The 72,089-nt window shown below is 35.0% G+C and overlaps 4 protein-coding genes across 4 annotated transcripts; all 4 read left to right on the top strand.

Moving 5' to 3' along the window:
• Window positions 1-5,763: 5,763 nt before the first annotated feature.
• Window positions 5,764-8,811, top strand: LOC142358087 (putative 2-oxoadipate dehydrogenase complex component E1 homolog). The gene has a single exon (XM_075409560.1). The coding sequence runs from the start codon at window positions 5,895-5,897 to the stop codon at window positions 8,559-8,561; it is 2,667 nt and encodes an 888-aa protein (XP_075265675.1). The 5' UTR covers window positions 5,764-5,894; the 3' UTR covers window positions 8,562-8,811.
• Window positions 8,812-17,905: 9,094 nt separating this feature from the next.
• On the top strand, window positions 17,906-20,154 carry LOC142358078 (SUMO-activating enzyme subunit 2-like). The gene has a single exon (XM_075409550.1). It carries the CDS (start codon window positions 17,922-17,924, stop codon window positions 19,953-19,955), a length of 2,034 nt encoding a protein of 677 aa, XP_075265665.1. The 5' UTR covers window positions 17,906-17,921; the 3' UTR covers window positions 19,956-20,154.
• A 4,788-nt stretch (window positions 20,155-24,942) lies between these two features.
• LOC142335190 (type 2 lactosamine alpha-2,3-sialyltransferase-like) lies at window positions 24,943-26,690 on the top strand. The gene has a single exon (XM_075383574.1). It carries the CDS (start codon window positions 25,229-25,231, stop codon window positions 26,297-26,299), a length of 1,071 nt encoding a protein of 356 aa, XP_075239689.1. The 5' UTR covers window positions 24,943-25,228; the 3' UTR covers window positions 26,300-26,690.
• An 8,894-nt stretch (window positions 26,691-35,584) lies between these two features.
• Window positions 35,585-68,380, top strand: LOC142335189 (uncharacterized). Its single transcript, XM_075383573.1, has 8 exons — window positions 35,585-35,945; window positions 36,211-36,446; window positions 39,145-39,387; window positions 50,515-50,835; window positions 51,253-51,414; window positions 51,729-51,917; window positions 63,672-63,881; window positions 68,136-68,380. The coding sequence occupies exons 1-8, from the start codon at window positions 35,586-35,588 to the stop codon at window positions 68,233-68,235; spliced, it is 1,821 nt and encodes a 606-aa protein (XP_075239688.1). The 5' UTR covers window position 35,585; the 3' UTR covers window positions 68,236-68,380.
• Window positions 68,381-72,089: the final 3,709 nt, after the last annotated feature.

Raw genomic sequence — 72,089 nt, 5'->3', positions numbered from 1 at the left:
AATATGCGAGCGGGGGCTATAATGGAAAAGACCCTTTATTTGTTGTAATCTGAAATATTCAGCACTGATAATTTCGAACATTAAAATTTATGATTAGTTCTCTAGAAAAGCAGTTGACCAAGGATCTTAAAAGAATTTGGCACTCGCAGTTCAAATGATCGACCCTACGACTAAAAGTAAAAACAACAGTTAATGTATATATCAAACGATTGATCTATTCTCAATTTTGGAACTCGGAAAACATAAAAGGTGAAAAATATGATTCAATACGAAAGAAATTTTTCTAAGTGCAAAGTTTTTGATAGCATCTTCAACGAACTTACCAAAAAAGTGTACTTGGCCACATTACAAATTTCTGTCTAGACAACTTTCTCTCTAGGCAAGAAAAAACGAATAATTAAAACGACGTAAAAATTAAATTCACATATAAGACATTAAAAAGCAAAACAAGATTTTGGGAATCAGTCAACTACTTAAATCCAAGGAAGCGTGAAAAATTACAGACAAGAAAACTTGTTTCACTGCGAAGTCTAATCAGAGGTTTCAAAATTTGAATTAGGGTTTTCAAAAATCAAGTAGATCATTTTCTCTATAGTGTGAAAAATTTAACATATTTGTGGCGTGAGTTTCGCCTGGTGTAGTTAATAAAAAAATCACTGTGGAGTTTGCACAATTTTCTCTGAAATTGTTGTATTTATTTTTTGATGTATCTCTTGTACAGTTACTAAAAAGCTAAGTCAATTATGAAAATTAATGTAAAGTTATTTCATTTAAAATAAAAATGTTTTAGTTTTATCTAGCATCATCAATAAAATGCAACTTAAATTTATTCTACTTACAATTACAGTGATTTAATTTCTAATAATTTTTAAAACAGTCATAGAATAGGTTGTCGGAATATTGTTCATTGGTACAAACGAAATCTTCTGAAATTTCTTATTCCTGTTTGATTTTGGGTCTTTTATTCAAGATCGTTGAATTTAGATTTTTGCTATTCTCAGTAACTTTCTACCCATTTATTTGCGTTTTGGGACTATTCAGTTTTTTTTACTCGCTTATATGTGATTTTCAAATTGAGCAACATAACAACTGTTGACTAGTATTTCAATGTCAACTCTTGGCATTGCAGTCATCGCGCGTGTTCAGCAATGGCTTCTTTTTTTTGATAATGGTAACGCATCGAGAGTCATGAGTTTTTATGGCACTTCGCACTGATCTGTGATAAGTCAATCAAACACACGTGATGTGCCACACCTTTTTGCTTACATGCTGACCTACTGGTGATTCTTTTTTTTGATGCTCTGCCATCCGAGTGGTTATATGTCAGCATGTTTACCCGAAATAGGTGGAATTGCATCCACTACATTTTATCTTTTTTACCACGTGCGATTTCAGATGCAAGGCAAAACTAGACTTTAATGATGGGCGACAGGTTTTTAGTTTCCGTGTTGTGTAGATCACTGTACGATGCGTTTTTTGCAGCTTTTCCCTAAATCTTATGCTTAATTGGCCTCTGTGCTGTTATAGAAAGGTGCAACTGTCCTTCTGCATAAGCTTACGGTTGGACTTGCCTACCGCTACTTTTTTGTGGTCTTATTATAGTCGCCTAAAATTTTTCCAAATTTTGGATTAAAAATGCCTGAGGACCAATTTTGATTTTTTCCTCAGGATATTGATTTTTCGCCATATTACATTAATTTTTAGGGCTTCATCAAATTAAACATCGTTGACTTCTTCATATGTGGCTCATATCAAAACTCACTCTTCTTATATAAGATAGCTGATTAAATTTTGTCTTCGAGGCTTCATTTGAATACGCCGTACTTCATTCCGTACTATATCAGTCCTAAACCATCAGTCCTACCGCATTGCACAGAACAATACGCTTTCCTTGCCCGTTGCCTTTGATCTAACGATGCCCTTCCTGGTCCCCATAACCCGGGGACCGCATGTCATTCAACATGGCGTAGATGCAGAAAAGTCATCGCACCACACGCAAATTGTCGATAGGCAGTCACCCATTACTACTGTATATACTTATCAATATTACAATACCAATGTAACAAGGGTGTCAATTACGAACGGCGATAAACGCCTGTATCCTGATATAAATTACCAGCAAAATTCAGCTCTGTGCGACAGCTACAACAACAACAGGACGCCGTACTTTCAATTTCGACTCTCGTGTCATTGTTGATAGCATACACAATATGTGAATATTTAATCTTAGAACTGCCATTTGATAGTAATTTTCGGAGTCATGTGAAACAACCCTAACAATGGCAGCCAGAAAAAAACTATAGAAACATCTGAATTTCATCTCCCAGCATCAGGCCCTCCAGTTTTACGTTATTCATTTGTACCAAAAGTCTTTCCCAAAATAACCTCCACAAAAAATGGCCCTTCCTTTTTCAGTTTGTTTACTATGATTTGGGGGCAATAGGCTATTTGGCCACTAATATGCGAGCGGGGGCTATAATGGAAAAGACCCTTTATTTGTTGTAATCTGAAATATTCAGCACTGATAATTTCGAATGATTAATTCTCTAGAAAAGCAGTTGACCAAGGGTCTTAAAAGAATTTGGCACTCGCAGTTCAAATGATCGACCCTACGACTAAAAGTAAAAACAACAGTTAATGTATATATCAAACGATTGATCTATTCTCAATTTTGGAACTCGGAAAACATAAAAGGTGAAAAAAATGATTCAATACGAAAGAGATTTTTCTAAGTGCAAAGTTTTTGATAGGATCTTCAACGAACTTACCAAAAAAGTGTACTTGGCCACATTATAAATTTCTGTCTAGACAACTTTCTCTCTAGGCAAGAAAAAACGATTAATTAAAACGACGTAAAAATTAAATTCACATATAAGACATTAAAAAGCAAAACAAGATTTTGGGAATCAGCCAACTACTTAAATCCAAGGAAATGTGAAAAATTACATCCAAGAAAACTTGTTTCACTGCGAAGTCTAATCAGAGGTTTCAAAATTTGAATTAGGATTTTCAAAAATCAAGTAGATCATTTTCTCTATAGCGTGAAAAATTTAACATTTTTGTGGCGTGAGTTTCGCCTGGTGTAGTTAATAAAAAAATCACTGTGGTGTTTGCACAATTTTCTCTGAAATTGTTGTATTTTTTTTTAGGTATCTCTTGTACAGTTACTAAAAAGCTAAGTCAATTATGAAAATTAATGTAAAGTTATTTCATTTAAAATAAAAAAGTTCTCGTTTTATCTAGCATCATCAATAAAATGCAACCTAAATTTATTCTACTTACAATTACAGTGATTTAATTTCTAATAATTTTTAAAACAGTCATAGAATAGGTTGTCGGAATATTGTTCATTGGTACAAACGAAATCTTCTGAAATTTCTTATTCCTGTTTGATTTTGGGTCTTTTATTCAAGATCGTTGAATTTAGATTTTTGCTATTCTCAGTAACTTTCTACCCATTTATTTGCGTTTTGGGACTATTCAGTTTTTTTACTCGCTTAAATGTGATTTTCAAATTGAGCAACATAACAACTGTTGACTAGTATTTCAATGTCAACTCTTGGCTATTGCAGTCATCGCGCGTGTTCAGCAATGGCTTCTTTTTTTTGATAATGGTAACGCATCGAGAGTCATGAGTTTTTATGGCACTTCGCACTGATCTGTGATAAGTCAATCAAACACACGTGATGTGCCACACCTTTTTTGCTTACATGCTGACCTACTGGTGATTCTTTTTTTTGATGCTCTGCCATCCGAGTGGTTATATGTCAGCATGTTTACCCGAAATAGGTGGAATTGCATCCACTACATTTTATCTCTTTTACCACGTGCGATTTTAGATGCAAGGCAAGACTAGACTTTAATGATGGGCGACAGGTTTTTAGTTTCCGTGTTGTGTAGATCACTGTAAGATGCGTTTTTTTGCAGCTTTTCCCTGAATCTTATGCTTAATTGGCCTCTGTGCTGTTATAAAAAGGTGCAAATGTTCTTCTGCATAAGCTTACGGTTGGATTTGCCTTCCGCTGCTTTTCTTGTGGTCTTATTATAGTCACCTAATATTTTTCCATTTTTTGGATTAACAATGACTGAGGACCAATATTGATTTTTTCCTCAGGATATTGATTTTTCGCCATATTACATTAATTTTTAGGGCTTCATCAAATTAATGCCAGTTGCTTGTAGATCGAAAAAGCCTATGGATAGTACCCTCTACAATATTTTTTTTTGTTGGAGGGGAGCGCAGCTACGGAAATTTAGAATTATTCCACTGTGTTGGCTTCTGGTACCATTTACATTCTTTGTTCATCAACGTAGACTGCCATATCCAGGAATGCTTGTTCATGTTTTTCATCCATTTTTTCGTTGTGAATTCCAATTTTTTATGCAAATTGTTTCCTAGTTGAAGCAAGTTACTAGGGTCGTTTTTTACTGCAAATTATGTCATCGACATCTTGCAAACAGTTTTCATTTTCTAGGTTGTTAATCAGTTGGTGAGTTTTCTCATTCAAAGCATTTCCAAACAAGAACCCCCATTTTTTGTATTGCTCTTTACTATTGTTTTGGCATTTTATGTGATACTTTCTCACATTTTTCGCACTCGACGGCCTTGCTTTTCCAAACCTTTTTACGACAGATGGGTTTTTACACTTGAGCATTGATAGCTTTATACTTTTATCGTTTACAGTGCTAAATTAGTCTTCTTCAGATAAGTTTCGCATTCCTGCGCAGCGCTCAGAGGCTGCCTTGGTTCTATACGAGTAACTGAGGTTGACACCCTTATTAGTGTAGTTTAAAGAGCCTAGGATCTTGCTTTAAGTAAAAATTGTGGGGCGCACTTTTCTCCATTGGACGGATCATACGCCCTTTTTTATGTGTATATGTTTTCTCATAGAAAATAAGGGGCATTCCATTATAGAGCCATCATGAAATTATAGCCAACCATTATGGTGTTTATACGTTATATTACCACTAAGCTGTGTGGGTTATAGTGGGAAAGTAGTAGTAGTAGTAGTAGGAGAGTCTTTAGGGTCGGAGCCCTCGGGTGTGGAACCCTTCAGTTTTCGTTTGGCACGAGTTTTTTCATTGGATTGCAGATTCCACAGTTGCATAGAAGTCTCCAGGTGCAGCTGTCGAGTTCGTTGTAGCTTCTGTGGAAATAGTTTTGGTACATCTCTGTCAGAAGTTTCTTCGTCATTGGCTTCTCCGTTGTCCTACTGATGATGTTGAATAGCTTTGTGGCTCTGAAGAAAAAATTTTCGTCTGATTTATGTAGTCGGTGTTTGGGGAGTTCAAATTCTTGCTTTTGTCTTGTTTCGTTTTCTTTTCGCTTTGGCAGTTTGTCTTCGGGGACGTAGTAATTGCCTTCTAGGATTGAGAGGAGATAGAGAACATCGTGCATTTCCATGTACATGGAGAGTGGGAGTATTTTCAGCGTTTCGAGTCTTTGATGGTATTCGTCGTTTCCACCGCATATCCACTTTGTTGCCTTTTGCTGGATCTTCTCGATTGATTTCATGTCAGTCTTCGAAGGGTACCAGACTTGGGAGGCGTAAGTGAGTACGGGCACTACGTATCCTATGTAAGCGTTCAGTTTCGTTTCCATTGAGGTTCTGCTCGAAACATTTCGTTTGAGTATGTAGAAGGCTTTCCACGCTTTGGTTGTTCTAAGTTGGCAGTTTGCGCTTCAAGATCGGAAATCGTATAGACTGTGCAATCGTATAAATCGTACACATTTACTTTTTACAATTTGGAGTTATGTGTTGTTTTTTCAAAATTAACATAAGTTTCTTCAAATTTCAGATGCTTGAGAACTGAAAAGATGAAGAACAAGGATACATTTTATACGTGTAAAGCAAGTATGATCTAGCTAGCAGATTAAGCAGCCTCGTATTGTGATGCGTGTTCGACTTAAAATTGTTAGGCATCTCCCTGCCAGAAGTTCATCGTGTAGGTTCCTTTCAATCAATACGGGAAAGTGTAATCAGCGTACGGATGCGCATTCTAAGCATCAAGAAAAGACTACCAATGACGACCTTTTGCGTTTTTACCGAAATAAGGGTTATCTGGAAGCTCATCTTGATCCTTTACGGTTATCTACTTCAGTGATTGAGAACGAAACTGAGGAAAGTGTATCCAGTCCATTTGCTTCTTTGTCGAGTGACACTGTGTCCTCTGCAGTAATTGAAGTATACACGCAAAACTCTTCCTTAGAAGCAGGACACCTCGAAAATAGTTTTGAAAGGAATTGGTTGTTTAATGAATTTGAGAAACTAAAGCTCACCACCTTAAACAGCGAAACAAAGTCAAGAATAGCTGAAGTAATAATGAATGGTGAAGAGTTTGACCGATTTACGGCTGCAAAGTTTCCAACTGTCAAACGATATGGCGGTGAAGGAGCAGAGAGCATGTTGGCCTTCTGTGATTCCTTGTTCGCAAATGCATCTGAACACGAAAGTAATGCGATAGTTGTTGGAATAGCCCATAGAGGTAGGAACAATCTTTTAACGACTCTGCTTAACTGTCCACCCGCACTGCTCTTCAGAAAAATGAAAGGGTTATCGGGAGTGCCTGAAAACTCAATGCATGTAATGGATGATGATGTTTTGAGCCATATAAGGACAAGTGTAGATTTTGAAAATGGGGTCAGTGTGACATTATTGCCGAATCCATCGCATCTTGAAGCTGTTAATCCTGTCGTTCAAGGAAAGGTCTGGTCCAAACAGAATATGCGTGTGAATTCCAAAAATAAAGACAAAAATGATTTCCCAGGCTCTTTGAGTGTTCTAATTCACGGTGATGGAGCTTTTGCTGGTCAAGGGGTTGTTGCTGAATGCTTCAACATGGCTTATGTGCCAGGCTACGACGTAGGAGGATCGGTCCATTTGATCACTAACAACCAAGTGGCGTTTACAATGCAGCGAGGTTTCTCCCATCGCCATGCGAGCGATTTGGCAAAAATGATTAATTGTCCAATTGTGCACGTTAATGGCGACTCACCCGAAGAAGCTTACAAAGCGGCAATTTTGTGCTTGAAGTACCGGGCACTCTTTGGCAAAGACATTGTCTGTAATCTTGTCTGCTACAGGAAATGGGGTCACAATGAAATGGATGATGCTACCATAACGCAACCCTTAATGTATGAAGTAATCAATTCAAAAAAATCACCTCCAAATATATATTTTGATAAAATTTCGGCTGAACTACCTGCAGAATATATTATGCAGCTGACCGAAAGATGTAAAGATTTCAAAAATTACCTGAATGAGCAATACAAATCAGTTGATAAATTCCAACCTGTTTTAGAATCTTTTCAAAACAAGTGGCAGTCGTGCAATTTTGCACCGGATCAGTTATCAACTTGGGATACTGGGTTTGAGCTGCAAACGTTGAAATACATTGGCATTAAATCCGTGTCCGTTCCCGAACATTTTAACACGCATTCCAAGCTGGTGAAAACTTTGAGCACAAGAATAAATATGATGAATCAAGAAGATGGAATCGACTGGGCTACAGCAGAGGCGCTAGCTTTTGGATCGCTGATGATACAAGGCCATGACGTCAGACTCAGTGGAGAAGACGTGGGACGAGGAACTTTTAGCCATCGTCATTGCCAGCTTGTGGACCAATCAACGAACGAAATTATTGAACCGTTAAACGAGATTAGAAAAGAGGCCCCCGATAGCGGGATCTTACATGTGGCGAACTCCATACTTTCTGAGGAGGCAGTCCTTGGCTTTGATTACGGTGTATCTATTGACTCCCCGAAAACGTTGGTGGTCTGGGAGGCTCAGTTTGGCGACTTTTTTAACGGCGCGCAGATTATAATAGACGCCTTTATAGCATCCGGGGAAAGTAAATGGGGTATGCAGTCTGGTATCGTTTTGCTATTGCCTCATGGCCTTGATGGAATGGGACCTGAGCATTCATCTTGCAGACTGGAAAGATTTCTCCAGCTCACAGATAGTTCAGAAACGTCGATAGATTCCGACCGAGTCAATATGTTTATTGTCAATCCCACTACTCCAGCGCAGTATTTTCATTTGCTCCGTCGTCAGCAAGCGAGAAATTTCAGAAAACCATTAATTGTTGCTAGTCCTAAAAAGCTAATTAGACTGCCTGAAGCTAAGTCCAATTTAAGTGAGCTGGCATCTGGAACACATTTCAAACCAGTACTTGACGACGGAAATCTAAAAGTTGAGGCATCCAGCGTTACAAAGGTAATTTTTGTATGTGGCAAGTTATTTTACTCGTTGGAAGCGGAAAGAGAAACAAAGAAATTGAAAAACGTGGCCATTGTACGAATTGAACAATTAGTTCCATTCCCTACCTCAGAATTGCAATCAATTATTTCCAAATATTCCAATTGTGAACAATTTGTTTGGTGCCAAGAAGAACACAGAAATTCTGGTGCCTGGACATTCGTGGAACCTCGATTTCGAAATTTAGTTGGAGTAAACCTTGATTACATTGGAAGGTCGGAGAGAGCAGTACCTGCCACGGCTATTGGTACGAGACACAAGACAGAAGAAGCAGAAATTTTACAGACTGCATTTGCCAAGTAGGTTGATGTGCTATTTGAGGTACGAGAGAATACCAAAAAAATGTGCAATATTTTGTAAGTTTCATGAAGTTGCGCTGAGAAATGTTAGATATGATTAATTGGATCTATTCTGTTTTGGACCGCCCATCTTTTTGTACATGGTAAACTGTAATATAACACAATTTGTAACTGGACGTCCAAAACAGCGAATCCGTTTCATTTGTAGTTCTTTTTTGTCTGTATTCGGTAGATGAATATAGTTGACTTCTCAATTCTCTTTTATCAGTGCCTTATATGGGCTGGACTGTGAACAATTGATTATGACGGGGAGTTATTAGAAACACAAATTAAAAACGACAAAATCTTTATGCAGAAAATTCCTTTTCGAAAAATTTAAAAGAAAGCGATGCGAAATGGATTCTTGTGTACAGAAATTTGACAGCACCCAGAATTGGAAACATGACATTCTTTATTGCTGAAAAACAGGTGCCTGAAAAAAGCTGATTAACTTGAACCAAAATCGTTGAAAGCAAACTTAATTTGCAGAAACTAGATAGGAAATATTGAGTACATTTACCTTTTTCGTTAGGTTAAGTACATGTTAGGTTAATACAAATGTTAAGTACATTTACCTTTTTCGAAGGAATACCAAAAAGTACGCGGAAAGCTTGAGAAATCAAAGAGTTCTTAAATGAGGCGGAGAAAAATTGTGGTAGAGAAGCATGATTGCATAAATAAATTGGGGTAAAAGGAATGAAGGCACGATTATGCAAACATTTGAAATGAATGGAAAACTACGTTTCATTTTTTTTTTAAAAAAAATGAAGACTTCCATGTATGAGCTAAATCCGTTGTAAAGAAAATCTTAACTATTTCTGATCTTCAGCTCAATGTATTTTAAGCGTCACCAAAATGCTAACATCAATTAATGAAATGAAAGAGCTAAAGCTAAGTTTTTAAGATTAGTAATTTTAAAAAGCTATAAAATGAACCTCCTATCTGTTCAGTTCCACTTTTTCACTCTCCTATCATTTCATCCTGATTTTAATCCTTTATATTATTGGCACATTAACATTGGTACTATAAACATTGGGTCATGTCTCGCGGGCATGGTCATGCCTCAGTGGCTAGTGGAACGATTTTTATAGACTCACAACCCAACGTAGGATTAAATTATCCGCTTAATTATAAGAAAACATGCTTGTAATACCTGCTACTAATTTTTGGGGTGCAAGGATAGTGTGATGAAATGATATGGTGTTAAGATATGCGGGGATAAACGAATCGGGGTGAACAGAAGGAGAGCTGTTCTTTTTTCTACCCGCTTTATTTTTTCTGATCTAGGAAAATCAGTTAAGTGGAGATAAATATGGGATGAGGTGATTCTAGCTTAAAGATTTACATTTGACGTCCTTTTAATCGGACGGTATGAATTATTTTCTCAGCACCGTCCAAATGCACCGTGAAGCTCGGATTCATCCGTAAAATTGTACTCTTAATGGATTTCTTTTTACATCGAGACAGCTTGTGATTTACTGTGATATTAATCCGTAAAGGGCAAGTGTTAAATGGGCCGAGAAAAGAATCAGCGCTTTTATTGAGTTCTGTGAGTTCAGTTTTTGATTTGCAATCAATTCTACTTGCTTTGATAAATTACATTGCGTGACCTATATTAAAAAATATAGTAAATATGCTCGCTTTGTCATTTATGTTCTCGACCATGGTTTTAAGAGTTTAAGCGTGTGTGGAAACTAGTTGCACTTAACGAATTTAGTTGAAATTAACTTTGAAATTAACAAAATTGGATATCTGTGTACTCACTTTTCACGATGTGTTTTTGGGGCAGGCGTGAAAACTTGGGACAATATTCCGTAATGATTAATAGTTATTAACTAATATCCACACCATGAGTTTCTAAGTTCCACAGTATCTGTAACTTAATTCGACTTCATCCTTTCCTACGGATGCATTATTTAATCATTGAATTGAAAGAAAGACTTATTGCTGATTAATTTCAAAAATGTCCCTCTCGATACTACTTGGTTTTGCAATTACCCATAGCACTGTTCAAAAGAATAATTTGGTCTCAATTATTTTTTATTAAATTTTTGGCAGTTAAGTTTTTGGATGTTAGGAACAAGTTGTAAGCCTTTTTGTAGTATATAAATAACTTATTTCCACGTTTTCCGTCGTTTAATTTTTGTCACTCGTCTCCACAATACTTGACAACGTAATGTACGTCATGTAAGAAGCAATAGTGTCCCGTCAATGATGTCCCATTATCTTGATTGTTACACACTGATTTTTAGCGTGTTCCTCATGATGTTTCTGAGGTTAATATTAGCACTAAATAATGTGAATAATTGTCATTTTACAAGGACTTATTAAGATGTTTCCCAGTGCGATTTTTAGTAGATATATTCTGAATAAATTTAGCTAGTAATAGCCTTTTTTTGAGCGATTCGGATGCGTGATATGCCTACTAACTGCCTTGTATTTTAGTGCTTTATCTGGTTGTTATTAAGCTCTAAGGAAGCCTGTTTTAACTTAGAATTTTATAAAGATTTTCCAGTTCAATCTTTAATTATATAATCAGAAATTATAGCAAAGTTTTTAGAGACAGAATAAAAAGTTTCAAGATTATTGTTGAATTTTTATTGTCGACTGATTAATAGGTTGGTTCTCTGGTGTTCTCGTGATCGTAGTTCCGCAGGGCTGTACCTTGAGTTGTATTGGTCCTCCGTAAATATTTACTGATCTACAAGTTGGGCAATTTCCGGCTTTTGTACGTCTCCTGATGTTTGTTAAGTACATATACAATTTCCGTATCAGCACCTACTTTATCAGAATAATTACTTCACCAAGTACATAGTTTCTCATGAAGTTATTTACCAATAAGGGAACTCAAAAAGGTAAATATTGAGGCTTTTAGGCACTTGATATGTTTACCAGTAAACTGTCAATCTGCGGTTGTTTTAAATAAACGTAAACAAATTATGGGTTACAGGCCTAGATGGAAATACTGGCTATATATGGCCTTGAGATCTATTTGAATATGAACTAAATTAAAGCACTTCATATGAATATTTAAAGGAAAATCATCACGTAACTATGAGGGACGAAGTAGGGGCGTGACACTACCGGACTTTATTAAAATTTTCCGTGAAAATTTTGAGAAGGAACTGGGTTTTACAATTTTTCTATAAAACCATATAATCTGCACGAATATAAGAGTATAAACATGTTTTTGTTGGTGCCACCCAATTTATGTTTTCTTAGAAAAGTGTTTTGAACGAAAGCATTAAAGTTAAAGACAGTGAAAGAAATTGTAGGAAATAAAGTGTTAGGTTAAGACAAATTAAGAGAAAGGTTAAAATGAATAAAGTTAAGATAAGATTGGAATTAAGGCTGTTAAAGAACGTTAAAGAGATTAAGATGGGCTGATTCAGAAGAGTTAGAACACAAGGAGGAGAGGAGAAAAGAATAGAATTAACACTGATAATCTGAGTTAATGTTAAATGTTAATGAAATGGAGGTTCTAAACTAGAATAATGTAGCATAGGTTTACTTGTTTGAATGAATGGTTGAAAGCACTGGTTTTCAATTTTAAAGCATTGTTTAATAGATCTTAATGGAAAGAGTGAGACTTAATGGGATAATACTTTTCGAACTATTTCAGACTTTCAAGAACTTAAAGTATACTTTCCTCGCGGGTTTCAATTTTACTAAGTGACATTGTGGATGTTGCTGGCATTGAGTTTCGTCGATGTTGTCGTTTGATGGTTCCCATGTCTTCTGGTGAGATAACAGTTGGAGGCTTCTTTAATTGTTTTATGAGGTTTGCCACTACTGCTTTAAGATGTTTTGGCACGGAAACTACTGATTTGAGCGGTACATTTGTTCCATTTAGCTTCATGAAGTTTGCCAGAGGTCTATTAACATAAGCTGGGTGAACAAATGGGGGGCTATCTGAAGGTTCGGTCCAATAATTCCGAGTTTGTGGCTGTTCATTATAATGAAATTGTCTAGGAGCGTTAAATTGTGGTCAAAACTCTCGGTAATTATTAGAATGGGGGGCGCACTGTTGCTGAGGCCGATAGTTTGTCTGAAATTGACAATATTTAGGCCGATATTGACGGTAATTTGGCTGATAATTTTGATTTTGAGGACGGAAATTTGTACTATAACTTTGTCTGTAGGTTTGTTGAGGGTAATGTGGTGTGAAAATGTTTACTGGGCCTTGTTCTGATGGCTCATTTTTAGCTGCTACCCTCTGCTCAAGTTTCTGTTCAAGTTCTTTTTGATTATATGAAATAACAGTTATTGCTTTTAACATTTTATCAGTGTTGGACTCAGTTATTTCATTAAACCCGTCGTCAAAGTACTCTTCTATGTTACACATCTCTCTTATTGCAATCTGATGGCTAGCTAAGGTACATAATTGATCGATTGTATCTGTGTCTGGCCTTTCTAACAGCTTAGGCTTAAGCCAATTTGGCATAGACTTAATAAAAAAGCGCTTATTTTGTTCATTTTTCGTTTTCCGACGTTTCAAGGGCAGAATCTCTTGCTGCTGTCTTTCAAATCTACGGGCTTCGGCATCACCTCCGCCTGCTGGTGCTACTTCTATTTCAGGTGGTGGATATGCTTTGTTTGCTTCTGTTCTTAACTTTACTAAGAAATTTTTCACTATATCCGTCTTCGAATTAAACTTTTGGTTCTCTAACGTTATTATTCTGATTTCTCTCAAGTCGTCTTTTGTGAATCTATTTCTCAGAGCTGTTATTCTTTCTGCAAAAACTAGTCTGGTGGCCGCTGGTAGGGTTAGATAGTATCTTAAAGCGTCTCCTTTTAAGTGTAATTGCAGAAAATTCGCTTGTTGCGCACCTGCGATTGCTGCGACTCCGATTGCTCCTGTTATTAACTGTTAAAATTGTCCGTTTCTGATCCAGAAAGGGTGTCATGTTGATTTGCGCGTGCAACATTTTGCTTTTTACCCGTTTAGATTATACGCTTATCGTTCAATCAGTCTTATTTCGTTCTAAAGTATTAAATAGCACAATTAATTGGTTAATAGTGAAAAAAGAAGTGTAATGAGTAGCACAATAGATCAGAAAAAGAAACTACTGAAACCATTTGCTCAGAAAATGATAAAGATGGGCTACTTAAAAACCTATGCCTAAAGCTCCGGTCGAATCGTCAGACTGTTATCGTTGAAGCCGTATGGGCCGCCGAAGTCTCACCATTAAAGAGTGCCATTTAGTCTAGAAAAATTCGTGGGGACCACGACCGCACAGGCCTTGTGGAAGCTGCACTCAGATAGGCAACAGCCTATTGACCGAAGTCACTTTGATCCATTAACCTCCGGAGCTGGATGGGGAATTAAATATAATTGTTTCATTTTTCTGTGTAATTTTTTGGTTTTGCCCTCTTTTACTTGATGTTTAGGCTATGGTTTCAGTAATTTAGCTTTTTCTGATGTTATTTGATAGTCAGTTATGATGTTATCAACGTTAAGATCTCTATCTGATTGAGGTTTGTTATGGATGTTAATAGCAGGGAAGATATGTTCTTTATAAATTGACATAAATGAAGCACCAGAAAGTAATTTTACAAATTCATTTACAATATCCTCGTTTGCAAATACCCTGTGATGATTTTGTCCGTTGTAGCGGCTGTGGTTGAGTTTGTTCCAGTTGTTATTCTCTCAGACACTTTTGAATTTTTGTTGCATTTAGTCCACAAAGACAAACAGTTTCCACCCATTCTTTCCTTTGTTACTGCTTTCTGCATTATCCTCTTGCTCGGAAAATGGAGTGCTGGATGCTAGCTGAAGATTCTTGAGGTAATGAAGTGGAAGAAATAAAGAAAAGAATCAAATGAACGAAGAAATTGTCGAATTTATCAAAGAATTAATCGGAATTTCGGTCCGTTAAACTGGGAATCAGTTAGTAACTCCTGTCACCATGTTACGCACTCATTTCTAGCGTGTTCCTCATGGTGTTTCTGAGGTTAATATTAGCAGTAAATGTGAATAATTGTCATTTTACAAGGACTTAATTAGATGTTTCACAGTGCGATTTTTAGTAGATATATTTTGAATAAATTTAGCTAATAGCCTTTTATTGAGCGGTTCGGATGCGTGATATACCTACTAATTGCCTTGTTTTTTAGTGCTTTATCTGGTTGTTATTAAGCTCTAAGAAAGCCTGTTTTAACTTAGAATTTTATAAAGATTTTCCAGTTCAATCTTTAATTATATATTCAGAAATTATAGCGAAGTTTTTAGAGACAGGATAAGAAGTTTCAAGATTTTTGTTGAGTTTTTATTGTCGACTGGTTGCTAGGTTGTTCTCCGGTTTTCTCGTGATCGTAGGTCCGCAGGGCTGTACCGTGAGTTGTATTGGTCCTTTGTAAATATTTACTGATCTACAAGTTGGGCAATTTCCGGCTTTTGTACGTCTCTTGATGTTTGTTAAGTACATATACAATTTCCGTATTAGCACCTACTTTATCAGATTAATTACTTCACCAAGTACATAGTTTCTCATGAAGTTATTTACCAATAAGGGAACTCAAAAAGGTAAATATTGAGGCTTTTAGGCACTTGATATGTTTATCAGTAAACTGTCAATCTGCGGTGGTTTTTAATAAACAAACAAATTAGGGGTTACAGGCCTAGATGGAAATACTAGCTATATATGGCCTTGAGATCTATTTGAATATGAACTAAATTATAGCACTTATTTATAGATATTTAAAGGAAAATCATCACGTAACTATGAGGGACGAAATAGGGGCGTGACATTGATTTTCCTACAAGATACACAATTATAAGAATTATAGTTTTGAGAACGCTGGAACTAAAATTGTTTATTGTGTCAGCTTCTTAATTATGGTCGACTTGGTTTTTTTCATAGATTTTATAATTTTTATTTGGTATAATTTATTCTTAGATTCTGTAAAATAGTCGAGTTTCATCGAGAAGAGTCTGAGTGTAAGTACAAGGATTTAATTAATTTTGGATATATTTTACTTTCACCTTTAAAAATGAAAGTTTTCCAAGCTTAACTAATGCTCACAAAAGAAAATACGTAGCTGGAAGGGAGAAAAATTAAGATTGTTCTCATCCATAAGTTCATATTGCTGCAAACGCTATGTTATTTTACTCCATCCTTTCAAATCTTGTTTAACTTCTGTGAGATGCTCAAATACAGAAATAACAAGTTCGAAATCATTTCAATTGGTATCAGTGATGTATTTATTTTCATATTTCTGTATCGGAAAAAAGACTAAGCACTGAGCCCCGCTGTACTCCATGCTCTCATATGTTTTAGCCAAGCTAATGACATTTTATCCAAGGATTAAAATGGCCTTTTTAAATAGCTTTCTAGATACGCTAAATTTGGACCCTGAACTTTAACTTTATTAAAGCTAATATATGACTCAGTGATGATCAGCTAAATGTCAAAATCGTTAAGCAAATCCAGAAAATTGTTTTAAAAGCCAGATTTCCTTTCAATTGAGGATCGCAAGTTACTAACTAATTCATGTATAGCATCAGATGAATGCTTGCTTGTATTGTAAACCAAATCAATTTCGGTTGTATCAATTTTGGTTGGACATTTTGAAGAAACTGAAAAAGTTGACATCCGTTCGTACAAAACCTTTTCAGAAATCTCAGATAATGATTGAATTATCAACATATTGAATTTTGTATGCCACCATCCTTATGCAAAGGAATTAGAAACCTTGAAAGAATCAGAAAAACAGCTCATGTTTGAACCTGATAAAGATTTGGGTTTTGAAATTTGCTAAGCGGATCGCCTAAGTACGGCGCAATGATTGGATCAAATTATATACAACTTACGTTTATCAGACATTTTTTAGCAGAATTAATTTTTGGAAAGGAATCTTTTTGAAATTCCAATTACAAAAAATAACGTGTTACCAATAAAAAATGTCATTCAGATTTTCCGCGTTCAATTGTGTTGGATACATCGTTCTGCTTGCTACAAATTTTCCTTTGACTTCATTAAAGATTCTTGATTTGTCTTTTTTTACTATTTTCCTTTTAATTCCTATTGGAATCCATTTTCTAGAGACATTCCTCAATGGTACATATTCAGTTGTTTTGCCTATGCGAAAAATAAGACAATCTGTGCATTAATTTATGATAAGATTTTTCGTCCCAATTCTCCGTCACTGCCAGTCGGAAACATCGATGAAGTGTACAACTAGTCAGGGAACTATTGAGGGCGTAATTTTTTTGAGGCTTTTCAAACTTTTTCCCTGAAGTGTACCGCTTAATTAAATTTGTCAACTTAAATTAAGTAATGATCATTTAATACTGATTCATTTACTTAATTGGAAATAAAAAAGCTACTGATTATTTGATCAATGGAAATTTTATTCGTTTATGTTCTTTGGTAATTATCTTGGTAAAAATGTCCAAAGCATAGGAATATGAAATCAATTTTCAATCACCAGCCTTGTGATTATCATTAAACAGATGGATGTTAGAGCCTGCAGCATTCATTACGTTTTTTATTTTGGTTGTGCTCAACAACTTTTGCTGTAGTGGCTACAGCAAAAATCGCTATTCAATATCAGGTGGATTTTAGACAAAGAATAAAGTGCAATCCATATCGGATAGATGTACGCCTATAGCTTCAAAAATTTATCACATCAAACATGATGTCCCCTGGAACTCATATCGCAACTCTATGTCGAAAAGGTCAACTTTGTCATTCAAACTTAGTCATGTTTCAGTCAGAGCTATTTTTCCTTAGGCATGTGTTAATTAAGAACTTGGGTGTCTGAGGCTTTTTCCGTCTGAGGCTTTTTGTTGTTTCAAGTTTTGAGACAATTGATGCAGGCTGTTTGATAATAACTATTAATTTTTTATAATACTTTTTGAATTGGATATCCTTGTTTCTGATTGAGTTATAATCGTTACATATGTAAGAATGAGTTATATATGTAAGAATGACAGCTTTTTCTTATTTTTCCCCTTGTATGTATCGATGAATAGTCTTTACTTACTATGAGCATGTGATGTTAGACATGATGGAATCGTACCTAATTTTTGTCATGAACGGGAAGTTGGATTTTCACAAAGCAATCCAGGAATTTTTACCTTTTACAAATAAATGTTGGGTCAAATGGTCCAATAATTTGGGCACTCGTACTTCGATCTTTTTCAAAAATGATTGTGGTCCGATTCTCAAAAAGATTGTTGGCTTCCAAAATCTTCGAAAAGCTTAATCGGATTCTGATTACTTGAGAAGTAGATTATATTATCAAATTCCGACTTTAAAAGGTTCATTTGACAATACATTAAATACCTATTGGTGTTTCAGATATGTTTGACAAAGCATCCATGATTGCGCAGCTGAAAGAGCGCAGGATTGCAATTGAAAATGAAGCTGAAAAGATTTCAGCGTGTTCCGTGCTGCTGGTCGGTGCGGGTGGCGTAGGTTGTGAGGTTCTCAAAAATTTAGTTCTATCTGGCTTCACGAAAATTCACATGTTTGATTTGGACACGATTGAAGTCAGCAATTTGAATCGACAATTTCTATTCCAGCGCCAACATGTTGGTCAGCCAAAATGTGTCATTGCCAAAGAGTCTGCTTTGAAGTTTAACCCTAACTGTGATATTACTACATACCACGAAAGCATAATCAGTGATAAGTACAACGTTTCTTTTTTCAAACAATTTGCAATTGTCATCAACGCATTGGACAACAGAGCTGCACGGAATCACGTGAACAGATTGTGCCTAGCGGCTGATGTTGCTCTGATCGAAAGTGGAACTTCTGGATTCTTTGGACAGACATACGTCATCAAAAAAGGCCAGTCAGAATGCTACGAATGTGTGGCTAAACCGGCCAAAGAGAAGACATATCCTACATGTACTGTAAGAAATACCCCTAGTGAACCTATTCATTGCATTGTGTGGGCGAAACAATTGTTTAACCAGCTGTTTGGGGAAACTGCACCCGACGAAGACAACGAGGTGTCGCCAGATAGCAATGACCAAGAAGCTAAAGAAAATCAAGATACTTCAAATACTGAGTTGATGAAAGATTACGGCAATGAGAACAAAATTTCCACTCGAGATTGGGCTACGTCTGTTGATTACGATCCGTTAGAGTTGATCACAAAATTGTTTGTCAAAGATGTGCAATATCTGTTGACCATGAAGAATTTGTGGCTTAAGCGAACACCTCCCAAGCCACTGGAGTTTAGTGATCCCGGGGAATTATGGGAAAAGCCGCAGGGTTTAGTTGATAATGAAATGTGGAATATGGAAAACTGGGTCAAAGTTCTTGGGTCAAGCATCAATGAGTTGAAAACAAAAAAGAAGGCTTCGGATGAGGGATACCTCACTTGGGACAAAGACGATGATTTGGTAATGGATTTCACTGCTGCTGCGGCAAACATCCGGTGCAACATTTTCAGCATTGTAGGGAAATCTAGATTTGATGTGAAGTCAATGGCTGGCAACATCATCCCTGCAATTGCCACTACCAACGCAATAGTCGCTGGCCTTATGGTCACGGAGGCAAAGAAAGCAATTATGGGTAAGTTTGAATCGTGCAAGCAAGTTTTTCTGAAGAAGCAACCAAGTGGAAGGTACGGAACCCTGTTTGTCGCTTCGAAGCTCCATTCACCTAACCCAAATTGCTACGTGTGCAGCTCAAAACCAGAAGTTGTTCTACGAGTTAACTGCTCAACATTTCTCATCAAGTCGCTACTTGAAAAAGTTTTGAAAAAGACCCTAAGCATGGTGGAGCCAGACGTTGAACTCGATGACGGTAAAGGAACCATCTTGGTGTCCAGTGATCCGGAAGATAACGAGGGCAACCTCGAGAGATCATTGGAGTCGTTCAAAGTCCAAGATGGCACCAGGCTCAAAGCAGATGACTTTTTCCAAAACTTTGCGGTAGTGATTATAGTCCAGCATTGCGAAAAGGTATCAGAGGAAGATCGTAGTTTGGCTGATGAACAGAACTTCCAGGTCATGGGACTTGACGCCATCGAGGCACCTTCGAGTTCTGATGGTGCTACCACTAATGGGACAACAGGAAACGATAACGGTCAGAAAATGGAAACAGATGAACAAAATGGATCAGTAGTGGACAATGGAATCTCAAAAAGTGAGGAATCTAAAGCCAATGGAGTTGAAACAGAAGCAGCTAGAAACAGGCCGGAGCTGGTAAATCTTGACGATGACGACGATAATTCGGATGGAAAGCTAAACGAAAGCCATGGTGGAAATTCAGGACTAGAGCCAGAGGCGAAAAAGCTAAAAATTGATCAGACAGAACTTGTGTCACCTGATGCAGATGTCCAAAAAATCGCTGCAAATCCTCAAGAAGATTCAGATGATGACTTAGTGTGTTTAGATTAAAGAACTAGTTGAAATTGTTATTCAAACATTGATCAGTTCGACTTTGCCGTTTTAGGATTGAATCTCGATAGTTGTTGTTTTGTTAGATGTTTACTATTCTTGTTTCAAGTCTTGTTTCAGCATTTCTATTTAGTTATGATATGTAACTCCAATCTCATAAATGCTGGGTTCCTTCAGTTCAATTTACTCTATGAAATTATTTGTTTTTGCCAATGAATTGCGTGTGCAGTTAATAAGCGTACCAAATGGGAATAAGAAGAGGAAAGGCATTCATACTGTTTATCAAGGAGATTGTGTCAGATAAAGAATTCTTGAAATTTTGTTAGGTTGATAGGTTGGGTTAAACTTAAGTAGTATTAGTAACTCAAAATTGACAGTTTAATAATTGGTTTCATGAGTGCTCTAGCTAAAGAACTGGGCGAAGGGCAAATCAAAAATGCGAACAAAATTATTTACACCAAATTTTTATCGTGTGTCTGTCTGATCACTATAATGCACCAGACAGGTAACTTGATTTTTACAAGACTTTAAGAACGCATAAATTAAATGATCTTAAAGAGGAAATACTTCGTATGGAATTTCCTGAAATCGGAAAACAGTTTTTTGCTCTTAACTTTTTTTAATCGTTGGAATTCTCTCATACATTAGAATCAAAAAACAATAGCGTTTAATTATTGGTAAGCCACAGTTTCAAGCTGCACTTGACATCTGCTCGTAGATGACTTTCCCTCGACAAGGAATATAATCACATCAATGACGCCCATTTAAAGCCCACATGAGCCAATTTATGCGGCGATCGGAAAACCATTCAATTTCTTTTTTGCTTTAAACTGGCAAAAGATCTTAAAACTTGTTGCAACGAACTATGTTTGCTATAATACTAAACGTCATCTTCATTTTTGTGACTGATAAAAGTTAATTAATGAAGTTTTCAAAACGAGTGGGCCAATTTGATAGTTTTCACCAAAAAAGCAAGTTTTTTATTTGGCTTTTGCTTTACATTTTGTACTCTTGGTCTCTTCGTTTTCAGGACTCAGAACTGAAATATAGTTTTTGTTGTTGTAGTTTTGCTCTACATGCTACTTTCGGCTGGTATTCTAAGCGGCATTTTCGGTTGGTCGTTCTGCACTGGTCAGCTGGGCACAGTTTTAACTTGAGTAGTAATGGTGATGCTATTTTGAGTGATTTTCCTCAAGTGACTGTCTTGCGGCGACTTTTCTGCATCGACATCGTGATGAGTGATTGGTGGTCTCCTGGTTATGTTGACCAGGAGGGACATCGTCCGTTTTTGATGAAAAGGTGCAATGGAGTGGGCAGGTTTTTCTGTGCAGTCTGGCCGTGTTGGAAGATTGGCAATATATCAGCCTCTTAACTGCCTTTTGTTCTTTCCCATGTTTATGTGGGCCGCGTTTGGGACAGATATTCTCAATGATGGCGATATGACTCAGGAATGAGCTTCGCATATGGCAGAATCTGGTTCACGGATGCGTGGCAGCGTGTTCCTCAGAACTTACGGTGGCGGTTCTATCACTTCCTGCTTCAATATCGTTCTCGTGAACCTTATTTAGGTGGATGTCTTGAGCGCGGATCTGAAAACTCTGCAATTTAGTTTTTAATTGCTCTGGAACAAAATTTGAAGCAATTATTGTAAACGTGTTGGTCTTATGCAAATTTTTTGCTTGACCGTTTTTGAGCTTTTGTTCGAGAACATTCTTTGACTTCTTGAGTGACTTTTTCACACTTCATTTTTGAGTGATCTAATTTGCTCTCCTGACATAAAGTTCGTTGTAGAAAATGATTGTGAGAAATAAAATCAAAGTAATTGCAGCTGCCTAGTGGTTAAGATATCAAACTGCTACCCCGGAGCTCAGTGGTTTGAGTCGAGTTTTTAACCCATAAAACATATTTAAGCTACAAGCGCTACGAGAGCAATTCATTCGACGCCAGTGGTTTGTTTGTTCGCTTATCTACTTCATCACACGTTCCCTTAACTTAAGACTCTCTTATGGTATGTTTAATTGCTCTCAAACGAAGTTTGTAGCAATTATATTAGTCCTGTCGGTCTTTTTTATGCGATTTTTTGCTTGACCATTTTTTTGTCTGAAGCTTTTGACTTTTCGTCCTCAAAAACGGGATAAACAGGTAGCGCCCAGCGGGCATTAAGTGCTCTTAGAGCCTCTCAGCTCTATTTCAGCTCAAACTGTTTTGGAGACTTATACTTATGGTGTGAAGAGCGGTTGTTAGAGGTTGAAGACCCCTCCACTGTTGACCCCCCCCCCCCCCCCACAATTGCCCCCCCCCGCCGCGCTGTTACCCTCACCCCACTGTACACCTCGCACCCATCAGCCCTCGGTGCACTCACCCTCGTTACTACTGACAAACAACCTCTCGTTAAAATTACGCAAACTTATACTATTTTGCAATTTTTTTAAAGCTTTTAAAGTTTTTGACATTTTTGATTTTTATTAGCCCTAGGTGTCAAGGAACCTCCTCTAGGTTTTAATAAAAGGTCACTGCATTGTTTCTAGTGGGGGTTTAATAAGGAGTTTAATGATAGCGAACCTGCTAAAGGCTTTGATAATAAGTTACTGACAAATTTTTATTGGCCATGGAGTAGTTTCAACATTTTAATGTCACAAATTTTAGGATTTTATTTAGAAAACTTGCTTTTTCGCAAGTTTTTTGAATTATTGTCGTTTTTTGGGCCTCAAGAGCTAAGGAACTTCCTCCAGGGTTTGAAAATAGTTTACTATAGTTTCTAGAAGTAATGGAATGTCTTGCAATATTTTAACATCTTTAGCGTTTTTTCACAATTTTTTCCATTTCAATTTTTTGACATTTATAGTCTTCATTCAGATTTTTTATTCAGAAATTGTTGAAATTTTTAGTCACTTTTTTGGGTTTGTATAATCCAAGTGTATGGATCTTTGAGCCAGTGAAACTATTTCAGGCTTGAAACAGGTATACTGGATAGTCTCTTGTGACAATGAAATGAATCTTAAGATAATAATATCTTGATATTTTGCAACAGTTTGTTGAAATTTGCAATTGTTTCTAAAAGTTTTTAATATTTTTTGTCCTTTTTTGATTTTCACAATCATTAATGGCCAACAAAATTTTTTAGGTCTTGGAGATAGGTTACTTGTCAGAATTTTTGAGACAACAAATGGTTTTGAACTTATTTTACTGCAATCTGAAAACTTTTGTTTTTAATTTTTTCTTCAGTTTTTTTTTCTATGATTTGTTTACTAACAAGGCTAGAAAACTAGAAGCTGCGGAGTCGAATCGCATTATGGAAAATCTCTCTTTCTCTCTCTCTCTATCTCTGTCGGTTTAAGTCTCTTTCATTCTCTTTCTTGTTCACGTTTTATCTCTCTCTCTCTCTCTCTCGCTCTTTGTTGATGCCGCACTTCAGCTGCTGTTATGTGGCGTAATCTCTGATCCTGATGAACGATGAGTTATAGTAGAAATGCTTTTTTATCATAAATAACCTAACAGGCACTTTTAGGATATCATTTCTAATTGCTCTCAAAATCAATTTGTAATAAATATATTCATCCGGTTTGTCTATTATGCAATTTTTCGCTTGGCCGGTTTTTCGTCTGACCCATCTGACTTTCGTCTTCAGAAACGGTATAAAGAAGTGGCGCCCAGTTTGCATAATGTTCTCTTAGAGGCGTTCAGCCCACTAGTCTTCAAGTATGCGATTAACAAAATTGTTTTGGTGATTTATGCTTAAGGTTTGAAGGGCAGTTCTTCAAAATTGATCCCCCTCCCACACACCGCCCCTTATCAGCCCCCCCCCCCCCCCACTCTTGCACCCACGCTGCGGTGAACCCCCCTCCGTTCACCTTACGCCCCTTCAATTAATCTAAAGATAGCCTCACTAAACCGTGGCTAGCTACTGACGAAGCCAACCGCTCGCCGGTCGTTTGAGAACATTTCGCCCGACGTTATTCGGTTATGTTACTTTTGGTGAATATAATTTGCGGATCTGCCCGCCTGGTCACACTAACTGTGGTCTAGGAATTGCTGCTCCAACATTATGCTGTGGTTTATTTTAAGCTCATGAAGCAATTTATGCCTCGACCAGAAAACCAAACGCAAAAATCTTTTCTTAAAATGGCTGGCGTTCTTGAAATTTTTGCTGTACTTTTGCTGAACTATATTTTCTGTAATTGATTATGTTTAGAGAGTTATGATACCAAAACCATTACATCTATTTGATATTCAATTGGTTTGCTAGTACAATGAATTGCTTAAAGCAATCTCACTTTTCACTAATTTCGGTAATCAGAACGTTCTGTGCACAGACAGGAGAAACGCGAGCCTTCTTGGTTTGCATCTATGTCAAAAATAATAAATTTGACTGCTTTTTATATCTGGTTGGGGTTCTCGGTGCTAGTTAGAATTTGGTGCTATTGCAAGACATCGAAGCTGAAATTTGATGAAGCTGAAACCATTGAATTTATTTAGATAAACTGATCATAAATCAAGCCGCGTTTCGTCAGTAGGATGCCACTATTATTGTTATCTTTGTCGGGCTCCTGTCGGAAAAGATGGGCTGGCACGGAAATTTAAATTCCTGGAGGCGTCGAACCTACGATCTGCAAAACTGTAACCTATCATGCTATCCGTTGCAGCTTTAATTAATTCGCAGTTCCTGTAGCCTACGTACCAGCTGGTGGTTATTACACTATAACTGATTTCGGCGTTTAGAGGGAATTATGGGATATGTTTCTTCTTCCTCGTGACAAAGTTGTGGTTAGCCTGTGAGATCAAACTAATGCGTGTTTTTGCAGTTTTAAGATTTTCTATAACCTAATAAGAGATGGGAGTAATCATTGCAAATAAAGGTATTTGTTAAAATTTCAATATGAGATGGTCATATTCTATCAGGTGTAAAGAAATTAGTTCTAACCTATGTTGCAACTGTTTGAATTTGAGAGTAGTATCTGTGTTGAACACTTGAATGTATTTCAGTTTATCATGCAATCACCCTGGGTGAAGGGTATGGCTTGGGCTGCTTCTCGTTATTGTCTATCGGTTGCTGTCATCCTTTCCAATTAACAAATATCTCTGTCATCTTTTCTAGCTTACAAATATCTAACTAACATCAGATGTTTCTATCTTCCAATTTATTATTTATAATCTTTGCTTTCAATTCCATTTTTGATTACTGTTAGCTTTAAATTCATTCTTAAAACCAAATTTAATCTATATGTAAATTTGCAACTTGTCTCGGTAGGGGTCGACTGTATATTTTGTACATAATGACATCTTCTGTCCCTGGAACCTCAGCTACTGCGGTGGGGATGACGAAACCTTCTCAATTACCTGCTACTTTATTTATCATTGTTCTTTTTGTTATGGTATGTTTACCTCTTTGGCATCTTAACTACAAGGGAAATGTCATTAGGATTCCTCTTGTAACCAATTCTACCTTGCCAAAGTCCAGACCATTTGTGCTCTCGATGCAATCTTCAACGTGCAATACTGTGACTGAAGGCCAATTAGAAAAAACCAAAAGTATTGACTATGTGGTCAAGGCTGAGCCATTTTTGACCAATTCGACTTTATCAAATTTGTGGAATAGTTCACACGACGACTACTTGATGCTTGAAAGCAGAATCAAGGTTCCTGCTAAAGTTTTGCGAAAGACAATGGAGACATTACACAATCCATGGAGTAACAGGGTATTAGCTAAAGCCAAGTGCCAAGAATGTATAGTGGTGGGAGCGGGGGCCTGTTTGAGAGGGGCGAGGTTGGGTAAAATTATCGATAGTTTTCCAATTGTAATTCGTATGAATATGGCGCCTATCGAAGGGTATGAGACAATAGTAGGGTCCAAAACTGACATTCGGGTTGTGTACCCGGAATCAGCACCCGCTGATACAGAATCATATCTTGGTGCTGGGATTGTAGTTGTAGTACCTTACAAATCAGATGATATTCTATGGGCTGCAAAATTAGTCGATTCTAGTATCAATGAAGTATTCCATTTCTGGCGCTCGAGTCCCCTGTCGTTGCCTATAAGACCTGAAAATGTACTCATTATCAACCCAGAAATTACAGAGTCTCTGTATAATATATCCAGGGTACCGGGTAGTGGTAACAAAAATTCCAGAGCGACGACAGGCTTCGTCGCTATCCAAATGGCGCTAAATTTATGCAAAAGTGTTAGTGTTGTAGGCTTCTGTTACGATGATAATCCTCATTCGTATGTATATTATTACGGTACTGCCAAAACAAAACTTCAAATGTACATTGGACCTCATTCGCGGTCATTGGAACCTGAATTACGTGCTGCTTTGTTCCACTCTAATTTTGTCAAACTTTTGTAATCGTCTCGATTAGACGAGCTCTGATTTTCCAAACTTGTGTCATATTTTTTCATATCAACGCATAAATTGCTTTTAGATTATTTCTATAGTTGATTAAATAAGTGCTATATATGTTGTCAGGTTTTCAAATTGAGTGGCTTTCTGTTATTTTGACAATGGTTTTGTTTATCCCAAACATTTATCAATAGCTTCAGAAAGCGCAGAATTTGAAAGTTTATTTCTAATTCTATCATAGCAACAAATTGCCCAGTGGCCAAAGTAATTCTCAATTTCCATTCATTAGTATCGCATGTTTCGTATTCCAAATGAATTTTCAGTCATATCATATATTAGTAATTTCTCTATATCTTCAGCTGATTAAGTTTGCATGAATTGTAAATTCAGAAAATGATATTTTCACATGACAGATGGTTCAGTCGTTTTAGGTGTCTGTCGAACGTGTTTTTTTCATATTTTCCAGCGATTATCTCTTACTAAATTTCAGAAATGTTTTAACAGTTCCAGAATTCAGTAACGCGGATTATCACTAACATTGGACTCCGAAATTCTTTCAATTGAGAGAGAGAGAGAGAATTAATTCATCTGAGTATAAATAAACATCATATAACACATGACAAAAATTCCAGTTTAAGATCAAAAAGCGCCATTACACATAAAACTATTGTACACTCAGAGAGGACAGTTTTCGAATCCGACTGGATCACTGAGCACTGCCCTTTAATTTTTTACATTTGGATATGAATATTCAAAAAAAAATTTCTCTGGTGAAAGATAATCAGTTTAGTTGATGGAATTTTCAAATTTTGACAAATTTTTTGCCCCTTTAGCAGAACTTGACAACAGCAAATTTAATCGTTCTGGAATGTCTTTCAAATGCACAAAGTAGCAATTAGGAGAAGAATTTTTTGTTCATTCATAATTCGATAAAATGTAGTTGTCTCTGATCTTGTGCACCAGACTGACAAATGAACAATAACAGTTTGATGGTAACACAATGTTTTCGATAAAATGTTAAGTAATTTGGCACCTCTGAATTCCTTTCGATCTTTCGTGTACACTTTGGTATTTTCAACAACCATTTTAAAGATCTTTTTGAATTGTTTGATCGGGATTCAAAAGAAAATAACTCATTAAGATATGTATCTATGTGCATTTTGTTTACTTATTTTAATACAAATTTAAGAGGTTCGTAAAAATGCATTTTGTGAGCAGAGAAGACCTTGCATTTCTCAAAAATTGAGAAACAATTTCTGTATTTCCGGAACAAAATGAGTCTGATTGTTTTTTGCAATAGAACTAAAGGTTGAAGGTCACACATCCATATATCAACACACCATATTGCATGATTGGTTTGATATTTGAAGAATAAAATTGGAGTATTGGAGTAAGACAGTTTTTTTGAACATAATTCCTTAATTTTGACACTTCTGCACTGAATTGCTAACTTTTTCTTCGCTTCCTCAATGTGCTCTATGAATTTCGTTTTTTTTAAAAATCCAAACTAACTCCAAGATACTTGCAGCTTTCTGACTCCGGTATTTTAACAGAATTTAATTTAAATGCAGAAATCCTATTGACTTTAGAGGAATTCATTTTTAAATTCATTTTTGCATTCAACTGTTACTGATGTTTGCAGGCCAGCTTCATCGATATTCGGAACGGTATAGGGGCGAAATTTCAGTTTGTGTTTATAATGTTAGTGTAAGTGATGGTTCTACTGTGCTATTAGGAGTTTTCGTTCACGGCAAATAGTACTCGGGCTTCGAAATGAATAATTACCAATAATTAATTACAATACTAATTAAATACAATACTAAAAATTTTTAGTAAGCACATGTTGGCGGAAAAGCAGAAATTATATGCTTAACTGGTTTTGTTCAGTCAATTTTGGACAATCGCTGTAAGTTGGGAATGATATCATTAGAAAGCACGTCAAGAGTAGAATATCGAGTTTTCATTGTTTTTGAAAATTTTGCCGGACTGATGTCCGTTATTTGTGCACATTTTGTTCCGACCCCCACTTTAATGGGGAGAGAGGAACTATATAATCAAATGGATTTTTTTTCAGTCAATTTTGTCCGATAGATATATCCATCGTAGATATTTGTTAGTGGTATCATTAAAAAGCATGTACATCCGAGAATATGGAATAAGAAAGATTTTTTGATTTTAGTTTTTTACAGGGAGTTATCGAGGTTTAAATTTTTGATTCGACAGTTTTGATTCACATTTTTGATAATTTTTGCTAAAATTTGGTTCAATTTTGCTTAAATATTATAAAATATATGAAATTTTTTCAACGGTAGAGGGTTATTGTAACCGTTAGAGATAAAAGAGCGTTGCTGAATTGTTTGATTGCAGATTTTTTGAAACACTTGGGTGGTTTTTTGGAGGCTCGTTAAAATCATAGATATATTTATATCAGCATGGATTCTTACAATCTATTTGGCTCTAATATTTAGCATTTTGTTTTTTTTATTGTTGATTACTGGCAAAATTTTCAATTCACGGTTCCATTAATGAAAGCCTCCATTTAAGTAAAAATGTGGCCAAATGTAGATATAGTCTGATTTTAGAGAACCCAATGGTTTTTATTTCTTTCAAGAAGAGTTTTAGTAATCTTTATCTGAATTCTTGTGTTTTGCCTTCAATTGTTATTCTTTTTGCAGTCTGATTACTAGATCGAACCCATCAAAGATCCAACTGACTTCTTCAAAAGGTGTAGGTGAAATTCTACAAAGCTTTCAGTTGTTATCTAATGTCTATTATGACATTGAATATATTTGTTTTAAGAGAATTTGAGAGATTTTTGAACTCGTCATTTTTTATCTTATTTCTGTCAACTTTTAGCATATTCTCAAAAATCACAGGTCAAACTTTCTTTCTTAAAAGATACAAACTAATCGGCTTTTTATTGGTGCATAGTTGCACATTTTGCAGTTCTTGTTGTTTCTTTGTGAATTATCACATAATTTAGTGATCTAACTGAGAAAAGCTTTTCAAAATTCGTAAATCAATATATTTATTGTTTTCGTAGCTCATGGTTTTATGGGATTCGACACCGTTCTCTTGCAAAATTCGGTAGTTTTTTATTTCTGCCCTGTATTTGTTAATTTATGTTGCCGTATGCCAAATATTGGGTAATAAAAGGTCTCAATGGCCAACTATAGATTTATTTATGAACTAAATAACTGATATCAGTATATAGCTAATGGCTTTATTGACTTTCGAATAAATATTTTTCAAAAGTAGAAGTTTTCTTCACCTTTGTTTTCTTCAAAGGTATCCCTCTTTGTTCTGATTTTCGCCTTTTTTGGTAATTTAGAATTGTGTATCGTTTTCGCTATTTAGCTGCGTTAATGAAAGGTCTCGTTTTTGGGAGAACTGAAAAATTTTTTCTTTTGTTTAAACGTTTTGACTGCTGTCTTTAGGGATATGACATATCCTGGATAATGAAAGATCTCAATCGCTCTATCTTTGGAGGTATAAAAAAATCTTTCAATGATTTCATTTTATGCATAATGTTTTTAATCAGTTTGAAATTCTTATTTTTTTTTAAAAAAAGCAACGTTTTATTAAACTTTGCCCTTTTGCTCATTTCGTGTCGACTTGTTACCAAGTCGCACTGAGGAAAAGTCCCATATTTTTTCTAATGAAGTACTGGTTAATCTCCTTAATTATAAGTTTTTTCTGATGCGATTTTGATTTGGTTATTGATGGTTTTCGAAAAATTGACATTGGGTTTTGGTCGTAGTTAATATTTGTAATTCTTTTATTTTCATCGTTGTCTTTTGTGGTAGTCATATTACGGTGGTCAGAGGTCTCATCGGCCCTCTAAGTTAGATTGTTTTTATTCATTTTGTATTTTGTTGAACAATATATTAATTTTGTAATCTCTTCATGATTTGGTAGAAAATTAAGTGAAAAATGTAGATAAGCGGGGTCGGAACTTTGTGAACGCGCATTACCGAGCCTAGTTGTTTGTAGCAAGGCTAGTTTTGGTCCCATGTAATTTTGCAACCAAAAATGATTCGGATTGTATTGGGGTGGCTTTTTATATCTTTTCGTTCTTTGTTTTATGTCAATTGCAGACAGTGAGATTTCATTTCTAGGTTTAATTATTACAGGTTATAGTAACCTTCAACCCAGGCGCAACGAGTGGTTTCGACCAAGTGTTTTCGTAAGTTTTAGAGTGCTTGTTCTGACTGCTTTGGTCGTTCTTTTTGTCATCTTGTCAATTTTTACCACTAACCAATGGTCCAATTGGCATCAAAAAGAGTAAGATTTGAAATTTGAACCTATCTACTGATTTTAGCCGATACTTGATAGCTCTTATGACTTATATTAATATACATTAATATATTTGTTTTTGAAAAATATCAGTAATTTTTTGAACTATACCGCCTTTTTAGTTTAACAGTCAAGATTTGGCTTAATCTCAATAGTCACAGGTCTCTCGTTCTTTCTGTTGAAAGAAAAAATAATCTATCAGGGTTTTATGCTTTTTCTAATGGTTCATGACTTTGACGCCACTAGTTTTCATAAAAATTTGTTATTTGAATATTTGTCCATATTTTGGTGTCTTGTCATGTTGTCCCTTTTATGACTGGTGGCAAGAGACCAATTTAACATTAGTTTTATTTTCTGTGAATAGATTAATATTTTGATGGCTCTGACATTTTTCGTGCAAATTTTAATTGATTTTTCTGCCAATATTTCGGGTCTTTTTCTAATTGTAGGACATATTCTGAAGAATGGAAGGTTGTATTTACTTCCTATGGAGGTATGGATCAAACTATTTAATGCTCTCAGTTGATAGCTTTGGTTTTTGAAATTATTTGTTTTCAAAATTATCAGTATATTTGTGAATTCCGCCACTTCTCGTTCTCCCTTTTGCTAACTTGTAGTTCAGTCTGATTAATGACGAGTTCCGTCCATTTTCCCGTGAAACAATAATAACTGTATTGGTTTTGACACCAGTTTGACACCTCATGACTTTGACACCACAGTTTTCATTAAAAGTTGCAGGTATTTGATATTGATCAATTTTTGTGGTACTGTGAGGCCTAAGTGAATATATATAATCTTTCAAGTGAACAGCTTATGGTTGTAATGGCTTGAACACTTGAGTTTTTTGGTAAATTGTTGGAATTTTCTTTGTTTTTTGCCTGTTGTTGCTATGTTGTAATCTTGACTTAATCTTGTTAATGACCTGGCTCATTGGTGTCCTAAGGATTTACATGTGGATCTGACTATTATTTTTTTTAATTGTTCCGACCCATTTTAGGCGGGGGGGGGAGGAATTATATACTCAAATGGGATTTATTTTGTTCAGTCAATTTTGGCCGATCGATATGAAAAGATAGTAGAGTGTTGATAAAATTTTTAGTCTAATTTTTGGCTCAAATTTTTTCTAAGTATTTCAAATAATCAGCCTTTTTGCATCAAAAATTGCATGAAATATGCTTCTTTATTCGACTTTGCTTAAATTTGCCGAAATTGAACACCTAAAAAATGCAGCCACAATTGGCCTCAGCTCAGGAGAGGGCTAGTTTATTTCTCAACTTTTTTTTGAAAGGTTTCTGGGTTTGAATTTTTGCCATTTTTTTGCTAATATAAATTAAATTATACAAACAGCATGATTTTCCTCTAACTAAACTCTTTTGAAAAATTATCTATATCATTTACACTGGGAACCTCTTCATGTTCTTAACAAATTAACAGTAATAGCAGGGCTAGCTTTGGTCTATTTCTTAAATTCTAAAGTCCAAAAATAATCCGGATTGTAATCAGTGGCTGTCTTTTATTAAATAATTTTAACATAGAATGTGGAATTGAAAAGAAATTATCTTTTTTCAGAGAGTTAAGGAGCTTTAAAGTTTTGTGAATAATAGACGGATTTCCGTTGTTTTTATTCACAATTTCCTGAATTTTTCCGTATAGTTTTGGCAGTTTTGCTAAAATTTGTTTAAAATATTTGAAAAAGTGTCTTTGGTTTGTTTTCTAAAGGTAGTAGAGTGTTGATGAAGTTTTCGTCTAAATTTTTGGCTCAAATTTTTGCTAAATATTTAAAAAAAAAACAGCTTTTTAGCATCAAAAATTGCAAGAAATGTGCTTCATTGTTCAACTTTGCTTAAATTTGCCCAAAGTGAGCACCTAAAGATTCAGCCACAATTGGCCTCAGCTCAGGAGAGGGCTAATTTACTTCACAACTTTTTTTGAAAGTTTTCTTGGTTTGAACTTTTGCCGTTTTTTAGCTAATATAACTCAAATTATACAAACAGCATAATTTTTCTCTAAGTGAAATCTTTTGACTAATTGTCTATATCATTTAACTGGGAACCACTTCATGTTCTTTGCAAATTAACAGTAATAGCAGGGCTAGATTTGGTCTAATCGTTAAATTATAAAGTCCAAAAGTAATCCGGATTGTAATCAGTGGCTCTTTTTAAAAAATTATTGTCTTTTTTATGTTGAATACAGAACAGAACATTTAACTTCAAGGGTCACTATTGATAGGTCCAATTGGAACTAAAGTTTTTACTTCTTTAGTCAAAAGCTTATTTTCGATTTGACTTTTAAAATAATTTGTTTTCAAATTAAACAATTGATTATAGATCTTTGCCGCTATTTTTCCCGTGGTCAACTTCTAGCTTAGTTTCATTGCAGAAGGAATGAATCTTCTACTTAAAGTTGAATCTCTATTACGGATTTATGTTTGAAGAAATTGTCTTCTCGCGTTGATGCTACTAGTTTGGCGAAAAAATTTTCGGACATTGCCCATTTCTCAGATTTTTTCTGGTTTTGCCACATGCTCAAGTTGTTGATAGCTCACTTATCAAGTCATTGGTGTTTAAACTTTAGGCACAATTAAATATATAATTTTTTAAGGAATGGGTTATAGTTTTACGGTTCAGAGTTTAATGGATTATTTTTAGAAGAATTTAATGGAATGTTGTTCATTTTGTCTTTAATTGCACTTTTGTTGTGATTGTATGTAAATTTCTAAATTATCAGAGCTTTCAGTGGCATGTCATGGAAAAGCACACGAGCCTATTTACTGATATTTGTTTTTAGCTGATTGTTTTCATGACTTTAGATATAATTTTTTCAAGTTTAAAAGAATTTTTTAAAAGTTTTTTTCAGCTGTTGTTGTTTGTCTATTTGTCACCTAGTCTTATTAATCATAGGTAACATATCACGTTTTAGCATCAAAAAGAGTTGCATTTGTTGATAACTGGTAGTGCACTGATAATGGTTTTAATAGCTTCACAACGGGTTTCGCAAAAGTTGTTTTTTGTCTGTTTTTGAAGTTTTTTGAACGTATGATAAATTCTGCTTAGTAGCAGGTCTCACCGGCTTCATTGCGGGTATAAAAACCACGTTCAAATATTTCCAATTTATCTTATACTTTTTCATGACTTTGAAAATAATTGTTTTAAAAGAAGTTCTTTTTTGCTTTGCATCTTTTTTGTCTTTCTGTTAACCAGTTATATTTATAACCCGTCTGTTAACACTTTTTTGGCATTGAAGGAAAGTGCAATTAAATAAAGTGAATTTTTAGTAGGTTATGTGTTTAACGGCTTCGACGCTGGTTTTTGCCAAAAAAATACCTTATTTTTGGATTTTGAGGTCTGTTCGAGTTTAACGTATTCTGATTAACGATGATTCTCAATGGTTTCCGTTGTAGGAATGAAGGAACCTGTTTTAACATTTGAATTGAGAGCTGATGGTTTCATGACTTCAAAAATTATTGTTTTCAAAAACTTTAACTATTCTTTGACTTTGCATTCTCTGCTCTTTTTCGTCTATTTTCATTTATTACCTTTTTCGTTTAATACAAGTCTCATATCACATTATTGGCGTCAAAAAAGCGCAGTTGAACATATCTAATGCTTTCAGCTAATTGATTATGGTTATAACGTGTATGACACCGATTTTTCAATTTTTTTAAGTTTTTGTCTTTATTTGACGTTATTTGCGTTAAGGTATGACTTTTTCTTATTTATAATAAGTCTCATATGCTTCTTTTTGAGGAATGAGTGAACCTGTTTAATAATTTGAATTTATTGCTGATTGTTTGAATAACTTTGAAAGTAATTGTTCAAAAAAAGTAATTTTTAACTAACTAATCTTGTTAATTACAGGTCACATATCACGTTGCCGGCATAGAAGGGAGGCGAAATTTAACTTATCTAATCTGTAGAGTGAGTTTTTTTAAATAGTTTTGACGGCTTCGACACTGGTTTCTGCGAAAAAAAAAATTTGATAAGGTTGTTTGCGAAAAAAATAAAGGTTGTTTTTAACTCTGCTCTTTTATTGTCTACCTGTTAGTGTCATTAATGAGTGGTCACATATTACTTTATTGACATTCAGGAAACGAGCAACCAAACTTTTCTTATTCTTAGTGCAAATTTTCTTTTTTGTGTTTTTTTTGTACTCGAATGAAAAAATCTTAATAATGACAGGTCCCAATGTCTTATCTAATTGAGTTATATATGCTCGTATTACAAACGTATTTAATGATTTCAGTTCATATCTAATGGTTTTCATTACTTTGAAACCAATTTAAAGAAATTTAGAGCGTATTTTTTAAGTTAGCCTTTTGTTTTTTTTTTGTTTTCAAGTCCCATTAAGGATTGGTTCCATATCTAGTGATGAACAATGAACTGGTTATTTTTTTAGTTTAGGTTTTATCCGAAGCTATTTAGACTATGTTATTAAGTTGTTCTACAAATAGACATCGTGTTTTGGAAGTTATTAATGTTTTTGTTATTTGATTTTGTTGTTCGTGTTGACTCATATTCTTAGTAATGACAAATCTCCACGGCCCTCTAAAGCGGCATTTTTTAAAATTCCATTGAATGATTTTGACGGAGTTTTGATTCATACACTCGTTGTTTTTGAGAAATACTTGAATTTTTGGAAGTTTTCTATCCCTTCCTGATTTGTTAGACAATTAAGCCAAAAACGAGGATGAGAGTCTCCTCCTCATTACTGAGCCTCCTTGTTGAAAGCTTAGTCTCTTTAATTGCAGGTCTCATGGGTTCTAATGTGGCATTGCTTATTTCATTTGGTGGCTTAGTTTTTAGCAATTTTTCTTTATTCAAACGCCCAATGACCAGCATGTGAATTTTTGGAAATATCCTATTTCATTTGGTTGACCATTAAGTAAAAAATTTGGATGAGCGGGGTCGGAACATTATGTGCAAATGCACATTACCGAGCCTCATTGTTTGGTGTCCAGTAGCGCCTCCCTCTTCATAGAGTGTATATTACAGATTCAATGGATATTAGTGATGTATGTCCTTCCATTTTGTTCTCATATTACGCTGGATATCATTTTAATATTTACAGTTACCACCTTGCTGATGATTTTAAAGCAACATTGTTGAGGAAAGACGATGTTTCGAGGTACGAGTTTGCACCCACTTTCTTCACTATCCTTATTATAAGTGCAGTTATTATTTTTCTGCTCTATGCATTTACGGACGAATGGAACCCAAGTGGGAGTCCAAACATGTGGCAATCTTCAGGAGGAGGCCGATATTCGTGTAGAAGAGGACAACGCTATTATGATGGTTGTGACGTCCCAGATCTGGAGATGCTTCTGAGGAAAGACAGAAATTGTTTGCGACATTTAGGAGTGGGTACTCTTAATGATTTTTTTAAAATTTTCTTAATGATTTTTTTTAAAAAAGATAAATCTAAAGAATGTTAGCTATTATCTTTTCTCAACTCAATTCGAGTACCGTTAGTTTTTGTTTTAATCTAGCAGGAACTGCTGGTAAATCTGTTTGTTCTTAACTAGCGTAATTCAAACAAATGCTAAAATCTGGACTATTTTTTCAAAGAGATGTGTCTGATTCAAGCAAAACTGAATTTTACTGAACGCACTCATCTGACTGTAGAAAGCGAGAGTCCAGAGGAGCTCACTGCTGATGAGAGGTGGAGATGATGCGAATCGGTATGGAAATGGACTGCTGAGACGCAACTATGTGAAGAGGGTCGCCTATCCGAGTGCATTTGGGAGTGTCAAGTCCACGCGACTCATGCATTTTAGAAGGTCACAACAGGGTGCTGTCTCTGGGTGGGAAGATGATCTGTGCACAAAATGTTACCAATATTCCAGGGAGGAAAGCTGTATGTGAGTATGAGCATAATTATTTGGATAAAAGCTAATTCAGGAAATTTCAAAAATTATCCAGAAATGTATAGCGTCTAATATAGTTAGTACACGAGAATTTTCATACTTGGAGCATTGTTCTAATATTCCAGAAATTTTAACAGTAAAACTTGCTTTAAAAATGTTTTAGCAGAGTTTTTGCTCAATCAGCACAAGAAAGTACCTGTTAATAGACAAATAGGAGCCTTCAAACCCTATTTTTACCTATGAGAACGAACAGCCACAATTTTATGATTATTACATTAATGGAAATACTGATTAATTTACCATATGTAAGAATGTAAATACCTAACCTTAGGGTTATAATATGAGGGTGCTGACTTACTTTTGCCATTCCGTATATTTAGGTGCTCTCCTTTTTCTACGACTCGAAGAGGAGTATTGGTTTTCTTGGGTTTTTTTTACCGGAAGTACTATTCTTTCAGACGGCGTTTTGACTTAAAAACGAAGGAGTAAAATTGGCGTGTGAACTATTTATTTTTCTAGTTGATGGATTGTATTTGATCATGCCCCTTGATCAAAGCATGACTTTTGGCAGAATGCTGCATATAGATAACTATTTTTAGCCGTCTTTTTGTCCAACTACCCCAGTCTTTTCGCCTTTAATTTAATTTTTTGTGGTAATAATTTTTAATAGAAGCTGTATTGATATGTGAACCTCCGAAATTGAAATCACAGTGTTTTTGAGAGAATCATAATATATTTTAATTTCTAAATGAGAACATACGTCCCTCTTTTAATTTTTTGGAGTTTTCAAATTAATTTAGTCTTTCTTGGATCTTCGAGCGGATTCTTACTTCAAAAGTCAGTGCATATGGCAATTTACTTTTGATATTTCATGCATTGAATGCCTCTTTTTAACGTCAGGTATTTTTGTTTCATTGAAATGTACACATGATTGCCCGATTTCGGCAGTTTTTTGTCAATTTTTCTCGTGTTTGTTTTTGTATTTAACTACTAGAAATAGTCTCTCTGAACTGTCAGGGATCCTAATTTTCTTCTACTAATAATTTAAGGATTTATTGGCGTTCATTAATTAAGAGTCCGCAAAATTTTCATTAGTGCAATTTTGAAAAGTTTTTAAACAAATTTATTGCAATATTTTTCATTGTTTGAAACGTTTTCTACATTCAGTACTATGCAGGAGAATAGCTATATAATTTAGAGGCTAGTCGTTTTTTTTTGTTTTTTTCATGTTTTTGTTTCTGTCTTTTTTGTCCTTCCTCTAGTATCTATACCTCTTTCATTTTCCTGAAAACTATAATCTAATCAGCTCTGCTTTTATCAGTTGTTTAAAAGAAAATGATTTTTGTCTTCGTATTTTTTTTCGTTTGCAAATGATTTCATTCGACATAGGGCAACACTGAGAATTTGCTTGAAGTGCCGTTTAAACAATTCTACTGATAATAACTTTTTAAGAATATTGTTTTCGTCTCAGTGTTGATTTTCAACGATTTTTGTCGTCGAATTATCTTCTTTCTTTTGTCTTTATGATATTTCTTGAAGGTATTTCAACTATTTTGCCGATTTTTAGTCTTAATGCGATTTTTAGCCTAGTGTATCGGTTTATTGATTATATTGGTAATTGAGTTAATGAGTCATGCGTGTAGGCTCTGTTTATTACAAAGCATGCAAGTTTCTTCTGCCAAAAAGTTGTCTCTTTCTATGTAATTTGACGAAAAATTTAAGAAATTTTGCACAATTTTTTCTCTTCTTTTGTTCAAAAAAGAGATGTTTGTGATCTCATTAAGGCCGGGCTGATATTTTTTTTGGATAACTAGTTTGTGTGAAACAACTAATTCCGTTTTTATGTGTAGTTGTACTACATGAAAAATCAAATTTTCTCAATGTTTCTTGTGATTTTTTTTCTGGCGAATTTCCTTTTGTTCTTTGACTTATGACTGTTGTTTTTTCCTCATTAATTCATTCTGCAAGGAGATATTAGCTATTTTAAAAGCTCAATTCTTCCAGCGGATACGACTTCGAGTCGTTTCCGGAATTCTTCCGGCTGTTTTTAACTTGCTTTGCCTTTTGATCACGTTTTTCGTTCTGTTCTACATAAGTCACGATTGTCTCGTGACTTACTTCACTCACTGTATCAACTGAATGGATTTTGAAATCTCTAGCTCATTGAATTATGCAATGTAGTGAATATGGTCAATGTGAAAAGAGCAGAATCAAAAGTAACGGGATAAACCGATAAAGCCAGATCATTAAGACACAGTGCATTAGGTTATCGAAGTTCATTAGAGTGAATGATAGTTGACATTGGAATTAAGCTTAATAGCTTTCAGTTTAGAAGCCGACTGAAGTCTAGTTTTAGAATCTAACTGAAACTGCACGCCAAATTAGTACTTTTTGACTCTTAGAAAAAAAATTGGCCAATTTCTTTCTCTTTCTGTTTCAATCCAGATGTGCGTCAAGCATGACAACGGCGGTTATTTTCCCGCAATTTGTCGGCTTGTTATATAATTAGGACTACTAAGTTAGCACCGAACGGAAACCAATTAATGTTTGCAAGAAGTTAAAAAATTAGAGTGCATAAAAAATAGATAGCGGAAGAAACATTGGACAAGCACATTTTGATATGAAAGCGCTCGTTAAATAGTTATTTACCTGTATTTCAAGGTAAGTTTGAAAGAGTGAAAGTTTGTTTAAGGCACGAGATGTGTTACAAGTGCTGTTACGAATGCCCGTCTCTCTTTCTGGGATACAGATCTCACAAACAGTACCCCAATCACCACTCTCGCAGTCAATCAGTTGTTTGTCGAGAGGTACTGGCCGATGGCTTCACTTGTATGGATCATATGGACATGAGTGGGAAAAACCTGTCACAAATGCCCTCTAAAGTGTTCGTTTTGGGACATGCATGCTTGCGAGTGCTCAACTTAGCTGAAAACAAGTGAGTTTGAGTTGACTGCTAATCATCAGCCTTGTTGCACTATGCTAAAACGACTGCACCTGCTCTTTAAGACATATCGAAGCTATCGTATAAGGACTGTCAGCTCTGAGAATTTTTTTTTACCTTGCTGATCAGCGGGGATTTCTCGATTTTTGTCGCTGCATTTGTCTGCTGAATTGCTCGATCAAATTTGGAAGCAATGAATGTTTTCTGATTTGTGTTCCAGTCATCCACTGAGTTTATTTATCTTGGAAAGCCTTTATTTATTCACCACAATTCTAGAGCTCCAAAATGAAGGTCCAAATGAAGGTCTTCGTGTGAACACTAGAATTGTATTCGATGATATAGTTGTCATATAATTAATTGAAAATTAGTTCACAATCCTCTGGACAAATGATGTAGTTTTGTAATTTTTGGATGCAGTAATTGCGTCATTGACTGGTAAGACAGTCGTGAAAACCATTATTCTGGCATGCTCTGAGAATTTCACATTATCGTTAACTTTGAGATCAATTACGACTCGTTTTGTTGTTGTTTCCGGAAATGAACTCCTGTTTTTGTCAGGAAAAAGAGCATAATAATATTAATAAATTGTTCGTAGTGCCGTTATCACAAAATAGTAGCAAGAAAATACATACGTTGCACAAATACAATCGATTACAATTTGCGACACTACATGGTCGCCATTAAACATATCTGGTTTGTTTTCAGGCGCCTCACGGAAGAGTTGTGCAATTTTAGTTGAAATATTGAAAAAATGAAAAGTTATTCTATCTAGTAGAGGTTAACTATTGAAGAAACTGTGTATGTAGCAATCAAAAAATTTTGCTCTGATGAGCATGAAAGAGTCTGTCTAGCAAGTCCTGATTACCAATTATATAAAGATTCAAAAATGCATGGCAGTATTCTTTTGTTTGCTTCTTTCATTGTTCTAACATCTTCCATAAAATAGTTGTTATAATTCAATGCCATTTTTAGCATCCCAAGACCTCTACATTTCAAGTAATTACTATCAAATCTTTGTCTGCTAATTTTTACATACAGTCCACGATTTCTCTTCGTGATCTCATTAAGGTTCAAGTCCGCTATTATGGTTAAAGAAACTTCACTTAGCGTTTGGTTTTTATTAGTTTTACAAGTAATTTGAATATTTCAAAAGCATGTAACTCTCAGGCGTTGCTTATCAAATTTTGAACTCGTAGTTGCTCAATTGACTCGTATTTACGTTTCCAGAAAATTATTTCTTAAATTGTTTTAATAAACATGTTAATTGGTTTTAAAAAATTGGTTTTCATTGGTTAATTGGTTTTCATTGGTTAATTGGTTTTCATTCCGTATTGTATTATTGGTTTGACATTTTTTTAAAAATTCGTAGAAGCTGTGTTCTTGTAAAATTAAGGTGTAATCGTTGAAAAATGAACAAAATTTAAAAGCTTTTCTTTGACGTAGTTAATATGATCTTTGAATTTAATATGATCTTTGAATTTCAACTGGTCGTCTAATAATAATCCTAGATATCTAAAAGATTTGGCTTGTTAAATTTCTGCTCGATCAATTGGCGTTCTGTGCTGCTCTAATTTGCGTCCTTTTCCAAACACCATGTGTTTTGTTTGTGTTGTGTTATTTGTTAATTTGTTATTATAAAACCAGCTCGCAACTGCGGCATCGTGATTTTTTCCTACAGTCTCAATACTAACTTTATTAGAAACAACTGTATCGTCAGCATAAAGTATAGTTTGGCTTTCTTTTGAAGAGTTGGAACGTCGTTTAGATAGATAATGAATTGAGAATTGAGAATGGACCGAGAATTGATCCTTGTGGGACTCCACATTCAACGCCTTTCTTTTCAGATTCAACTTTTCCTATTTTAAGAAATTGGAGTTGGTCTTTCAGATAGGATTCAAGAATTTTCAGTACCGTTCCTCGGAGTCCGTAGTGTTCACACTTTTTCAGCAGTAGCTCATGGTTCGCTGTATCAAAAGCCTTTTTTAGATCAATAAAAGTGCATTTAGTTAAGCTTTTTGATTTATACCAGTTTGCTCTGATTTCTTCAGTTAATGAAGCTATGGCGTCAACGGTACTTAATTTTCGAAAACCAAATTGCTTTTCTTTGACGTAGTTAATATGATCTTTGAATTTCAACTGGTCGTCTAATAATAATCCTAGATATCTAAAAGATTTGGCTTGTTCAATTTCTGCTCGATCAATTGGCGTTCTGTGCTGCTCTAATTTGCGTCCTTTTCCGAACACCATGTGTTTTGTTTGTGTTGTGTTATTTGTTAATTTGTTATTATAAAACCAGCTCGCAACTGCGGCATCGTGATTTTTTCCTACAGTCTCAATACTAACTTTATTAGAAACAACTGTATCGTCAGCATAAAGTATAGTTTGGCTTTCTTTTGAAGAGTTGGAACGTCGTTTAGATAGATAATGAATTGAGAATTGAGAATGGACTGAGAATTGATCCTTGTGGGACTCCACATTCAACGCCTTTCTTTTCAGATTCAACTTTTCCTATTTTAATAAATTGGAGTTGGTCTTTCAGATAAGATTCAAGCATTTTCAGTACCGTTCCTCGGAGTCCGTAGTGTTCACACTTTTTCAGCAGTAGCTCATGGTTCGCTGTATCAAAAGCCTTTTTTAGATCAATAAAAGTGCATTTAGTTAAGCTTTTTGATTTATACCAGTTTGCTCTGATTTCTTCAGTTAATGAAGCTATGGCGTCAACGGTACTTAATTTGCTTCGAAAACCAAATTGCTTTTCTTTGACGTAGTTAATATGATCTTTGAATTTCAACTGGTCGTCTAATAATAATCCTAGATATCTAAAAGATTTGGCTTGTTCTATTTCTGCTCGATCAATTGGCGTTCTGTGCTGCTCTAATTTGCGTCCTTTTCCAAACACCATGTGTTTTGTTTGTGTTGTGTTATTTGTTAATTTGTTATTATAAAACCAGCTCGCAACTGCGGCATCGTGATTTTTTCCTACAGTCTCAATACTAACTTTATTAGAAACAACTGTATCGTCAGCATAAAGTATAGTTTGGCTTTCTTTTGAAGAGTTGGAACGTCGTTTAGATAGATAATGATTTGAGAATTGAGAATGGACCGAGAATTGATCCTTGTGGGACTCCACATTCAACGCCTTTCTTTTCAGATTCAACTTTTCCTATTTTAATAAATTGGAGTTGGTCTTTCAGATAGGATTCAAGCATTTTCAGTACCGTTCCTCGGAGTCCGTAGTGTTCACACTTTTTCAGCAGTAGCTCATGGTTCGCTGTATCAAAAGCCTTTTTTAGATCAATAAAAGTGCATTTAGTTAAGCTTTTTGATTTATACCAGTTTGCTCTGATTTCTTCAGTTAATGAAGCTATGGCGTCAACGGTACTTAATTTGCTTCGAAAACCAAATTGCTTTTCTTTGACGTAGTTAATATGATCTTTGAATTTCAACTGGTCGTCTAATAATAATCCTAGATATCTAAAAGATTTGGCTTGTTCTATTTCTGCTCGATCAATTGGCGTTTTGTGCTGCTCTAATTTGCGTCCTTTTCCAAACACCATGTGTTTTGTTTGTGTTGTGTTATTTGTTAATTTGTTATTATAAAACCAGCTCGCAACTGCGGCATCGTGATTTTTTCCTACAGTCTCAATACTAACTTTATTAGAAACAACTGTATCGTCAGCATAAAGTATAGTTTGGCTTTCTTTTGAAGAGTTGGAACGTCGTTTAGATAGATAATGAATTGAGAATTGAGAATGGACCGAGAATTGATCCTTGTGGGACTCCACATTCAACGCCTTTCTTTTCAGATTCAACTTTTCCTATTTTAATAAATTGGAGTTGGTCTTTCAGATAGGATTCAAACATTTTCAGTACCGTTCCTCGGAGTCCGTAGTGTTCACACTTTTTCAGCAGTAGCTCCTGGTTCGCTGTATCAAAAGCCTTTTTTAGATCAATAAAAGTGCATTTAGTTAAGCTTTTTGATTTATACCAGTTTGCGCTGATTTCTTCAGTTAATGAAGCTATGGCGTCAACGGTACATAATTTGCTTCGAAAACCAAATTGATTATTTGAAAATATTTTGTTTTTGCTCAAAAACGTATAAATTCTTTCATATGATAATTTTTCAAACAGTTTGCCAATTGCTGGAAGAAGTGAGATTCGTCTGTAATTTGCGGGTTCGGTGCGATCACCGCTTTTGAAAAAAGGCACAATTTTGGCTATTTTCAGGCACTGTGGGAATAAGCCGTGCTTCAGACACTCATTATATAATGTTTCAAGTAGTGGACTAACTTACCGAGAAACTTTTTTGAGAAAAAAGGTAGTTTGTTGTGGCAGTCTAAACTAAACTTTGATGGAAGCACTCGCAGTGTGTCAATGATTTGGGAACCGGTTATTGGGAAACAGAACATGGTATTTGTGTTAGTTTCGATTTCATATCTCTGCTTTGTATCAAACGTTTTTGCTAGCTCTACTTCAATGTTTGCGAAAAAAGTGTTAAAGGTTTCTATATTTTTTACTATTGTGGTGAGGCGGTAGCGTTTCGCCCGATGTTTTTTTTGAAGAGATTGAAGAAACTTCTTTTGCTATTGGCTGCTTCTTTTTCGATCTTATTTTGGTAAAAATGTCTTAGTTTTTGTTTGATTAGATTTCTGACAAATTTGCATTGAGCCTTGTGATCATTTTGCAGAACATTATTATCTGGGTTTTGTAGACACAATTTTCTCAGAATTTTTTTTTGCCGCTGCACTTTTCACCTGGTTATCTATCCATGTTTTTTGTACTCCAGTTTTCGTTGAATCTAATATTTGCAGACTTTCATCTAGGGTATTAATAAAAATTTCATGCAGTTTTTTCAAAAGCCTTATCGGGGGACCATTCAAAACCATTACAGGTAATTACTTTCAATTTGTCCATCAAGAAATTGTTGAGGTCTTCGACAAATTTACGGTCCTCTAATTTGGCCCATTTTCTTGTAAACTTTTCGTGCCAGTTGGACGAGTTTTCCAGAGATTGTTCAAGTGTTAATGTTACTGCATGATGGTCTGAAATGCCTGAATCAGTAGTGTGGACAGAAGACAAGGTGTTTGAAAAAAAACTCATCCTTTGTTGATTTCGTGCTCGAGTTTTCCCGAGTTGGTTCAATGCTTTCAACTATAGAGAGGTTATTTCCTACCAGCAAAGTGACTATTTTCCGGAAGTTTGCCTTATTAACCAAAAATTTAATGTTGAAGTCTCCGCATAGTATATGCTTATCTTCAGTCTCAATTGTTAAGGTATCTAAATAATTTTCTAGCCTTTGCAAATTCACAATATGATGTTTTCTAGGTGGAATATATATACAAGTAATAATCAGATAATGATGCTTATCTGCTTTGATCTTTATTGTTAGAGCCTTCAGATCGTTGTGATCGCATCTTTTCACTTCAATAAAATTCAAATCGTTCTCTACAAAATTCCTACGCCACGCCCTCTTTTCCTTCTCTCACAACTGTATAATTTTTGGTATTCTTTCAGCGAGAATTGTGACGTTTCGTACTGGTTCTTAAGCCAAGTTTCTGTCAGGCAAAGGGCTATAGGTGTAGATTTTAAAGTTTCTAAATGATTGTTTAGCAGATCAAAGTTTTTCTGAAGGGAACGTGTTCTGTAGAAAAATAGCTTGCTTATTTAAAATCATCTGTCTGGCTAAATTTGGAGAATGTAAAAAGGAAACAACTATACGAGAAGAAAATTTACGCCGTCAACCGTAGAGTGAATTCTGTAGACTGTCTGCACAATTCTAGTGATCATGTTGCTTCACCAAATATTTTGCCGGAAATGTTACAAAGATGATAATATTTAATGACGCTTTGACCCTGAATGATTTTACTTCGTGACACTACGGGATATTTGAAAGCAGTTTGAAATCCCTTGAGAGACATTGCATTGTTCATTTGGGGCAGATTATCCTGCTGGGCTATTCCTACTATCTGAAAGTCTGCATTTTGGCGTGTGGCTCGCTATTGATAGCACTAATAGCACTAATAACTCTACCTCTCAAATGCTATTTTTGGCGCTCTCCTTTTTATAAATGGTTTTACCTTCCGATCACGTTTTTCGTTTTAGATAAGTCACAACTTGCACGTTTCACTTCTGAGTTTGCTCACTGTTTCAAAGGTTAAAAAGTGAAGCTAAAGAACCGAGTTGAACTAGTAAAACACCGGAAATATTTGCATAAAGTTTGCGCAGACTTAGTGCATTATGATATTAAAGTTTCTTAGAGTATATTGATATCTGTTATTGGTATTGTACTGATTGTCCGGTTTAGAGGCTGAACTGCAGAAAAAAAATAGAACGTCTTATGACACCTAGAAAAAAAATATTGCTGTCCTCAATTATTCATTTTTTTTCTTTTTTAATCCCAACATCTTTAAGTGGAGTCAACGGTGGCTATTTTACGGCGACCCGCTGACTATGTTTTCAGCTGCATTGCGTTTTTTATATTTGCTGCTGTTAGTTGATAATTAGCAGATTTCTCTCGTTCATTGTCTAGCTTGACTCGGACATTGAATTTTGTTCACTTGAGTCCCTGTTTAGTGGAGTCATCGTTAGCCATTTTACGGCAATCCGCCGGCTATGTTTTTAGCTTCAATTTTTGTGTTGCATGTTTTTTGAGCTTTGCTGGTCTGCTATTTGATAATGAGCTGAGTTCACTCTTCTTAATGTCTGCTGGATCCGATAAATAATATCTTTATTATAGTTAGAATTATTTGACTTAGTTTATCGTCTAGCGTGACTTAAGCATTAAATTTTGTTTTACAACAACGACTAAAATGTGCGTCATCGATAAGTTGGGGTGCCAAATATAGCTAAAGCCTTCAAAAACAAGTTATTCTGGTTTTTAACGGTTTGGCTGACTTCCAAAAAAGTATTTGCTGATATTATAGGCCTGTACTTTCGTTTTAACGCTCATCAATAATAAAACACGTCATTTTCTCTAAGAATCAGTTTTTCAATCACTTAGCTGATTTGAAGATGTAATGTTTTAATTGACGCTCTTCGTGAATATAATCCATTTGCACATGCTTTAATTTTTTTACTCTTTCGCTGAGAAATTTTCTCTTTTTGACTGTTTTGCATTAGAGATATTTTAGATTGTGCGATGTGATTGTCCTAATAAATAATGTGAAAGTTGGTTCACGGTTAAACTGATTTTTTGGAGGTGCAATTGAATTTGATTATTATTATTTCATGAAAGGAGTGCTTTCCCAAGCTCAATTATGAAATCGATTGTATCTTGTTTTATTGCTGTGTCCAAAATTGAACTCAGAAGTCTTTGATAGTTTTTTGACAGGAAAAATGGCATAAAAGAGGGGCAGATTACGCCGTCAACAGAAGCGTGAATTGCGTAGATTTGGAGAAACTTATGATAGTGCTGTTGAAAGCAAATTATTCAAAATCGATTGGCGTAGAGGTTGTAGAGGTCGTAAAGACGCTAATTCTTTTCTGATCATCGAAGCCTTAATTTTAATACATGAATTTTGGCTACTTTGGGCTATTTTTTAGCTGTCTGAAATGCTTTGATTTAACTGGTCCTATTTAGGAATGAATTGTTGTGTCGCGTTTCTTGGTACATATCTTTGGATGGATTTTAGCCACTGTGTCGGATTATTGTCATTTTTGCCGCAGATTTTATATGGCGTGTTTTGTCGGTAATGTTCGCTGCCCTTCAATGCCGAATAGATTGTTTTCTCAATGTCTTCTGGAATTAGACCTTAACTCCAAATGTGAGAGTTGTTTCATTTAATACACACTTTTAATACATTGATAAATTTATAGCTGAATTTGGGGGATAGTTTATGCTTTGAGGCACTATTAATTAATTGTTTTGGAACACTTTGAATTTGCATTTGTACTTTTTTGATCGGAACTGTTCCTTCGTTGACTATTCTGCATTTAGGTCTGTTTTGTTCGGAACTGTTTTGACCGCACACAAAAATAATTAGTGCCGGTGAGTAATTATAAAAGAATTGCGTTTTGATTGAAAGGCCAGATTTTACTTTGATTGAAAGGCCAGATTTTGAAAGCCTGTTTTTGTTCCATTTTAGCCTTTTATTTATTGTTCCGACTCCAACTTTAGTGGGGAGGGAGGAACTATATACTCAATTGGTTTTTTTTCTTGTTCACTCAATTTTGGCCGATCGATATATTCATCGTAGAGCGTTGTGAGTGGTACCACTAAAAAGCACGTCGATGCTAAAATATGGGAATATGGATTCTAAAAGATTTTTTTGAATTTCGTTTTTTACAGGGAGTTATTGAGGTTTAAAGTTAGTGAATTTTCGAGTTTTATTCACATTTTCAGTAAGCTTTGCTAAAATTTGGCACAATTTTGCTAATATTATTTAAAATAAGTTAAAATTTTTAACGGTAGAGTGTTATTGTTACAGTAAGAGATAGATGAGTGGTGCTGAATTTTTGTATTGGAGTTTCTTTGGCTAAAAATTTTGTTAAAATTTTCAAGCTTCAGAATTTTTTCATCAAAAATTGCACAAAATATGCTTTTTGGTTCACTTTGTTTACGTTTGCCAAAATTGGAGATTTAGAAACCCCGAACACGATCTCTTTAAACTCCAAAAAAGAGCTAGTTGCAACTCGGCTCCCTATAAAAGTCTTCTGGAATTAAAATTTTGCCAGTTTTACATATTTAACTCGATAATTATACATAATGCATCAGTTTTTTTTGAATATTTGAAGTTTTTCACTCAACAATTGGTCTAATTCTTAATTTTTTAGAACACTTTGGCGGTTTGTTTGGCGTGCCGCAAAATCAGGGATAGGTTTGATATTATGGATTCTTAAAATCAAATTTTTTAATTTTTATTTTGGTGCTGCCTTTTTTCAAAATATTTTGCTTTTGTTTTTTTAATGTTAATCACTGACAAAGTTTTTTATTCTCGGCTCCATTAACGAGAGCTCCCATTTAAGTAGATATAATGTTGATATAGTTTTTTTGGAGAACCTAACGGTTTTTCTGCCTTTGAAGAAAAATTTAACAAACTTTAACTGTATTCTTGTGTTTTGCCTTCAATTGTTATTCTTTTGGCAGTCTGATTACTGAGTCTAACCATTCAAAGATCCAAATGGCTTCTTCAAGAGGTGTAAGTGAAACTGTACTATGCATTCGGTTGTTACCTAATATCTCATATGTCATTGAACGTATTTGTTTTAAGGAAATTTCAGTGATTTTTTGAACTTGTCAATTTTATTCCTAATATTTCTGTCATTTTTAAGCTTTTTCTAAGTAAATACGGGTTGACATTTTTTATAGAATACACGCTAATTTTGCGGCGGATTGATTTTTTAGAAAGAACGGTTTCTTGTTTTTGGTACTACGAGTTTTCATACAAAATTTTTTTATTAATTGCCCATTCTTGTTTTCCTTTGGTAAATTCTCACATTTCTGAACAATCTATCTGAAAAAAGCTGTTCACACTTTTAACTGAACGTATTTATTGTTTTCATAATATGGATTTAATGGCTGCGACACCGTTCTCTTGCATAATTTGGTAGTTTTTTTATTTCTGCCATGTTTTTGTTAATTTTGTTGCCGTACGCCAAATATTGAATAACTAAAGGTCTTGTTGGCCAACTATAGATACGAAAATGAACTTATTAATTGATATCCATATAGAGAAGGGGTTTTTGACTCTTTTTGCTCTGGTTTGCGTTTTTCTTCGTTTTTTACAATGTTGCGTCATTTTCGTAACTCAGCCTCATAATTGAGAAATCTCTTAAATGTTTTGTTGAACTCAACAATAATTTTTTTGTCGGTCAAACGATTTCACTGATTTCTTCAGGGCTTAGACATTTGTTTCAGAAGAATTTTGTGAAATTTAGATACTTTTCAATTTTTGTTCTTTTCGCTGCATTTTTGAAATAGACGTTTTACAAAGACTTTATGATGTTTAAAGGAGACGCAAATGAATATTTGTTTTTGTCAGGGTTAATTTTTAAAGAAATAATGGCTTGAACACACTCTGGTTTCGTAAAGTTGTTTGTGAAATTTTTTTGTTCAGCTCGTCTTTGATTTTTTCTTATGTTTTTATGACTTAGTCTCAATAGTAACAGGCGCAAATAGTTTTCGGCGACTTTGTAAATTAATCTGTCCACTCTTTTAGTCGAAAGCTTCTGTTGGCTTTTAATTCTGAAAATATGTGATTTTTTTTAAAAAAGACAATGGATCTCTGAGATTTGCCAATCTTATTTCTATTAACTTGTAGCTCAGCATATCTATAGGCAAGTTACATCCCTTGTCTATTGAACTACATTTTTCTCTTCATTAGGGTTTCGTTTTCGTCAACTGGTATTTGTTCTTGGTACAACCAGTTTTCAAAAAATCTTTGATTTTTGCATGTTCGCGCATTTTTGTAGGTTTTTTCTTTTCACAGTATCACAATGATGGGCGGTCCTCTGGTCTTTTGAAAAAAACGCAATCAAAGTTTAATGTTTTTAGAAACAGCCTAATGTCTAATTGGCGGGGACAGCGTTTTTGTGCAATTTTTTTGTGCAAAATTTATCTTTTTGCCTGTTTTTCTCGTTATTTTTTTTTTTGTAGTCGTATGATATATCCTGGATAATGAAACATCTCAATCGCTCTATCTATGGAGGTATATACGACTCTTTCAATGATTTCATTTGATGCATAATGTTTCGAAGAGGCAAGTTTGCTCATTTCTTGTCGACTTGTTACCAAATTGTCGACTTGTTAATTACTGGAAAATCTATGTCAACAATTTGATAGTTTTTCTACTTTCAGCAATGATTTTTTTAACCCAAAGGTGAGGTATTACGGTGTGAAGGGAAGTTTTGATCGCGCTCTTTTGCCGGATCCAAAGAGGTGTTATTAATATGTTTATTGATGTGCTGAGTAATCAATATTGAAATCTTTTGAATCGTTTTAGGCCCGCTTTGAACGTTGATCTTAAATTTTAAATGCCAATAAAGTGTTTAAAAATGCGAGAGCAATAACACCATGAACCGCATTTCCTATAATCACGCTGTGATGTTTTGATCTTGCATATTGAATTTTTCATGATGACAATTATGCAATAAACCATGATGACAAATTATTGGACATTTTAGCCTGACAAGTCTGCCGGAATCGTTTGAGCTGCTGGCCAACTTAGAAGAGCTGTACCTTCAGGACAATAAACTCCAGAAACTGCCTGACTCTCTCTGCAGTATCAAGACCCTAACAGACATCGACCTCAGTTATAACGAACTGACCTCGCTTCCTGTGGATATTGGGACTATGTTTGGTCTCAAGTACCTAGATGTGGCTGCCAACAGTCTGGGATCTCTCCCAGACTCTATCACGAAGTTGAGCTCTTTGTTTCTGCTAGACATTAACATGAATTATCTCAGTCGTCTCCCGGAAGCATTCGGCAATTTACGTGCTCTGAGGTTAGCAGACAATATTTCAAAAAAAAACATGAGAAAAGTAGTTTCTAGTAACAGAGATCAATAACCTGTCATATTACCGAAAGTTTTTCAACAAAGTGGACAGTTTGGATCCTTTTTCCATATATATGACTCCTTTGATGTAGCAAATCGACCCATCCGAGAAGGCATTTACTTGCTGATCTACCATTCTGCGCTCGAATCTGAGTGGGTAGTTCAATATGGGTTCTAAATTAACAAAGCAACTGGTAAAAAAGATAAGAAAATACTATCAACCTCTCGATATCTTGTTATCTTTCTGACTGAAATCTTGACAGATTTTTTTTTGCAGTTGAGTAGGCCGTGTATCATTTTGAGTTTTAACCTGGTTTTGACCTTGATACAAAACCGATATTCGGTTTATGTTGTTATAATTGACAGGGTTCTATCAGTGTGCCAGAACAAACTCAGAACTCTGCCGGCGTCAATTGGGGGATGTATCAATCTGGAGAATGTGGACTGTTCAGACAATCTAATTGAGTGTCTGCCTGTGGAGATGTTCGCCTGTCATTCATTGACCTCACTCAATCTCAGAAACAATAAGTCAGTAAAATTAATTTTAAAAGAATGCTCGAAAAGGTTAAATCGTTTTTTTTATTACTGAGTTCTTTCTGTCGCGCTTGAGCCGGTAGAATGTGAAGTGAGCCGGTAGAATGTGAAGTAGTAAAATTAATAACAGCTAAGGTAGATAAAACAGTAATCAGTTGTTTGACTATAACTCATTCTGTTGCTTAGGGTTATAAAATTAGCCCTGGGTTTCTCACATTGTGGACTACAGTTCGCATGACTTTGAGGCTCCAATTTAGGAACTTTTTCTTCGGACGTGGTGTTTTATTGCTGTTCAATTCATGTTGCAGACTTCTGAGGCTTCCATGGCAGATTGTGAATATCTCATCTAGTTTGATGGATTTAAATTTGAGGAACAACAGGCTGCACTATCTTCCAGCTTCCATCAGATCCATGCGCCGCGTCAACAACTTTGACGTATTTGACAATCCTCTATGTCACCTAGAAGACGACTCAGATGTCCCGCAAAATAATACCAGGTGGGAAATCTGGGTTGATTTATGTCGTAGGCCATAAAAAGTAGGATTATATAAGTGAAAGGTTGTTGCTGTTGTAAGCTCTACGGGGGAGTGGGGGATGTAAGCTGAGCGTAGTTATATTGCGGTGATCTTGGTTTTTGTTTAATAGCCGAAAAGCGATAGCTGGGGCTATTATTGGCCTCCTCTTGGTTTTGTTTTTCACAATTCAAAGAATTTGAATCGTTATGAGGCGCTGTCTTTTTTTAAGGTCTGTTCACACATTTTAAGGTCTGTTCACATGCGGCCTTATTACTTAACTATTACTTTTCTGTTTAATAGCCGCCATAACCTCTCAACGGTTATTATTTAGGCGCTCTCCTTTTTTATTGGTTTTACCTTTTGATCACGTTTTTCGTTTTACATAAGTCACGATTTTCACGTTTGACTTCTGACTTTTACTTCACTCACTGTTTCAACAAAATGGGTTTTAAATTTTCAAGCATTTAATTATGCAATGTGGTGAATGCTGTCAAAATCAAAAGATCAAAATTAAAAGAGACTGGATAAACCGATAAAGCCCGGTCATTAAGTCATTGAGAATTAGGTTATCAAAGTTCATTAGTGTTTGCTAGCTTACATGGGTATTGAGCTTATTAGCTTTTAGTTTGGAAGCTGAATTAAGTATAGTTTTAGAATCTGACTGAAATTGCGAGCCAAATTAGAACGCATATTGACACTGAAAAAAAAAAAACAGAAACAAATCCGGTGAATTTATCTCCTCTTTGTATCTTTTTGTGTTTCAATCCCGATGTGCATCAAGCGCGTCAACGGCGGCTATTTTCCAGCAATCTTCCGGCTATGTTTTTTAAAAATTTTTGTTCTGATTTTCTTCGAAATGGTTTTCCTAATTCACTCATAGTCCGTTTTAGGTCTAGTTGTTTGTTTGGACAGTGAATATTTTTTGAATTGTACATATCTGATTATTTAATAAAAAAGAAATTAGTTTTTTGGTCTTTCTTTTACTATCTTTTTGAGAATGCAGGTCTGCGTAGGTTTCTGAGGGTTGGAAACTAGTTTACTGTGCTTTTATGCGAGAAGACTACTTAATGAAATTGGTGTTTGTCAATTCTCAATCAACAGTTTGACTAATTGTTTTAACATAGTTTTTTAATAGCCGCCCTCATCTTCTCAGCCGGCTATTATTGCGCTCCTATTTTTTTTACTTCGTCGAACTTTTTTTCGCTTTACCATTTTGCCGCTTTTTTGACATTTTGCGTGAAATCTTTTTGACTTCTGTAGGCTAGTTTCTCTCTTCTCTCATTCTGCTAAAAGTGAATTTGAACATCAGTTGCTCAGCAAAGCAATTCAAAATGAACAGAGTCAGTATAAAAAATTGAAGTCAGAAATAGAAACGGGATAAACCCATAAAGCCCAATTTTAGATGCCCGGTATTTGAACGTCGTTCCTATAAGTCTTAGTTAGCATCTCTTATGCTTATTGGTGATGATAGTAGCACCCGTAGCCTCTCTCTAAGAAACAGAAGTATGTTCAACTACGAAATGCCATCAAAATAAATCGGACTTTAAAAAATGTTTTTGTACAAAAATCTTTTTTTTTCAATATCTTCTATTCTTTCAATCCCAATCATGCTTATTGGAATCAACGGCGGCTATTTTCCGGCAATCTGCCGGGTATGTTTTGTTTATTGTGACGCTCTTTTGTTTTCCATTTTTTTCACTCCGCAAACTTTAAAAGAGGCAGTTTCTCGACTTTTTCATACCGCTAATTCACTGCTCTTTTGCTACTTTTCTATGCGTGACGTCGTTGCTTAAACCATTTGGCAACGAGTTAAGTTGACCTGTGAAATAAATTTTACATTATGTCTGACTTACCTAGCTCTATATGACTTCTAATTTTATTAAGGTCACTTTGGATCACTCTAACCACTTTTAATTTCAATATAGAATCCATCGTAATGATGAATGCAAATAATAATAATAATGATAATAATAATAATAAGCGACCAAAGTAAAATAACGAATTTGAGTTTTTTGTAGGCATTTTTTCGTTAGGTTTTAGTCTAATATTTGCAACTGCGTCAATTCAGTTTTGCATCTGTTTATTTATATTGTTCATCACGTAAGTCTGTTTCGCAGCTATTTCGGCAATCTGCTGGTCATAATTCAGTAGTTTTTAGTTTACTATGAAATGAATTAGTTTTCTCTTATTGTTGTTGAGCGGACATTTTATCTGAGAAAATTCAGCTATGTTTTTGTACACATAGTTTTATAGCTCTTGTTAGTGGACGCGTATTGTAGAGAGGGCTGGCATCGGTTTTTTTAGGAAGCGAATGTGAGTAATGATGTTTGGTTTTCGACTCGAATATCAGTATTGGTTTTTAATAGCCGCCCTCAGCTTCTCAGCGGGCTATTATTGCGCTCCTTTTTTTAATTCGTCGAACAAAAATTTTCGCTTTAAATAATTTTGCGGCTTTTTTGAGATTTGCTTGAAGTATTTTTGACTTCTCTAGGCTAGTTTCATCGCTCGCTCAATCTGCTCAAAGTGCTTTTAACAGCAGCTGATCACCAAAGCAATCTAGAATGAAGAGAGCAGTACCAAGAAACCGGATCAAAATGGACGTGATAAACCCTTAAAGCCCCATTTTACATGCCCGCTACTGGAAGTTGTCTTATAAATTACAGTTATCATCTATAATGCTTATTGGTGTTGATGCTGGCCCCTTTATCCTCTCATTAACTGACAGTAGTAGCAACAAAATGAAATCAAAATAGTTCGCACTTTTAAAAAAGATTTCTTTCATCAATCAGGTTTTATTTTTTTCTGTTCTGTCAGTTTCAATGGGGTGACGGAAACCAATGGCGGCAATTTACCGGCAATCTGTCGGGTATGTCTTAGAAATAATTTTTTGGTTTGACAACCTGAAGATTCTTCATTGTCGCGTTCTCTTTTACGAACAGATGGGTAGTAATAATGTCCACATTCTTCAACAGTTTTGACTCGTTTTAGGAATGATTTCGAGAGGGGGTTTTGGATCACACAGAAACAGGAAATGGAAACGTCAGCGATTTCGTTGTCTTTGCCTTAAATTTTTCACACTGTTTTCTAAGAAGAGTACTAACTGTAGTATGTTGTTGCATTCGAAGAAATAAACGTCTGTCATTTTTGAAATTTGCTATCCAAGTTGAACTATATTTCAATTGATTTTTGTTCATTGGTTTTTGATTAAAAATCTTGCTGTTTTGACCGATTAAATTGAGGAGAAACATGTGTTCCCTGTTTGAGAATGACTTTATAATATTAGAATTTTTGATAATGTCACAAACAGGCGCTAGCTCAATTTCTTCATGATAGTTTTAGCCATATTTGTCAAGCAACTGATAACACCATCTTAATAAAGGCTTTCATTTTGCGGGCGTCCAGTGGCTAGCAGATGGAGGTGGCGTTACATCTATCGTGCTTTTTGCTAGCGTTCATGAATTTTTGTCCTCTTCGCATATTTTTTGGCCATCTATACTCGCATGTTTCAGTTGTTTAATTCAATCGGTGCCCAATTGTAGAGCTTTATCCAATAATCTGTAAATGTTTAATTGCTCTTGAACGTAGTTCATAGCAATTATTGTAAACGTGTGTGTCTTTTTTTATGCAAAATTTTCGCTTGACAATTTTGACTTCGAATGACTTTTACGCCCTTGACTTTGTATTTTGCGTGATCTAAAATTCTCTCTCAATCACAATTTCAAGCAGCTGAACTCAATTGGCGGCAATTTAATTCTAATAGTCAAATGAAAAGTGCGCCGAAACTGGTGTCATTTTTTACTTTAAATCTTAATAGTGGTATATGTTAACCTCTAATGTGGTTGTTTGAAGCCCACTATAGAACTTTTTAGTCCCATTTGCCCCCCCCCCCTCCGAACGAAGCAGGCTGCAATTGACTAGAGCTCCCACTAGTCTTTCAAGAGCAATTCTTCCGACGTTTAGTCGGTTATGTTTTTTTTAAATAGCACTGTAATAAAAATATAATTTAAAGACAACTTGATATTTTTTCTGTTCACTTTTAGAACTAGAAATGCTACTCTAGAAAACAAAAGACAACAGGAGATTAATTTTCCCTTGATTTTGCATGTACTTGGGTTTATTAGGAGAAACAGGTGACATTTAAATGACGGAATCAGTTTTTTTAAGAATTAGAGAATCGTTTGCTAGGCCCTGATAGCGCCGTGTTTAATACCTCCGTCGAGGACTCAGGAGGTAGTGGTTCGAATCCTACCAGCGGCTGATTTTTTCGCACCCAAAAAGAAAAATGTATCGAGGCTACAGCCCCTAAAATAAATTGGGCCGCCTGTCATTGGAGAGAAATTTTTCCGACGTCAGTCGGTTTATTTTTTCACTGAGATTTATTAACGTATTTGATTAAAACTTTTCGAATGGGTGTTTTCTTTGTTGTTGTTATTACTCTGCTTTGTATGGGCTCATGCATTGATTTTATTCATTTGAATTGGCGTGTTGTTTCTAATTCATTTTTGCTTATTCTATATCTTGCTCATTGTTTGCTAGATAGTTTCAAAATACTGCACTCAAGAAATGACATGATTTCAAGAGTAAAACCATATATTGAATTAGGTTTTTGTTTTTGTTCAAGACTTCTTTGTTTATACCAACGGTTTTTTTTAGCAAACTTTGCTTGGGAAATGCTTAATAACCAATGGTTTCCTGAATGCTTACAAGTGGATGGAGAAATTATGCAGTGTGTCAGAAATTAGTGGTTTTTAATGAGCTATTTCTACAGTGATTCAGGGAAGAACCCTTTTTCTTATTTGCGTTCATTGATTACCAGCTGTTCGTCTGTTCTTTTTTCCTCAATGCATCTTTGTTTTCAGGTGTTGGAAAACACACTGTTTTTAATTGTTCTCAAACTAAGTTAACGTTGATATAGGTTTGCTGCAATACATACTTACTTTTTTGGCCATTTTAAGGGCTATCTATATGTTTTTGACGGTTTATTTTTTCATTGAGATTTATTAACGTATTTGATTAAAACTTTTCGAATGGGTGTTTTCTTTATTGTTGTTATTACTCTGCTTTGTAAGGGCTCATGCATTGATTTTATTCATTTGAATTGGCGTGTTGTTTCTAATTCATTTTTGCTTATTCTATATCTTGCTCATTGTTTGCTAGATAGTTTCAAAATACTGCACTCAAGAAATGACATGATTTCAAGAGTAAAATCATATATTGAATTAGGTTTTTTGTTTTTGTTCAAGACTTCTTTGTTTATACCAACGGTTTTTTTTTTAGCAAACTTTGCTTGGGAAATGCTTAATAACCAGTGGTTTCCTGAATGCTTACAAGTGGATGGAGAAATTCTGCAGTGTGTCAGAAATTAGTGGTTTTTAATGAGCTATTTCTACAGTGATTCAGGGAAGAACCCTTTTTCTTATTTGCGTTCATTGATTACCGGCTGTTCGTCTGTTCTTTTTTCCTCAATGCATCTTTGTTTTCAGGTCTTGGAAAACACACTGTTTTCAATTGTTCTCAAACTAAGTTAACGTTGATAAAGGTTTGCTGCAATACATACTTACTTTTTTGGCCATTTTAAGGGCTATCTATATGTTTTTGTTATCCAAACAAAAACACGCAAATTTATATTAATTTTCACAATTTTCTTCAATTTTTTTTTAAATTTTGTCATTTTTGAGTTTTTCCAGCCCTAGGTGTCAAGGAACCTCCTCTGGGGTTTGGTAATAGGTTGCTGCATAGTTTCTAGAGGTAATGGAATGGTTTTCAACATCACGAACTAATGCATTTTTTTTTTTACAAAACTTGCAATTTTTCATTTTTCTGACATTTATTGTCCTTATTTAAGTTTTCCCAGACCCACGGGCCTGAAAACCTTAATGGTTTGATAATAAATGAATGACAATTGTTTTTTGGCATGGAGTAGTTTTCAACTTCATTATCACAATTTTTAGCATTTTTGGATAACACTTGCAATTGTTTTTTCAAGTTTTTTAAAATGTTTATTTTTTAGATTTCTCCTGCCTCAGGAGCCAAGGAACCTCCTCTAGGGTTTGATAATAGGTTACTGCTTATTTACATGTAACGGAATGTTTTTCAGGATTTTATTATCATGAATTTAAGCAATTTTTTTTTAAAAATATTTGCCATTTCAAGTTTTTTGAATATTGTTGAATTTTTTCTGATCCTTTTCCTGTACCAGCGTGGTAGGGACCTCCTCCAAGGTTTGATAATAAGCTGTTTGCATAGTTTTTAGAGTTAATTGAATGGTTATCAATATTTTAATGACTCCAGCTTTTGCAATTTTTTGATAAAATTTAAATTGTTTTTCGGAAACGTCATCATGTTTCATATTTACCGATCTTTGAGAGAGTGAAACTATATCAAGCTTGAAATAGGAATAAGTAGTATCATATATATGTGGGAAGATGGGTTGTACGGAGATCCTTTGAGATCCTTTTGGCATAGGGAGATCCCTGATCCATTAGGGGAGATCCTTTAAGAAAGTGGTAATCGCGCGTGTTTGTCTGGCAAGCGTATTGTTGGTATATATATTTCGCGCTATTGGAGAGCCATTCTTATTTGTGAGAGAGGGGAGATCCTTCATGTTAAAAGAGTGGTATCTTCGCGACATGTGTTTTTGTAGTTTGCTGATCGTCGGAATATACTTTGGTTGGAAAGTCAAACTCAAGTGGGGAGGTGGAGGTTATCCTAGAAGGTAAGATATTGATGAATACGATTCCTTTTGTCAGTATCATTTTCGTTGAAAACGATGGCCAAAACGATATCAATCATTGGGTCATATTTGGATCATATCACGGGATTGGCCTTATGTTTTTTTGAAGACTTTCAAAAAAAGTTTGTTCTTGTTGGAATGCTGAAACACGAAATAGTGATTTAAAACTGCGAAGGTTTTCGTTACAAGAACACTGGTTTTTTAAAGAGTTATCGTTTTATCGTTTTGCTCGAATAATTATTCTGACACAATTCTTTTGCTTCCACCAGTTTCCTACAACTCACTTTCCGCTAGTGACAGGGGATAAGTGGGTAACTAAATTGTTACATCGTATCTCTTGGAACGGCTGCACTTATCCCTACTGGTTTCTATCACAAATTTTTGTTGCCCTTAAACTTTGGTTTCCGCTGGGGAAATTTTATGCCAATGGGAAAGAGAGGAAGGATCATTCTGGTTTGGCCCCCCAGCCTAGTGAGCATAAATCTTTTATTGCCCACAATTGCACGTGCTATTTTATTACAGTAATTTGCTATTTTACAACATATAATTTGTAACTGGGGTTCATAAGAAACACTGGAGGCTGAAACAGAATAAATCCGAAAGAGAAAACAGAATCACTTCCAAGTCTCTTTCAGGAATAGGTAATAGATTTGGAAACTCTTCTATGTCCAAAAGTACAGGATATTAAATCGCCAATTGATAATTTTACTTGCGCTCTACCTACCAGAAAAGCAAAAGAGGAAGCATTGTGCTAAAAGGAAAGCACAGTTGAATTTCTATTGGATCTCCCTGCCGTCCAATGAGCCGTCGTCAATTCTTCAGGTCAATTTATCTCAAAGTTTGACAGTATGCAGTTACATAACAAATGATAATCAGTTGACATTGACTTTATTAAAAGAAGAGAAAATGGAATCACGGGGACAGAATTTTCTGCGAAAACAAGATTCTCTGCAGCGCTATGGAAATATCTGAAGCTGAGGAAATATCTTTCATTACTCGAATATTTCCAAATGTACCCTGTCGATACAACAAAAATTGATAAAACTGAAACGAACCCCTAACCTAAGCCCAAGTACCTTCAAGATTTTAACATTACAAGTTTTTGCATTTTTTGACATTTTTCTTCATTTCGACATTTTATGTCATTAGTCAGGGTTGTTCAGCCTCAGGGTTTAGAAAACCGCCGTTAGGGTTCGACAATAAAAAGCTGAAAATTTTTTTGGCCTTGGATTAGTTATAAAATTTTATCACAAATTTTAGCAATTTTTTAATTTAATTTGCAATTTTTGTAGTTTTTCAGGTTTTTCCAGCCACAAGGGCTAAAGAATCTCCTGTAGTTTTTAACAATAGGTTACTGTATAGTTTCTAGATGTAATGGAATTTTTTTTAAGATTTGAACATCGCGGATTTTAACATTTATTTGACAAAGCTTTTAATTTTTTTTCAATTTTTTTGATATTTTTGTCATTATTCGGGATTTTTCAGCCTCAGGGATCAGAAAGCCTCCGTTAGTTTTTGATAAGGAGGTACTTGAAAGTTTTTTTGGCCAGGGATTAGTTTTCATTTTTTATTATCCGAGATTTTGTCATTTTTTTTTAAACAAAACTTGCAATTTTTCTTCAAGCTTTGAATTTTTTGTCATTGTTCAGGTTTTTCCAGCCTCAAGAGCCACATAACCTCCTCTAGGGTTGGATAATAGGTTACTGATTGTAGTTTTGAAATGGAATGTTTCATATGAGTTTTATATCACGAATTTAATCAGTATTTAAAATTATTTGCAATTTTTTCAAGTTTTTTTGAATCTTCTTGAATTTTTTCTCGCAAGAGGGTCCTAGGGACCTCTTTCAAGGTTTGAAAATCAGCTGATGCAAAAATTTTGGAGTTAATGAAATGGTTATCAATAACTTAATGACTCGAGAGTAGCAATTTCTTAATAAAATATAAATTTTCAATTTTTGAAAGTTTTGTTTAAAGTTTATGGATCTTTGAGCCAATGAAACTATTTAAGGTTTGAAATAGGGATACTAAATAGTCTCTCGAGACAATGAAATGGTTCTGAAGATATTAATATCCCGAATTTCAGCAATAATTTGTTAAAATTTGCAATTGTTTTGAAAATTTTTGAATTTTTTTTCCTTTTCTGGGTTTAACGATCATTACTGGGCAGCGAAACTTTTCAAGTCTTGCAGAAGAGTTACATGACAGAGCTCTAGAAAAAAATGATTTCGAACATGTTTTCCACTGAGAAATCTGGAAACTTTTGAATTTTGCTGTTTGTTTTTTTTTCTATATGTTTCAGTTACCAACAACGCTAGAAAACTAGAAATTGCGGAGTCAAACCTCATCTTAGAACATGTTCATACCTCTCTTTGTCTGACGGTTGGGGTTTCTTTCCTTCTCTTTCTCGTTCAAGTTTTATCTCTCACACTAACCTTAACTCTTCGTTGCTGCCGCACTTCAGCTGCTGTTATGTGGCGTGATGTCATCCAATATTATCCTCATTAACTCTGATTTATAATAGAAATGTTTCAGCATAAATGACCTAACTAGCACTATTTAGAAAATCCTTGTTAATTGCCCTCAAACGAAATTTATAGCAATTATATTAATCCTGTTGGTCTCTTGTATTCGATTTTTCGCTTGACCGATTTTTCGTCTGGCCCATTTTAGTTTTCAAACTCAGAAACCGAATAAACAGGTAGCGCCCAGTGGGCGATAAGCTCTCTTAGAGCCTTTCTGCTCACTAGTCTCCAATTGTTCTATTCATAGAAACTGTTTTGGAGACTTATACTTACGGTGTGAAGGGCGGTTCTTAGAAGTTGATTATTATTTATTTTGTCAAGTTTAACATCACCTCTAACACCTGTTCTTTTCAAAGAGTCCATGTAATGAATTATTAGTTTGAAGACTAGTTTTCCAAGTTTTTGATCTGTTTTGTTGACAGCATGACTGAAGATTGCGTTTTTCAAATTTAGAGCATGGTAATCATTTATTAATAGCCGCAAAGTGATAGCTGGGACTGTGATTGGCCGTCTCTTGGTTTTTTTTTATTTCGTGAAGTTTTTTGTGACGATCATATGACTTTACAATCAATTCAAATCTCCTTTTCGTCATGCAATTTCACCGGTGCATTGCATGCGTTACGTCATTTTTCATTCTTGGAGCGTTTTTTTTTTCATTCGCGTGATTGTTTGTGGTCACACCTGACGTACCACACTCTCAGAAATAACCTCCTGGCCTTGTAATGGTTTTTTCTTTACTTTAATTCAAGGAGATAAGGTCAAGTGAGTACGTGTCACTCTACTTGAAGGCTATTTGAGAGCAGCTATTAAAATTTCTTAACCAAAATACAACATCTCAGTCTCAGCATTTAATAAACAGAAGCTTCTTTTGGTCTGTTTCGCATACTATTTTATTGAAACTGCAAATCTGCGAAGCGATTGCGGCTATTTTCTGGAAATCTGCCATCTATGTTTTAATTTGAAGACTCCAATCTTTAGCTACATCTTGTCACACAATATCAATATACATCACTTTACGGTATTCTTTGTTAGCTTTATTGAGATGGAACCTCAACGTTGCTTACAGTTGCCATTCGAAAATATACGAATACGCGTAGGTGTGATATTGTTAAAATTTTCGGATTCCAATTGTTTTTTGTTTCCGTTTGATTTTCATCTGTTTGCATTTTAGATTGAACAGAGAAGATTGGGAATTTGAGATCGACGGCATATATATATATATATATATATATATATATATATATAATTTATATATATATATATATATATATATATATATATATATATATATATATACATAGGGACATCACGACTTGCACTTTTAAAAGAAAATTTTTGCATGTTCTGTTCTTTTGAGCTATTTTATTGCGAAAAAGGTAGGATTTCTCGGAAAAAAGTCGAATGTTCGTTGTTAAAGAGAGTTGTGTCTTTAAACTTAAGTCATCCGTCTGTGGTATTTTTCCATGATAATGCAATGGCGCCGCTTCCCGTGATACTGATTTTTTAATAGCCGCGCAGCGATGGCTGGGGCTATTATTGACCTTCTCTTGGTTTTTTTTTGTTTCGTCAAGATTTTTACGACCATATGACGTCACAACCAATTTAAATCTTCTTTTTGCTCATTCGCTGATGCAGTCTTAACTGAAGTGCGCGCGTGATGTCATTTCTCACTCTAAGTGGATCGAGGTTTTTGTTCATCGGGTGATTATGTTTTTGGTCACACCTGACTTACCTCAATTTTAAAACTCTCAAAAATAACTTCATTTTGAAATCGACTTTTTACTTTAATTCAAGAGATAATGTCAAGTGAATGAGTGTCACTCTAATTTAAGGTTATTTAATAGCGGCTAATTGAGGTTTCAATAACTTATACAGATTGTTAACCAAAATATAACAAACATCTCATCCTTTTTAATGAAAAGAGTAATTTTTTTTGGTCTGTCTTTTCTTAACGTTTTTTTCGAGACTGCAGATCTGCAAAGCTATTGCGGCTATTTTCTGGTCATCTGCCAGCTATGTTCTTGAACTAGTACAGAAACTTATGTCGGATTAGAATTCATGGTGATTTTTAGCATTGAACGGTTGATTAAAACCTTTTTGTTCGAAAAATTTGTCGATGAGCGGGGTCGGAACACTATGCGCAAACGCACATTACCTAGCCGCCTTGTTTCCTTTACTCGAAAATAACATTTACCAATTGTCTGCTCTCAACAAATGCTAATGGGACAAGTCTTTGGACCAACTTTTTTGCATGCATGTTTTATCAAATTTGTTTCACCGTTTAATCAAAAAGTTTACCTCCTTTCAGCTAGTTTCAGGGCAAAATTTCCTTCATCGGTTCGTTGCCGTCTTCACCTGAGCGGGGAACTTACTGTGCAAACATTTTTTGTGGTTGCTACGACCAGCTGAGTTAATATGGGGACGGTTGAGAACCATGGTTGAGATGGTTTTTATGAATGCATAAACTGGCCGCTATTTCAGATCAACAGTGTCCAGGAAGGTGTTCGGTCAGTCTGGTCAGAGCAGTATTAAAGTGTCATCATTAGCAGAGTTGAGTGCCAGAACAGTATTGATATCTGAAGTGTCTTTCTCTACTCTGGATGTCACTGTTGACCTCAACGACAAACTGACCTCTTCGGAGTTCTGTCATCGTGCTTGCGGAACATTGACTGTGCTCCAGTACACTTCCCTGTAAGAGTTAATCAATTGCTCTCAGACAAAGTTTGTGGCAATTATTTTAGTCGTGTTTAGTCTTTTATCCGGTTGCGGGAAAAAAAACCTATTTCATTTTAGATTGGAAATAAACCCCCACGTCAGTATCAAAGAGCTTAAAAAAAGAACACGTAAATTCCTGAAATGATATATAAAATTCATCATGCAGGTAGTGTGTGTAATTAATAAATAAAAAGAAAAAGTTATTTTTGAATTGTGAATACCGAATAATTGGTAGATAAATAGATAGATTAATAAATACATAGGTAGGAACAGCACACATCATGAACTAAATTTGAATTCACACCACGTTAATTGGCCAAACTGAATTTGGCCTGGGTCCTTCTCGAATTTTCTAAAAAGTGATCTTTATATTTTTTTGGCAATTACAGAAGATTTTGACAAGGTTTCATTCGCCCTCAAAATTTCATTATGATATCTCACACCACTATTGATCACCCCCTGTTCAATGTATTTAGTTCTAGCAATGATTTTATTCACTAATTTTCTCGTCCAATTGTAAAAATAAAAGTTCGCCGTTGGTAATGGAATGCCAGAAATATTTTTAAATGCTTGCTTTTTGTAATTAAAAATTTGTCTGGTGTATAGTACAACCCTATATTGTATTAACATTCGAACAGCTAATATGTTATTCATCAGTTTAAGATCGTGAGATGAATCAAACTTTTTACGATTATAGCAAGCTTTGACTGCCCAGTTTAATTGTTTTTCGAAAGTTATAAGATTCTGAGATAATGATCACAGAAGTACTGCTGGATATTGCAGGTGACTTATAACAAGAGAGTTAATAAGTGGTGTTTTGAAGCTTTCAAGTACGCAGTTCCGTAATGTATAGATTGATTTTATGCCTTGTGCCATACTTCGTAAAATGTTTGTTTTTACCTCGGATTGAAAGGTGAGTTTTTTATCAATAGTAACCCCAAGATATTTTACTTCCGTTTTTTCTTTAATTTGTTGTCCATCAATTGTAACTGACATATCTTTAGATTCTGTGGAGCTAAAAACAATGAATTCCCTTTGTCAGCATTGAACCTAAGAGAATTGCAATCAGAGTAATCAACCAATTTTTTTACATCCTTTTCAAGAATTTCGAGACTATCTTGAATCTTTTTTTCGGAGGAGAAAATGACTTTTTCATCTGCATATTGAACTATATTAGAGACTACATTGAATTGCAGGTCGTTAACGAAAATGTTGAATAAAAGGGGACCGAGAACCGTACCTTGCGGAAGCCCTCTGATAATTTAATCAGTCCGATTCTGCATTGTTTACTTTAACACAGTGAAACCTATCATTAAGAAAACGTTTGATACTGTTCTGGCTGAACCGCTAAAACCCAAGTTTTGCGAATAAATTCTCGTGGTCTATCGAATCAAACGCTTTTGATAAATCAAGGAAAACGGTTGTTATATTGTCTTTTTTATCAAGGTTGCATAGTATTGTTTGTGTTAATTATACCAGTGCGTCTATCGTGGAATAATTTTTCCGGAACCCAAATTGCGCTCTGTTGTAGATATTGGCTTTGTGAAGATATTCTTCAATTTGCTCTTTAAGTAATTCTTCAAAAACTTTTGATAAGAGAGGCGTTAAAGAGATTGGTCTATAGTTTAATGGATTTTCAATATCACTCTTTTTAAATAGAGGGGTGATGTGAGTAAATTTTAGTTGCGAAGGAAATTGTTCGGCTTTCAAATATTCATTAAACAGAAAATACAACGGTTTAGCTAGTTCTGGTGCTCCTAATTTATGTGACCAAGCAGGCAAGTTAGAAGGACCCAGTGTTTTTATCTTTGTTTCGGTCAAGAAGCACTCTTAGGCATTCATGGCTGGTTACAAATCTAAAAGAAAAATTGAGTGGAACCGAGTGGTGGTTTTCAACCTGATATTTTCTATCATTATTGTTAAACTTAAAAGCCCCTAATTGATTAAAAACGTAGTTGAAGTGATTAGCAATCCCTTGTTTATTTGTTATGAGTTTACCAAAGCTATTTTTTAAGCAGTCGACTTTAGTTGCTGTTCTAATATCATTCCATTTTTTTCGACTGCGTGAGTTACTCTCAATCAACTGTTTCTGAATTTTTCAAAATTTCTCTTGTAGTTGGAGTTCAATTGATTTCTTGCATTGAGTAGTTTGTCAAAAATTTCATTGTCAAGTAGATCTTTCTTAATTTGTAACCGTCTAGTTGTTGCGCTAACGAATTTTTGTGCCAAAGAGAAAAGGGGTTTGTCGTTGCGTATATATACTTTTCTCAAAGGTGCATGAGTTCTTATTGCACTGAGAACAATATTTTCAAAAGTTGTGTATAGTGTTTCTATCTCTTTTATCGAGTAAAAAAATTCCAATCTGAGTTTTTAATCGTTTTCTGAAATGATTGTTTTTGTATCTAAATTTATCAAAAACCAACTTTGTACTAACGGTTGATTTTTTAGTGAGTGTTAAGTTTAGAATCATGAGTGTTGCCATATGGTCAGTTTTGATCAAGGTATCAAACACGTAAGTTTTGTTTATCGTTAATGATCCATCCGTTATAATATAATCAATTAATGTTCCTTTTTTGTTTCCTATTCTAGAGGCATGTGACACGTTATTGATATTCAAATCTTAAGGAACAACAACTGTATCAATTTTTGAACAATCTGATTGGTCCCAATAGTTCAATTTATAGTCTCTCATTAATATTACCGGCATGTTTTGAGATACCGTCCGATCTATCCCTCTGGCTAAGTTTTCAAGGAATTCGTCACCAAACTTTTTATTGGGACAGTAAGAAAGATTGATCATAAATTTTTGCCTTGTTTTTAGGTGAGTAAATTGTACCCATATGCTTCCACAATTTTCATTCATGTCTTCAAGGTCCGTACGCAACTTTGCGTTCAGTGTTTTTGTTATTAGCAACATTAAAGCACCACCGTTCTTCCCTTCGCATCTGTCATTTCTCAAACAGGCCAAATCACTTTTCTGTATTTCAAATAGTATCGGATTTGAAAACGTATTTAACCATGTTTCAGTGAAGCCATATATGCAATTAAGTCCGTTGTCATTGACTAGATGTTTTAATTCGATGGATTTTGTTTTTAAACTCCGACAGTTTAGATGTAGTATTTTTTAGATTTTTGGTATAGTCCCTCACGCATTTTTGAAAAAAGTCACTGTTATTTTCGTATGAGCCGGGGTTCAATTCAATGTCTCCACTATAGTAGAGAAGTAATAAAAAATAACCGCTAAAAATTGAGCAAATAGTTGGAAATAAATAATTACATATTGACAACATAGATTTGAGTGCTTCTTGCCTAATAGATTGAATCTCTGTTGGAAGTCTGGTGGCGCGGGAGGAGGATATGCCACCGATCTTTCAAACAGTATCAACAAGAGTATACATATATTAAAATTATTAACCATTTAATTTAGTACACTTTTCGACCGACAGAGCATAAACAATGATCAGTATGGTTCAAAATATGATTAAGTCTGGCGATGCTTATAGAAATTTGGATTTTTGAACGGGTTTCGAATATTGCGCATGCGTGGGGCCTGGCTGTTAAAAGAGCAACTATTAAGAAGCTGTTCAATTCTCTGTCTGCTGTTCAATTCTCTGTCTGCTGTTCATTCTCTGCCTGCTGCGCATTTAGGCCATGCCTCGCGCGCTATGTCCATGCCTCAGTGGCCCGTGGTACTTGATATGAAACTATCACAACCGAACAAATTATCACGACCGAAATGCATTTTTAAAATGAAGGTTTATTTCCGTGGGGGGTTTATCTCCTATCTAAAGTTAAGTGGGATTTTTTTTCGTGGGGGTTGATTTCCTAGACCCCCTGGTTACCATATCTGAAAATCAATCAACTATTTAGTGACCGAATGTTTTTAAAGCTACTCTTTATCATGTATTCATTCAGTATCGTAAGTCATCGTGACTGATAGATGATAGATCGCATTCACATTTTTTTCTTTTTCGATGAAATTTTTTAATCACGCCCAATTTCCTGCGAATATATTGCACGCAACAACAGCACAGTGCAATTTGATTTTTCAATCAAATCAACTGTTTTTTCTACTGATTTTTGAGAATTCCTTCAACTTATTTTCTCTTATTTTTTTCGTTCAAATATATGCTGTACTGTCATCCTTACTTTTGCCTTGCTCGTTTAAAATGGGCAGCTACAGCTTGTGTAAAAAAAAACAAGAATAAACAAGAACTTTAATTGTTGTAGGTACATGTCATCTAACGTATTTGGACATGATGTCACATTAGAGGAGAGACTGTGTCCTAAGTGTGGTCTTCAAGCATGGCCAACGACTGCTAACACTTAGATAGACTTAGAAGTAGTTGGTAGTTCAATCAAACACGACAAATCTTTACCATGTTGCAATTTATACAAATATTTTTGTACTATAAACCTATTTAATAATTTATGTATAAATTATTATTTGTAATTGAAATGTATGTTTTTTTTTGTTTTTCTTTAATTCTGTCTGAATAGCGCGGTATTAAGCGCATGACTTACCGGCTGGAACCCTGGCATTCGGTTGTTCGGTCATGAACAACCATGCAAGAAATATACGATTACATGTTATTTTACCCCGTGCAGAATTGCTTAATAAGACCGCCGTTCAAATCAGCTAACTGTCAGTAAGCTCTAAGATATAGATAACATTCGAAAAGAAAAAGGTAGAATAACATCGGACAATATTTTTGGAGAGATAATTTATTTCTTTCGGCTGCTCATCTCCAATTTGTTCTGTAATTCACGAAAAAACTTCAGTATATCATAAGTAATCATCAAATATTCTTTCGCACTATTATGAACTCCTAAACCAAAACTTTCCAAATAATTGAAAATTTTTTAATTACATTGCCTTTCCGGGCAATTTGTCTTGGCTCATCGTACGTTTTTTAAGCAAAAAAGCGAAATATAAATTTTAATGTCACGTACAAATATTAATAGCCGAGACGAGACAACTTTGATTATTTTTTGTCAAATTCGTCTTAAAGCCATCTTGCGCACAAACGTCACGAGTTTCTGACAAAATATTGACACATTTTTAGTTATATTTTAAGTCTTATCTGATAGTTCTTATTTGTTCATTGAAAACTAGGTTCATTTGCTTAATTCTCTGTTTTTTGCAGTATTTTTCAAGTGTTTCATAACCGCTAATTGTCGAAATCATGGCGACACAACATATGGTATTTGATTAAAAATGGTTGCATTTCAGTCGCATAACCAGTTTCGATCATTTTTGTTATTCAGAAAAAATACCCGCTCCGATATAATGTTTGTTGGCATTATTTACCTTCACAATTGAGGTGAGGAGTGGATGTGGTGTACATAAATCATGCACACTTCAAATTTTTCTAAGCAGATTTATGATTCTGGTTTTTGATACTCAATGTGTTTCCATTCATGGTCCAACTAAATTGTTATCAATGAAATCACTTTTTATCTGTTTGGAAACTTAAGTTCTTTGAGTATAAATTCGATGAGAAGGAGTCGGAACGTTGTGTGCAGTCGCATATTACCGAGCATTCTTGTCAATTTATTGCAAATTAAAGTGAGTTATAAATTATTCAGTCTAAGTTATCGTCGGTACAAAGTGTCCTGTGTCTTAGACTTTCCAGCATTCAAAAAAGGCAAATTATGTATCGCATATGATGTAAAAATTTTGTGCATTCATCCATGTTTCCAAATGGTGTAATGGAAACTCATAGAACAAAAAAAAACCGTTTTGATTCTGAATAAGTTTATTCAATGGTTGCAGCTGAACTTTCTCAATTTGACAATTTCATAGCCATTATTCGAAAATTTCTCACAATAAACTGGTTTTTCAGCAACAAACGGTATTTAATACTTAAAGCAGTTTGGTACAGTGAGGATTACCGAGTCTTGAATTCTCTAAACTTTCTCTAAGAGCACTTCATCTTGTACATTAAACGCGAGAGCTCTACAAGGGACAAACTTATACATGTTCTAGGGGCCCTCTCAAATCGCATGTTTAAGAGCCTCATTCAGTACCAGAGATAAGGAGTGTAAATAAGAAGAGTTGAATAGTAGATTGATTACCATACAACAATTTGTGCTATGGTGATAGAACCCACAAGCTGCAGGACAGTAGTCGGGCATGCACATGGTTTCGCCAAAGGGATACTCGCTGCTGACAAATTGACGTTGATGGGGAAAGGTAGGTATCCAATTAAGTTGAGATCATTGTAAACTTTCAAGTGGCTAAACTAGGTCATCATCTTGCGCAGAGATTGCATGAGTGAGTTTGTGTTAATTACGTCACAATCTGGTCTTCTGAATTTAGATTAAATCGAGCAAACTGAAGGTCAAATATGAAAACTATAAACACTTACAGCCTTGGCATTTGACCTTGAGTTTGCCAGAATTACTGCTCCTGTAGAGCTACTGCTGCTTCTGTTCAACTGATTGTTCATGATTTCCGTGATCTGTTGTGTTCACTTTGCTGTGTATGGCACCCAGTTGCGGTTATAAGTTATGTTTCCATGTAATAAAAAGGGGAATAAAATATCTGCCACCTTGCTTATGTCGCATAAGCCATCAGTTATATGATATGTGACAACATCACTGTCTCATAACTTCCGTCACATTAAACTTCAAGTGTGTTACTCTGCTGCTGTCCTGTTTTGCATTATTAATGGCGCGTCCTTGGGCTTCTTCTAGTCAAGCTCTTAGTTTGATTTACGATTGAATTGCATTCAGTTTTACTGACTTGACTTTGTGGAAGGCAGGTAAGTAAATTGCAGGATTTTGTCTGAAAAAAAAACAAATTGCTCGCGTTTCTTCGTCTTTGACACTATGCGGTGAAATAAGGTGCTTATGTTAAATATTCAAAAAGAAGACTTATCATTTTGAAAATGTTGAATGCAGCCATGGGGTTTCAGACCTGCACAATCACTTCAGGAAAACATTCGATGATGCCGAATAGGAATTTCATACTGAAATCCGTCGCATTGTTTGTGCATCAAATGCTTCGCTCGCTGCAAATGTTAAATTTAAATACTTGAAAAAATACTGAATATCCTGAGTGCTTTACTTGACTAAAGAGCTGTTTCAAAAGTTAATACACTATGGTACCAAAAAGCTACGTACAGCATGATTTCTGCTTTTAAAGCATGATTCGTGCTTTATAACCATGATTTGCGACAACGCGTGAAAAAAGGTGTGAAATTTGGAAGTTTTAAGAGATATTTCATTCTCACTTTCTCCGCTTAAACAGAAAAGATGGTTAAACCGCTTTGTTCTTATACCGTTTGCCAAGTTGTTACGCTAAGAGATGTCGGATTTTCATGGTCTAAAATACAAAAGCAACTCAAATTAAAATCAAGATCCAGTGCACAGTATGCATACAACCGTAACCTGAAAAACAACAGTTTCGAGGCCCAAAAATCGAGCGGAAGACCCCCCAAATTCTCAAAAAAAATCAGAAAAAAAGTTAGTTGCCGATGTTTTGAAAGATTCCAAAACCTCACTGGAGCGAATTCGTGTGGCTCATAACGCTTTCTCTTGCTACGATAAAATTTCCAGAGGTACAGTTAGACGAATTCTCAAAAAATATGGCGTTTTTTCAAGAAGTGCTGCAAAAAAAGTCAGTTTGAAGAAGAAAAGCAAGTGTTTTCGTTCAAAATGGTGTACCAATATGCTCAAGAAGCCGTTCTCATTCTGGCAGAATGTGGTTTTTACTGATGAAACAAGGGTGCGCATCTCCAGCGACGGAATCGTTAGAGTTTTTCGAAGAAATTGAACGAGATTTCTTGAAAAAAACACAAATTTGAGTTCGGACAAACGATCACTTATGTTTTGGGGTGCAATACGATCAGATGGACGGAAACTGCTTGCTAAGTGTCCAAACAAGCTATACGTTGTCGGTCATTTGGAAATTTTGAAAATTTACGAAGAAAAAATGCATTTCTTGGACCTTATTTTTCAGCAAGATAATGCTCCTGTGCATAAATCAAAGATTATTGGCAATTTCTTCCAAGAAAACGAGTGGGAGGTACTGGAATGGCCAGCATACAGTCCAGATCTGAATCCTATTGAAAATGTATGGGCTATTTTGAAGCAGCGATTACGAAAATATACAGTTTTTTGGGAAAATTTAGAAGAAAAAGTGTATGAAATTTGGAAAGAAATTGACGCAGACGTCGT

The sequence above is a fragment of the Convolutriloba macropyga genome, chromosome 2 (assembly GCF_964194025.1).
Source record: "Convolutriloba macropyga chromosome 2, txConMacr16.3, whole genome shotgun sequence".
In the NCBI taxonomy this organism is placed as follows: domain Eukaryota; kingdom Metazoa; phylum Xenacoelomorpha; order Acoela; family Convolutidae; genus Convolutriloba; species Convolutriloba macropyga.
Note: the sequence above shows the minus strand (reverse complement) of the source record. Positions and strands in the feature narration are given on the sequence as shown.

What these genes read in the sequence shown, in the direction of transcription:
- LOC142358087 (XM_075409560.1), top strand. Translation starts at nt 5,895, where the DNA reads ATGCGTGTTCGACTTAAAATTGTTAGGCATCTCCCTGCCAGAAGTTCA.
- LOC142358078 (XM_075409550.1), top strand. Translation starts at nt 17,922, where the DNA reads ATGATTGCGCAGCTGAAAGAGCGCAGGATTGCAATTGAAAATGAAGCT.
- LOC142335190 (XM_075383574.1), top strand. Translation starts at nt 25,229, where the DNA reads ATGACATCTTCTGTCCCTGGAACCTCAGCTACTGCGGTGGGGATGACG.
- LOC142335189 (XM_075383573.1), top strand. Translation starts at nt 35,586, where the DNA reads ATGGATATTAGTGATGTATGTCCTTCCATTTTGTTCTCATATTACGCT. An exon ending in CTCAACTTAGCTGAAAACAA is followed by an intron (nt 39,388 to 50,514) that starts GTGAGTTTGAGT and finishes TGGACATTTTAG; the next exon opens with CCTGACAAGTCTGCCGGAAT. An exon ending in CTCAATCTCAGAAACAATAA is followed by an intron (nt 51,415 to 51,728) that starts GTCAGTAAAATT and finishes TTCATGTTGCAG; the next exon opens with ACTTCTGAGGCTTCCATGGC.